The sequence below is a fragment of the Brachypodium distachyon genome, chromosome 1 (assembly GCF_000005505.3).
Source record: "Brachypodium distachyon strain Bd21 chromosome 1, Brachypodium_distachyon_v3.0, whole genome shotgun sequence".
NCBI classification, from domain to species: Eukaryota; Viridiplantae; Streptophyta; class Magnoliopsida; order Poales; family Poaceae; genus Brachypodium; species Brachypodium distachyon.
Window position 1 is genome coordinate 32,580,171 of NC_016131.3, and position 67,318 is coordinate 32,647,488.

Genomic DNA, 67,318 nt, shown 5'->3' on the forward strand with positions numbered 1-67,318 from the left:
GCATGGTGGCCACGGAGCAACTCAGAGCGAAGCTGAGGAGATGGCTACGAAGGCGAGGGAGGCCGCAGGGACGCGGTGGTGGTGCATGCCATCAATGCTCAGTGCCGATGGGTGCACTGCCACCATGCCCTTGCCACGTCCCTCCGACAGGCGGTTCCGAGGCGAGGGTTGCCGCAGAGACGTGATGGTGGTGCATGCCATCAGTGCTCAGTGCCGATGGGTGCGCTGCCATCGCGCCCTTGCTGCACCCCTCCAGCAGGCGTTCCAAGTACAGAACCGATACATTCGGCAAGAGAACGGACAGCTAAGTACATGATCCTAGCCTCCTAGGATTCTGATACTCAACGATTGGCTCGTTGGTGTGGTTCGAGTCTTTCGTGTGGCTGGGGTGTTAGAAGGACACTTTCAGGGGGAGTGCGCTCCCCATGCGGCTTGTGGGTCTGTCCCGTGGGCGCATGCCTTGGAGTAGCTATCCCGCAAGCGGAGTGGCTCGCCGCTGCTACTTGACCCCAGGTTGGCACTGCGGGTCCGTCCCGGGTCCCTGGTTTGGCCAAGTGGGTAGCGCGCGAGTCCCCAGCAACACAAGGCATAACAGACGAAGGCCAGAAGATCCACCCCGCGAGTCAATTCCGGAAACAAGAACCAAGTACCAAGTAGAACCAGAAAACGAAATTCATAAAAGTAGCGAACGGTTACATGAACCAATAAAAACCATAATTGTTCAACGGCGCCAAGCACGACACTTGCAGGAAACAAAAGGAAAGACAAAAACTAGCAGGGGACTAGGACGGCTGGTTGCCGGGGGCTTGCGCTGTGGGCTCCGGCTCCAGCTCCGGCTTCCTCTGCATCCGGTCCACCACTTCGTCGACGAAACGGCTTACCGCCCTGGTGTGGGAGGGCCGTCCTCGCTGTACGACCACGCGTCCAGCAGCGTCTCGAAGGGGAAGTAGGGGTGGTGGTAGTGCACCCGGGGGAGGAACGTCTCGGCGATCTCCTTGGCGCACGACGCTATCTCCCCATCGCGGAACTTGGAGATCCACACGTCCGACGCCCCAAGCTTCCCCACCATGTCGGAGAAGAAGGGGATCAGGGTGCTGACGTCCGTGCCGTCCACCTGCACGGCCTGCAGCTCGTACCTCGGCAACAGCTCATGCACGGCCTGGGCGATCTCGCGTAGCTTCTCGGTCTCCTCCCACCACTGACCCTACAACTTGTCGTGGTTGCTGCGTGCCAGCGCCACCGCGTGCTTGGCCTTGCGGAGGAGTTCCGCGAACCGCGCGATCTCCTTGGCCTTGGCTACATAGTCCTCGCCCATCTTGACGAGCTCACCCCGGGCGGTGGACAATTCCGACTCAAGATGGGCGTTCCTCTCCTTGGCGGAGTTGAGCCTTCTCCTGCCGCGCCGATGCCGCGGCTGCGTCCTCTGCGGCCTTGGCATGCTCCTCCAGCTTCGTGCGCAGCGCCTGGAGCTGGGAGGAGTAGCTGCTGACCAGCTCGCTCTTCTCGTTGAAGCGAACCTGAGCTGTCCCGAGCACCTCTTCGTGCTCCTTGTCGGCCTTCTCCCGCGCCGCGGCCAGTGAGTCCAATGCTTGCTGGTGCTCGGCGCGTTGGGCCTCCAGTCGTCGGTGGAGCTCCGCCTCGGGGACAACCGGCGTTGCGGCCTCGTCCCTGGCCTACCGAGCCAGGCGCGTCTCCTCCCGTAGCCGGGAGAGCTCCTGTCGCTCCCTCTCGATGTCTCGCCGCACCTCGCCGAGCTGGCCCTTCGCGAGCTCGTGGTGCTCCCTCACCTTGTTGAAGGAGGTGACGAACGCCAGCTGCTGCTCCTTGATGGCGTCAAGGAAGTGGTGCCCCTGATCATAGATGCTCGGGTCCCACATGATTGGGTCCCAAGTCGCCCCGGCAAGGATGCCGGGGTCTGGGCTGGAGGTAGCGGCGGACGACGACGAGACCCCTGTCGCGACGGTCTGGCCAGGAGGAGCGTCGTCTCCATGCAGGGGATCCACCTGCTGCTCCCCCGCCACTTCCTCATCCACCCCCGCGTCCGAAGGTTGCGGGTATGGTGGAGGAACCGCGCCCCCGGCAGGAGTCACCCCCTGCTGGGCAGCCGCGGGATCCGTGCCTCCGGCCTGCAAGGCCGGGGGCGCGCTGCCGGTCCCCGCTCCGGTAGCGACGGTGGACGCCGCCACCGCCGTGTCTGGGGCGGCGGGGCTTGGCGCGGAGGCCGCCTCTGGCTTGTCCCCCGCCCCAACGTCCTCGACGTCCGAGGTGAGGTCGATCACCGCCCCGCCTGCCCCCGTTGAGGGCGCAATAGTGCCTGAGACAAAGAACGAAATTAGTGCTCCGGGCTAAGCGGGGGGTACGCGGCGATGAACGCAAGGAGGCCCTGGGCGAGTACCTTGCGGGGCCGCCGTGCTGGCAGGGGGAGCCTTGTCCCCCTCTATCCGCTGTGGGCTCCTCCTCCACCAGGATCGGGTCGGCGGCAGGCGTGGTGGCGGCGCCGCGGGACCCTGTGCCGGTTTGGCTGGCACTGGCCCGGGTGCGCGGCTTCTTGCTCGGCGCGGCGGGCACAATGTCCATCCTCCCCCTCTTGCCAGCTCCCGCCGGGGTGCTGTCCCTGCAAGTCGTCGACAAAGGGGTAAGGAAACTAGAGCTGCAGCTAACCTTGCAGGAAGAAGGGGGGGGGGGAGGCTCCGGCTTACCTCGGGGGTTTGAGCTTGAATGTGTAGCCCCCGAAGATCCCTCGCTTGGGCGGAGCCACGGACCCTCGTGGGGTAGCCGCAGCCCCGGTCACCGTGGAAGCCGCCACGACGGCGGCTGCTGCCGCGGGTGCCCTCGTCCTCCGCAACAGAGGTGCGTCGTCTTCGTCCATCTCCTCCGCCACCGGAAGGGCCGTCTGCGGCCAGCCTCGTTGCCGGAGGACTCGACATCGAGCCAGCTGAGGTCTGATCCCCCCCCCCCCCCCCGCTCTCCTTGGCCACACGCTTCCCGCGGGCTGCGGCGGGCGGAGGTTGCGGGGCTCGAACAGGGGAATCGGACATCAGCCCCCACTCGTTGCAGGGCGGGTAGCTGCTGACGATGTCGTGTAGCCCCGCGACGCCGGCGTGGAGGGAGGGAGCCCCCGGGGGCAGATCCGTGAGTGGGGCATCCTCGCCGGTGATCCCCTTCAGCCACGCCCGGATCGCGTCCGGGGTCACGCCCCCGTTCTGGAGGCGCGTGTTGTCCCCGGAACCCTTGTACATCCACACGATGCGCCGGTTGATGTAGGTATGTGAAATCGACAACGGTACGGATATGGATATGGTGACGGAATTGGTGGTGGCGGAAGATGGTAAGTGGAACCGAAATTGATACGGTTAGGGATATGTGGTGGCGTGGAAGATCGGCGAGCGAGGCGAGGCGGTGTGACGGTGGCGTGACGGCTATGAACAGAACTCGAAACTTTAAAGGTCTAGGCTCTAAAACGAGCACTCGACACGACGATGCAGACTAAAATTCAACAATGCACGTACTGAAAGAAAAGATGCAAAGGCTCGAAATTGTTTGTAGGACAAGATCTAACCCTAATTTTTTTTTGGCTTTTTCATGGACTGTAGGAATAAATCAGATGCAACTAAGCTAGGAAAACAGTAAGATCTCACCGAGAAACCTGAAATCTGATACCACTTGATAGGGGTAAAGGTGCCCGATCTTTCAATGAGAAGATAGCTATCGATTTTTGGGTGGATGTCGACGTTGACGAACCGGCTACAAACGTGCGAGACGTTGAGCCTTAGCGATCGCTACACCAACTTCCGAGGTTATTGACCACGCTGGAGCTAGATCAACCTGATCACGAAGGATCAATCCCTGCATGCAACCGAAGAACAAGCAAGAATTATAGATGCAATCAAGATATTGCGAATAAAGGTGAAGCTTTATTGATGGGATTCTGCAAGCGCGTAGTACAGAAGGTCGATTTGACACTTGTGCCTATGGCGAAGAGTAGCAAATAGCTAAGTCTTAAAGTAAACAAAATCCGAGTCTAAACGAAGACCTAACGGGGGTATACATGGAGGACTAGAGGGGTATGCGGCCAGCCTTGGGAAAGAAGGCCAAAACCCACTGTAGGTTGGTTTCCTTCACTATACGGACTCTAAAAGTTCAGCCCATGTATGTGGACGAAAATTACATGGGCCTAGCCCAAACTTAAAAGGTGACGCAACACCATATAATTATGTGGACGAAAATATGAAGGGAAAAGCTCTATATTTCGCCCACGTCTTCATCTCTCATTATGGTGGCTTCAACGTTTTGAAATCTCCTGTTGCGGCGCCATCTTCAATCCTCACACGCTTGCTGCCTTCATCTCCATGCATGATCATGCTCCCATGCTTGTCCCTCTCATCCATGCTAGGTCCATCATTCCTAAGTGTGACAAACACATCTGATTTAGGCAGCATCATATTCTCATGTATGTGAAGAATCATTCCATGAAACGAAAGTACCTCATAATTAAGTTGGCGTGCGCGAGCTCTTGTGATAGGTCCTTGTAATGTGACTGTAGGTGCTGCGGGTGTATCAACATGTGGGATGTCCTCATCATGCGCGCCACGTCGAGATTAGTGAGCCCCGCTAGTCGGAGGGCCTTGATCCTCTCTACAATGGGGAGAAGCTCCGCGTTGCGGCTGTAGGGGTCCCACCAACCGACGCTGCTTGCGGGCAGCTCGGTGGGCGCGTAGATGAGCTCATCAGGATCCTCCACGCCACTCCTTCTCGGTCTTCTTCTCCGTTCGCACGATGAACTCCGACTTCATCTTGTCGCGGGCACGGAGCACCACCCCCAATGACATCGCCTCCGATTGCTCGACGCTTGGGTAAAAGTAGTGGCGGAACAACGCCACTGACGGCATCACCCCAACGAACCCCTCGCAGAGGAATTGGAAGACAGCGAGAAGGAAGAGGGAGGTAGGGTGGAGCTGCGCGACCCGGAGCTGGTACGCTGCCATGAGTGCGTGGAGGAAGAGGGAGAACGGGGGTACCGGCCCGGCGAAGATGAAGCGGGCGAACACCCGGAAGTCGTTGTCCTGGTGATCAGCGCCGGCGGGGAAGACGAGCGTCTCGCCGTACTCGTTGAACCGGGAGGCAACGGCATGCCGGATCTTGTCAAGCCCCTCGCTGTTGTAACCGGCCTGAAGAAGGCCTGCGTGGCCGTCAACTCCCGCTTCTTCTGGGCCTTCTCCAAGAGAGGCTTCTTGGGAGCCTTCTTGCCTTTGTCGACTGCGGAACTCTTGGAGCCTTTCCCTCTCTTGGGGGCTGTGGGCGCCATGGGGAATGCAGGTGGAGATTGGCAAGAATCAGGGGCGCAAGGAAGAATGGGGATGAGGAAGAAGGGCTCGGGGCTAAGTGTTTGCTCCTTAGCGCAGTGGTGGGGTCTTATAGTACCCCTGCGCAGGGCAGCGATCGCATCCGCACCCTACGGGTGCGCTGGGGATAAGTACGCTTAAAGAGGTGGAATGCGAGGCGTGGCCTTAACCACCCGTGATTAAGGGGAGGTTAAGGCAGAAATCTCGCCCCCACTACTCTGCCTGTAACGGCGGAGTCCTTGGAGTAACGCATAAACGGGCACCTGAAGCGGCTCGGGACCCACGCGTCGGTTAAGGGCATAGCTCTGGGAGCAGGCGTTGCCGGCCCACGCCTGGGGGCTACTATCGTACCAGTGGCACCTGGGGTACCACCGTTGCATGACGCGTGGGTCGCCTCACCCGCTCCCCGGAAGGATAGCGCCCCGGGCAGCACCGCACAAGCTGCCCGGCAAGCCACCAGCCCGGCAGGGCTAGCCAAGCTGCGGGGGTTGCCCTGGAAGGCAACAAGAGAATTGCTGTCTGGGCGCTTCCCGGGAAGGTCACTTGCCGGGGAGGGTGTCTTCGGGCGCGGGCGCTTGCTACAAGGACGGTACCAAACGGATAGAGCATTGACACCATGTGGCCGTCCGGCGGGTTCCCTATGTGCAGGGCTCGTCAGGGCAAGGAGTGAAGCGCAAGCAAGCATTTAATGCTTCGACAGAAAGGGGATTCCCCGTCTAGTCAGCCCACAGTGATTGGCCCGCTGTGAATTCTAGGCAAGTAGCACCCTGGCTGCAGGGCTACTCACCATGCATGCAAGCCAGCGCAGCGAGGGCAAGCTGCTCGAGTATTTGTTCGCCATTTGTCATCCATGCACCAAGGCGCCTGTGGTATCCCCTTGAGTATAAAAGGGGGATCATTGCCAATGGTCAAAAGGGTCAGTTCCTTACTAGTTTTAGCCGAAAATAGCAAGTAGCCCTTAGCAAGAAAGGAGAGAGCACCCAGGGACTCCCCGGGCAACCTGTAAACCCTTGTTCATCAGCTAATAAAAGGAAAGAAGCAGAACGTAAGGTTTTACACCTCAGGGTGGCCCGAACCTGGGTAAAAGCGATCTTGTGTTCCGTCACGCCTGACATTGGCCTCGCCGGCGATCGCCGGAATGATCCCCGACGACCTCTGCCGAACCTAAAGGGGGTGCTGCCCACCCCCAGTGTCTACGCCCCGGGCTACGACACGGACCGAAAATCTAGTGTTCGAGAGGGTGGACCTTAGCAGTCCGTACCATGCGCTGCTTGGCAGACCAGCACTCGCCAAGTTCATGGCTACTACTATAATTGGTTATCTAAAGATGAAGATGCTGGGATCAAATGATACCATAACTATCACTGGCAACTACAAATGCTCAATGGAATGTGCAGCGGCCGGGTCTGCTTTGGCCGAGTCACTGGTCATTGCAGGCGACAAGAAGAAGTTACAAGAAGCTGTTGCGATGGCTCAGGCGGCACAAATTGGCCTGCCGGCTATGACAAATCCCCATGGAAGTTTGGCCTTTCAGGCAGCCAAGGAGACAAAAAAGGTACAGGTTGACAGTGAGTTTCCGGACCGCACCGTCATCATTGGTGCCGGCCTGGGAGAGAAATAAGAAGGCGAGCTCAGCAGCTTCCTCCGTGAGAATCGGGATATTTTCGCATGGTCAACTCAAGACCTACCAGGTGTGCCGAGGGAGTGGGCTGAGCGCTCATTACATGTCAGACCAGACGCAAGACCGGTGAAGCAGCCCTTCGACGCTTCGCCGACAATAGAAGGAAAGTCATATCGGAAGAAGTATCCCGGCTCCTAGCTGCCGGCTTTATCATGGAAGTGTTGCATCCCGACTGGCTGGCAAACCCAGTCATGGTCGAGAAGAAGAAAGACGACCCAACTGCTGCCAAGGTGTGGCGCATGTGTATTGACTACACCAGCCTAAACAAGGCATGTCCCAAAGATTCATTTCCGTTACCTCGGATCGATCAAGTGATCGACTCCACTGCCGGGTGTGAGCTGCTGTCTTTTGTAGATGCGTACTTTGGTTTTCACCAGATTCCAATGAACCCTATGATCAAATAAAGACATCATTTATCACCCCGTTCGGGGCTTATTGCTATCGTACTATGTCGTTCGGTTTGAGAAATGCAGGGGCCACTTATCAAAGGTGCATGGAGAAGTGTTTGCATGATCAACTCGGCAAAAATGTGCAGGTATATGTCGATGATGTCGTCATAAAAACCAAGGAAAGCGCCACGCTCTTGGATGATATCCGGGAAACATTCGCAAATCTGAGGAGATTCCGAATGAAACTGAACCCGGCCAAATGCACATTCGGTGTGCCGGCAGGAAAATTTCTTGGGTTTTGGTATCAAGCCGGGGTATAGAAACGAACCATGTGAAAATTGCCGCTATAGAAAGAATGAAATTGCCGAAGTGCCTTGTGCAGAAATTCACTGGATGCCTAGCTTCGCTAAGTCATTTCATTAGTCGGCTAGGTGAAAAGGCTATGCCCTTATACCAACTGATGAAAAAAACCGACAAATTTGTGTGGACGCCACAGGCAGACCTAGCTTTTCAAGAGTTGAAGAAGATGATTGCTACGACACCAATATTAGCCTCGCCAATGGAAAGGGAGCCTATGTTGTTATACATAGGAGCAACGAACCAAGTCATTAGAGCTGTGATGAAAACGGCAAATCGGTGCAGAGGCTGGTATATTACCTGAGCGAGGTGTTATCGACGTCCAAGCAGAATTATTCCCATTACCAGAAAATGACGTATGGCGTATATATGGCGGCAAAGAAGCTAAAGCATTACTTTGAGGCACATCAGATCCGAGTTATATGTGAGGCACCCGTCTCGAAAATCATGAGTAACAAAGACGCGAGCAGCCGAGTTGCAAAATGGGCTGTCAAGTTGGCGCCCTATGCGCTGCAGTATGACAGACGAGATGCCATAAAATCTCAGGCTTTGGCAGATTTCTTGGTGGATTGGGCCGAGATGGAGTATGAACCACCACCCCCGGAAACTAACTACTGGAAAATGCATTTTGACGGCTCTAAGATGAAAAGTGGGCTTGGTGCTGGCATAGTTCTGACCTCGCCAAAGCGCGACCAACTTAAGTACGTATTGCAAATTCACTTCGCAGCATCCAACAATGTTGCGGAGTATGAGGCACTTGTGCACGGACTGAAAATGGTGAAAGAAATTGGAGTTCGTTGGATTCAATGTTTTGGTGATTCCGATCTGGTCGTCCAGCAAGCCTTTGGCAATTGGGATGCATTGGACGCCAACATGGCGCTATATCGGTTCCATGTTCAGAAGATCAGTGGCCACTTCGAAGGGTGTGAATTTCACCATATACCTCGAGCGGAAAATGAGGCAGCCGACACATTGTCGAAACTCGGCTCAACACGACAGGCTATTCCGGCTGGTGTGGTGTTAGAGCATTTACGCAAACCATCCGTCAAGCCATCACCGGAATCGGAGTCGATATTTATCCCGGCGAGCTCAGAAGCCGATGTCACCCCCATGGACATCGACAGCGGCAACGGTTTCAGTAACCCGGGGACTGAGTGCCTTAATCCGGCAGAAGCAATGGCGATTGAGTCAATGGATATAGATGTGCCGGATCAGCCGATCTTCACTACTCGTCCTGTGCCGGCTTGGGCGCAACCGATAATGTCTTACCTCAAAGATGGGAATCTCCCGGAAGACGAAGTGTCGGCAAGACAAATTCAGAGAAGGGCGAAAACGTACACCATCATCAATGGCAAGCTTTACAAGAGGAGCGTCACTAACGTCCTACAGCGATGCGTCGAGCCGGAAGAAGGGCAAGAAATACTCCAGGATATTCATCAGGGAGAGTGTGGCCATCATGCATCTTCAAAAACGCTAGTGGGCAAAGCTTTCCGGCATGGTTTTTACTGGCCGAGTGCGTTGCAGGAAGCAGAGGACATAGTCAGGAAGTGTAACGGCTGCCAGTGATATGCCAGCAAGATTCATATGCCGGCGTTCGAGCTCAAGACCATTCCAATCACTTGGCCGTTTGCTGTTTGGTGTTTGGATATGGTGGGACCATTCAAGCGGGCGCGAGGAGGCATGACGCATATCCTAGTTATGGTCGACAAGTTCACCAAATGGATTGAGGTGAAGCTGATAAAAAAGTGTGACGGCAAAACCGTGGTGTCATTTCTGAAGGATATCATCTTGAGATATGGGTACCCGCACAGTATCATCACGGATAATGGAACGAACTTCGCAGAGGGACCTTTTGCGCGATTCTGTGCGGAGAAGAAAATCCGGCTAGATGTCGCTTCCGTAGCACACCCTCAATCCAATGGACAAGTTGAAAGAGCAAATGACATGGTTTTGGCCGGCATAAAACCTCTACTAATTGAGCCATTGGAACGTACTCCGGGATGCTGGCTGGACGAACTTCCGGCCATACTATGGAGTCTCAGGACGACTCTCAATCGCTCTATAGGCTACACGTCATTCTTCCTCGTATACGGGGCGGAAGCTGTCCTACCAGCCAACATTGAACATGACTCTCCACACGTAACCATGTATACGGAAACCGAGGTAAAAGAGGCCCGAGAAAATGATGTCGACCTGCTCGAAGAAGCACGGGAATTGGCTCTATCTCGGTCGGCCATCTACCAACAGCACCTAAGGCGTTATCATAGCCGAAAGGTCAGCCCGCTAGTATTTCGGGAATGAGATCTTGCCCTCCGACTTGTGCAGCGCAAAGCTGGCATGCACAAACTATCACCTCCATGGGAAGGACCTTTCATTGTGAGCAAAGCGCTCCACAATGATTCGTACTATCTTATAGATGCAAAAGATCCCAAGCCGAACAGGATGGACTGGTCAGGCGAGGAGACCAAGAGGCCATGGAACGTAGCTTTTCTTCGTCCGTTCTATACTTGAGAGCTGAGTATTTGTATCGTTTTTTCCTTATGTTGTATGTTTTAAGACAGTGAAATTATCCGCCGGGTTCTCAAAAGGAACTCGGGGACTTCCATATCGTTTAAATGTTGTATTGCAATTATCTTTCGTGTGTCAGCGTGGCTTAGCTGCGTAATCTTATGTCGGTCTAGTAATGTGTCGGTGTTGAAAATCCCCTCTATGACTTTGCTGCTGTCCAATACCCGGCTTCATGTGAAGCGACCGCCCCCGTACACAGGTTCGATCTCTGTGCTTTAGTGTTAGTCCCTGGATCGACTCACTAGAACATAGTTTCAAGATATAATATCATAGAACAAAGGTCTCAATATTACAACGTATCATCCAGAATTTAAAAGTACTTACAACTCGCATAACCCCACGGGTTAGCTGGAAATAAAACAACTGTTTAACAACGGAAAGCGAAAGATACAAGGGCACATCAACACCACCGTGAGAGCGTGTTGGAATATAGGCCCGTAACCCAAACAAGCAGAATGTACATCTTACTCGTCGTCGGAGTTTCCTGCATCATTAAACGATGCAACCACTAGGGTCAATACATTGAATGTATTGGCAAGATTCACCAGGAATTATATCAGAACCTACCAAGTATATGCATAATGTGGCAAGGTGGGGTTCAAGGCTATTTGCATAAAAGTTTAGTTGTTTAATCCTATCTTTTAAATCAAATAGAATTTTATTACTATTGGACATGGGGTAGACACACCCATGCTCCTATTAAATTAAGGACATTGAGTAGACACATCAATGCTCCTAAACCCAACTTCAAACCACTCATTTTTTTAAGAAATTAGAATGAGTGAGACTTTCCTTACAGCTCCACATCTAGTTGCATAAAACAACTAGTGCATAGTAAAAATATTTAGTAGAATGATCAAAGTGAACTTGCCTTGTCCAGAGTTGTAGTGGTTATCACACTCTTTGTGACAACAGGGATTACACTCCACACAATCTAAAATAAAAGAAAGCATACACACAATAAACACACCATTCAATACAAAATCATGCTATGATGCATATGCCATGATGATGCACACTTGGTTACTTCTAATGTAACAAGTTTTGTTTCTGTTTTGAAAAGTTTTTCAAATGATTTGGACAGATTATACAACATCAAAGAGGTAATTAATATGCATGAAACAAGAATAGGCTTTAAATTAAAGGATTATGTGGTTTTTGCAACATAGAGCAAGATTAAATTTGTGTGGCCACCTCATTTACAAAATAATTTTCTCTTCTGGTCCTAACGGTCGAGAACATGCTTAAATAATTTTACAGCAAGCTAACATGCTCAAAACAATCTTGAAATAATTCATTTGAAATTTAAACCATATTCAATCATTCTGTAATTTGCTTCTGTCAAAGTTGTTCAAAATTGAAATTGGACTATGCCAAAAGTTATGAGGGTCTGAAAAACTGGGGGCTTTTCTGCAAAAACACAATTTTAATTCGGCCGAGAAAAATTAAATTAAACAAGCTTCACCACGTGGCGTTCCGGGATTGGTGGGAACTAGGGTTTTCCCTGGGTAGCGCGAGCTCGCCGGAATCCGGGGAGAAACGCGGCGGCGGCGAGGGTTGGTGGCGGCGCGGCGCGGACGGCGCGGGCGGTGCGGACGGCGGTGTGGGCGAACGGCGGCGCGGGCGAACAAACTCAAATCTAACTGCGTCACTGTGTGCGCATTGAAGAGAGAAGAGAGGGGTGGGGATCGGCGGCGTGAGGAGCTCACCGGAGCGGTGGTGACGGCAGAAAAACGGTGGCGACAGGAGCGAAACTTTGGCGAGCAATTAGTTGCAAACCGAGGCGCAATCGAGCGAAAGGTTTGGGGGAAGTGGAGGAGAAAAGCGAGGGCTTCAAACTGACGCGCTTGGATTTGGAGGAGACGGGCCGTGCGCGGAGATAACGGAGGTGGGGTGCGGGGCGGACTCGGGACATGCTCCGCATGGACTCCGGAGGAGGTTGGAGGTAGGGGACGATGGCGGGGCCTGCCGGTCAGTGGGAGCGTCCGAGCGGCTCGGGCTGGGCCGGTCCGGTTCGGCCGGTTTTCTCTCTTTTTTTCTATTTTCTGATTTGAACACGTTTTTTGATTTAGAACTCCAACTCACTCCAAATAAAATGCGACAAAATTTGTAAAATCATATCTTCATATGATCTAACTTTTGGGACAAGAATTTCCTCAAAATAAAATATTTAAAAATACATTTGCCTATAAAATAGCTTTTAGGGCCTTTTAGGCTATCAAAATAAATTATTTTCAAAATAATTTCAAAAGCAGAAATATGGGTTAGCTTTATATAAGCATTAAATCCCTTTTTAAACCAATACCCTCATGGGTTAAAACACAAATGCTTGAAAGCAAGATCAAGCCCAAAATCAAATAAAAGCACTTTTGAACAGGGATTCTTAGGGTAAATTTTAGAGTTTTCAAATGTGATTAAATGCAAGGGTGACATGATGCTCATGATATGCAATGCATATGAAGGGTTTTGAAAATTGGGATGTTACATCATGGCAAGCTAGAGACGGGTATAAAATAACTGAACACATGAAAAGCGACTACGGAAACAAGCAATAAAGCGATCCGAGATGCACGTTCTTTTAACTCGGCGTTTCTTTCTTAACTCGGTTATTGCCAAGCGAATTCATCGAGTTACTTTTTTCGAAAAGGTGTTTTTATCACTTTGCGATTCATACGTCGAACGCCGACAAGGCAGGCAAAAGAACCGAAATCATAAAATTTCACTAAGAGAAAAAATGAACTCGAGGACACGGTCGGGAATTCGATAAACAAAAGACTTAATTAAATGAAAAACATGGTGCCTTGCAAACAAAGTATGGTATTCCGGTTACATTTGCACCCGGCATTCCGGGGATCTAATAATTCTAAAGTTTTTTTCCTAAGAAGAGACAGAAGGGTTGTTGGTGCCGGAACTCGGAGCATCCGTCGCGGTGGAGGCCGACTCAACGACGATCTCCTCATCCACTGCCTCTTCCTCGCCTCCGTCGGTCATCTCGGCCTCGGCTTCGGATGTCGGGCCCTCCACAAACGTATGCACGTCGACATACTGAATGAAGGAGTAGGTCCGCTCCTTGCGCTTGGCGACCAACTCGAGGTCCGTCAGGTAGGGGGAACCGGCACGCATTGACTGCAGCACGTCAAGGTTGATGCCGTCGTACCAAGACAGTACGAACGACAAGGCCTCGTCGGCGCCGACGCGTGCGGCCGATTCCCGCCACTCGTTGAGTCGATCCCCCACCTCCAGCAGGCGCGCTGCCAATTCGAGGACGCCGGTCGTAGCCTCCTCTCTCGGCCACAGAGCCCGGAAGGCACGGATGCCGGCGTTCAACATGTTCACCCTGAACGATTTTAGAGCAATGCAAACCAGATAATCCTCTAAGTCGTATTCGAAGGGGGTTGTCCCGGTCGGATCCCTCCTCCTGTGCGCCTTGATCACGGCAGCTTGGGCGGTCTCGACCGACTGTGGGAAGAATTCCGACAAAAGGGCAAAAGACAGTAATGAGTCTCGGCATTTTATTACTATTACCCGGACAAGTGATCAGATGAGGAAATTTGTGTCAGGACAACTTACTAGTCAGCATGGTCTCGATCTTGATGAGGTCATCCGGACAACCTGAAACCGTCGGGTCTTCTCGGCGTCTTCTTTCTCGGCGGCAACGGCGCGGGTCTCCGTCTCCGCGACCAGACCCTTACACTTCTTCACCTCGTTCTCTAGGCGGATCCTCTCATCAGCCTGGGTAGAGAGGGCCGAGGTGAGTTCACCCACCTCGGTCTTATGTGCCTCCGCTTACGTCCTCCCGGTGCTGTTCTGCCAGCCAGGTCTTCTCATCTGTTTGGCAGACATACATTACAGACGCTGGAATTTAAATTGGACGAAACCCGAAACAGGGAGGAAGTGATACCTTGGACTTTGGCGACACGCTTCAGAAGCTCCGCCACTTGGGCGTTGTCCCCAAACAAGAGCGCGTATTAGCTTTTGCAGCACATTTATACTTGAACAGAGATTTTATCACAGTAAAATATACTTACTTCGGCTGTCGTGGTCAGCTTTCAAAGTCTCGTGCTCCGCCTCCAGCTTCTTGTACTTTGCTAGCAAAGTCTTGAAGGTAGCGGTACGTTTGTTCATGCAGGACTGCAAAGCAATAATTCGCAGGTGAGTTTGGCACATTAAAGAAGTCGGCAATCACAAGCTTCAGGCCGACTATTCTAAACCCGACCTGAATCTCGGGGAATAAGTGTTTGAAGTTTCTAAGCTTCAGACCGACTATTCTAAACCCAGCCTGAATCTCGGGGAATAAGTGTTTGAAGTTTCTAAGCTTCAGGCCGACTATTCTAAACCCGGCCTGAATCTCGGGGAATAAGTGTTTGAAGTTTCTAAGCTTCAGGCCGACTATTCTAAACCCGGATTGAATCTCGGGAATAAGTGTTTGAAGTTTCTAAAGCTTCAGGCCAACTATTCTAAACCCGGCCTGAATCTCGGGGAATAAGTGTTTGATGTTTCTAAGTGTTGCAGGGTGTTTGAAATTTTAAGGGGACAAGCTTTAGGCCGACTAATTCTTACTCGCCCTAAACTTCGGGCACTAGGAGTATGGATACTATACTGGAGTTAGAAGTAAAATCTTTTAAGGAATTCTTCGTACCTCGGCGGAACGGCTGGCCTCAAACAAGGCCACCCTTGCTTGGTACATCCGAGTAGCCACTAACTCGGGAGTCACTGCAGGTGGAGGTCCCACCAGTGGGCTTTGCTGAGCCGACTGAAGGGTACCGGAGGTCACCTCGTAATTATCGGTGCTGTTCCAGTCTATTACGAACTGGCACAGCGACCCCCAGCTGTGCCCGCGCGTCGTTCAGAGGGGAACTCCTTGGTGCCTCCCGGAAGGCTGCGGGCTAGACGAACCCGGAGGCACTGATCCCGCCGGGGTTGCAGAGCTCTTGGCCTTCTTGGCTTTTGCCGTAGCAAGCTGAGTGGCTTGCGGCTGCGGTTGCGGCCCTTGGAGTTCTTGGGGCCCTGGTTCCGGCTGCTGCCCAGTCTCTGTGGCCTGCGGCTCTGTCAGCTTCTCGGTTGCCGAGTTCCTGGCTGAGGCGGCAGTCCCGGCAGCCGAGGTCCCTGCTGAGGCGGCGATCGGCGCGTCGACGCTCGGGCCGAAATCCTGGACGGAAGATGTCGGATCAGCGGCGGTCTCAGTCTCACCCGTGGCTTGGGTCGTAGCCTCGGCGCGGGGAGACGGAGCCGCCGGAATCTCAGACGCAATACACGTCCGAGATTGCATGGCCGTCAAAGCCGCCCTGCAGAAATAAAAGTTAGTCGCCGGCATGATCATAAAGAAGAAAACCGATATTAGCGATTGAGGTAACTTTGGCCTTACCCAACAATCAGGGGCTTCGGCTTGGGTCCACGTGCCGCAGTTTTCTTCCGCTTCACGTTCTGCGAAAGATCTTTCTCGGCGGGGCGCTTTATAACTGCGCGTTTCTCCCGAACCGCCACCGCAGCAGCAGTCGGTTCCGAGGCCTCAGCGGCAGGCTCGCCCGAGTCGACTATTTCAGGAATAAAGCAGGAATAAGCATTTTGGTTATGAGTATTATAAGGATTACGAGAAGATGTCAGAGATCCTTACATTCGGTACAGCGAGGGCCGGCATGGGCGATCGGCATGAAGTCCTCTGAGTCCGGGCCCTCGGCGTCAACAGACCTGCGAGGGGCCGCGAAACGTTTGTCCGGGGAACTCCTGTCCTCGCTACGCTGAAGAGAAAACCTCTGCATAAAGAATTGAAGTTGAGCCGAGATAAGCCCATGTCAGCTAAATGCCGGCATAAACATGTGTCGCATATGAACAGGAGAAAAATGAGAACAAGAATTTACCGGAGGAGCGCGGCAATCCTGACTGAATGCCGCCATGCCCCATGTCCATTGCTCCGACATGTTTGTCTTGGCGATCACTTTGACCCGGCGCCGGACTTCAGCATGAGTGAGCTTGAAGGTCGACACTCGGTCCGGGTCGAATTGGTCGCCGTAAAAACACATCTTGTGTACTCGGCGCTGGAGCGGACAGAGATGCCGATACATGAAGGTGGCCAACAAGTCGTCAGCCGTCATCCCGTTATCCTTGAGTTCAAGGATGCCGGCGTGGATCTCGTTGACCTCCGGGAGGGTCTCCTTCGGGTCATAGGTCCAGTTCCTTTTCTCCTCCGTGGGGCTGACTTCGAATCCCCGCAGGTTGATTCTGTCGGTATCGGAGGAGTTTTTGACATAGAAAAAGGTCTTGAGCCATTTCTTACAAGACTCAAGACCCTGAATCCGGGGGAAGGCAGAACCCCGGCGAGGAACGACGGTGGCGGCGCCGATTGGGTCATCGGCTTCGCGGCGCCGGGATTCTCCTTGTCGGGAAGAACCTGTGGCCGGAACATGAAGTACTGGGACCACAGGTCGATGGAAGGACAGAGGCCGAGATAGCCTTCGCAGCAAGTGATGAATGTCGAGAGAGTGAGGATGGCATTCGCCGGAAGGTGGTGCGGCTGGAGGCCAAAGAAATCTAGGAAATTCCTAACAAAATCGCTAGCTGGAAGGGCGAAACCGCGTTCAAAATGCGCAAGGAAAACGACATGCTCACCGAGCTCCAGAGTTGGCATGATCTCGTCGCCGGGAACCCGGCATTCGACGCCCTCTGGAATCCGCCGGGAGCGGCGGAGCCACTCGATGTCAGCCGGAGTAACGTCAGAGCCCTCCCAACTGGCTCGCTCTGAGCCGGTCCTCTCCTCAGCCTGCTGAGCAGCAGGGTCGACGGTGGGGTTGCGGGAAGAAGATGCCATGGATGGAGAGTAGATCTAGGGTTTGGAGTTTTTGGTGAAGGTGATGCTCGCGTGAGGGTCGGGCAAGCAAGCAAGTGCAGCGAAGACCTAGGCAAGCGCGAGCGAAGCAGCGGTGGTGAGCTCGGTGGCGAGAGCAAGAAACCGCCGCGACGAGGAAGCTCGGAGCTAGCGGTGGCGGCGGAGTGAGCGAGGAGCAAGAGAGCAGAGGAGGAAGAAGAGTGCGAGGAGTGCGAAGGATTTTTTACCCTCGCACTCCCCTGTTATTTATACCCGTGGCGCAGTAATGGGGTGCGGATCCTCCGCACCCACGATCCCCGTGCCCACCACGTCAATGGCTAACAGGAAGATTGCGCATGATTTGGGGCAGTTATTCCCATCAAAGCACACGCTTGGTTACTGCGCGGTGTGCCGCCGAGAATCCCGCAAGATCCGAGGATAAGTGCCTGTGGGGGAACCGAAATTCCCCCCTTAATGGCTCTGTCGGCTTTACTGCCCGATGGGACGGCGCGCTCGCCTCAGAAAGAGCAATGGCAGTAACTCACGCCTTATCCTCCCGTTAGTTTAAAGAAGTGTGGAGTCCAAGTCACAGGTGGCATCTATATCAGCAGAAGTAAGTTTTCAACTGTCGGTCATGGAGAAGACAAAATCTCGGCTGAGGGCTGGATAAGCGCGCCAACCCAGAATGTCGGAATGAGTTGATCTCGACTAGGAGAACCTGGGGATATCTCGGCATCCTTTTCGGCTAAGCCCAAGTAGGCTTTGGTGGTCTGTCTATGGGAAACTGTCGTGGCCCGACATTCTTCTCTGCCGGACCGCAACAGCTTCGGGGACTAGTGTCGGGGGGATGACCCCGGGTAGGGTCATGGCGACACAACTCTAGCCGAGATGACGGAAGCAAAGCCGGCATAGTTATATATGCCGGCATCGTAAAGTCAAAACTAACACTAAGCCGGCATCCCGGGCGTATGCCGGCATGACTATTTTGTCTTATGAGTTTGCAGGATAAGGACGAGCACCTTATCGTCGAGATCTCTCAACGGTCTTATCCTGACCACGCAGTGCAAAGTAAAGCAAAGCCGTCATCATCTCAGAAAAGCAGTCAGCACCTGCGTATCGGCGTCAGGCGACTGCAGAGAGGAAGCACCGAAAGAGAATCTCTGACGGAAGCCGGCAAAGGATAGCGGTACTTTCTGCAGGGTGACAGGGAAAAGTAAAGTTGTCTTGTCCCCTGCGGTGCTACCGGGAGGGAACCAAGCCGCGTGCCCGGCGGGGCCCAAGAAAGATGGCGTTAGACTTGGCCCGCATGTCAGCGTGACATGGGCGGCCTATAAATATAACCTTACCCCTCTGTAAGAAAGGAAGACGGAGCACTTAGACAACTAGGGTTTCCCCTTCTTCTTCTTCTTACTCAAGAATACAGCTCAAGGAGCGCCATAGTTGAGCTTGCCTATCTCGGCTAATACAACAAAGCAGCAGTAGGAGTCTTACCTCTGCAAGAGGGCTCCGAACCTAGGTAGATCCGTGTGTGCTTGTGTGATTTGTGTGTGTTTTCCTTCACGTCCTCCCTCCTCCAGTTCCTCCTTCGTCCATCGACCCCAAGTTAAGCCATCCTATGGCATCTGCCGTGACACCACCACGACAACGCCCCAACCACAAGTGATATAACGGTGTGGTTTTTGTTAAACGCAATGTTGTAAAGTATGTTATTTTGTCAAATCTCCTTAGCAATAGGGTGGTTTTCCTCGATCGGCATCCCTCTAGGCGATTGAAAGATTGGCATCAGGCAACCACCGCCATGTCCCTTCCCTGTAGTGCTTCCTCGAAAGCATTGAGTGAACCTCCTAGTCCTAGGGCTGCCCCTTTGTCGCCGTCTCCATTTCGGACCTTGCCGCTAGGAAGAGAGCACCGGTTCTTGGCAAAAATTGAAACAACTGGACAAAGTGGAACATGAGGGAGCCTTCGATTTGGCCCGAAGGGCAACATAAGATGGCCAACAACGAGCTCCTAACGGTAGGTCCAGCGTACTTTTGGCGATGCCAACATTTTTCGAGAGATCTCTTGTGTGTCAAGAACGGCGATGAGGATGGCCAAAGAGGTTGATTAAGGTGGTGGCATTGTTCTAGTTCGAGGTGTGTGAGAGAGGGCCAAGGTTGGTGGTAGATCTGACCTCGAGAAAACCTAAGAGGATCTTCCTTCATACCAAGGGAGTCCGAAAATGCATTTATACCGTCAACTTATCTGCTGTCCTTGTGTTCAAGATTTGTGCTTATGCATTTATAAAACATGTAAGTTTGAGACAAAGATTTGATTATTCTTTTTGTTAATATATGAGCTATATAACATGAAATGGGTGCAATTGAATTCATTTTTTAAAATTATTTAGCAGTAATTATGATTGAATATCATATAAATTATATGGGTGTGGCTATATTTCAGGCACCTGATATTTAAGAAAAAAAAAGCTTATATCTCAGTTGACGCACCAGAAACTTCAGATTAAGATCTAAATGTCATTTTCACTCCTTCCTCTCCCACGTGTTGCCGTTGATTAAGATGCACGATCAATCGCATCGAGTTATCTCTGACTCTCAATAGCAACCGACATTATATATAGAGTAAATTTTAGCCATATACTATTCGTATTACGGTTTGTGTGTATGTCTATTTTTCCGTCTTTCCATAATGTCACGTATTCTTAGTCCCTCCTTTCCAGTTTATTGGTCCTGCACATATACTAAGTCGTTAATTTTACCAATATACAGTAGTATAAATCGTATAACAGAAAATTTATATCATTAGAAAAATACATCTCAAGTGTCTAAATCATTGTATTATAAACCTCATATTAGGTTGGTCAAATTGACGATTTAGAAATATGTACGGGACCTGTGAACCGGAAGGATTCAGTGCAATCCAGAGAGTTCCAGTCTTCCGGACCAGGTTAGAAAGCAGATGCTTACAGCTTGGAAGAGGTGGACTGGAGGTGGTGATCAACTCGTGGTGGAGGCAAGGGCACCAAACTAGTCAAAATCCATCCAATTCCAACCATCACCAACCACAACGCCGACACGGCAATTAGCCAAGCCAGAACACCGCGCCTTCCAGTCCACGCAAGGCAACCCCTCCGCACCGGAGCGACGGCCACACCGGCGTCGCTGCCTTCCGACCCGCGCGCCCCCGGGTCACGCAAATTTAAGGATCCCCCACCCGGCGCGCGGCCGAGGCAGAGAGAGATGCGGCGGTCGTCGAGCGGGGCGCGCGTGTCGGAGGGCGGCGACGCGTCCTCCTCCTCCTCGACGGTGGGCCACCACGGCGACGACACGGCGCTCCCGACGTTCGACCCGCTGTCGGCGGCCGGGCGGCGGGAGGCCGCGCGGGTGCGGGAGCTGGGGCGCGCCGTGCACTGCATCCCGCTGCTGCTGCTCCTCTGCGCCCTCGTGCTCTGGCTCTCCGCCGCCGCCTCCCCCGTTCTTCTCGGTAAGAATCATCCGAACCCTCCCCCTTTTCTCGATTCAGGGTCATCGCCTTCCTTGTGCCGTGCCTGTTTGTGGGAACACCTCTCTGATCGGCGCGCGTCCCTGCGATAGTCGCTCATAAGAACAGAATATCGATCCTATTTTGCGCCTAAAATCGGTGAATACGCGTGTAGTAGTGATCAGTTCCCGACTCTTTATATCTATTGCTTGCCATCCTTTTCCGATCACAAGACTGCAATTTTGTCCAAGGATAGCGCCTGAGGTACCGCGCATAATCTTTTTGTTTTATCTGTTAAACGAATGCGTTCCGAAACCAGTCGAATGACTATGCTCACGTTGCTTGTGTGTGGGACTTGATCAGCTTCTAGTAGAGTAGCTTTATCTTGTCCTGTTTCCGGTACCCAGGCGCCAAAGATTGTTTGTTCCTTGTGTCTTGTGACTTGGGACCATCCAAAGACCAAAATGTTTGATGCTTCCCTCAGGATCTGTGAGGTTCTACCAGTCTGCATCTTGCTTTCTTTTGATGCAGTCTGCAAGAAATTTACTAGATCAGCGTATCAGGGAATGGAATGCACTTGCTCTGATAGCAAACTTCTTTCACCGCAAAACTGCACGGTGATATCACATTATTGTTACTCTCTATGCCAGGACTCGTGAGCCAATTATTAGAGGAACATTGGGTTGTTCTCCAGTTGCTTTGGGAACCTGTCTCCAGCTCAAATCATCAGTTGGTTTAGCTGGCAACGTGCAACCAAGTAGGATGAAGGATGCGATCCATCTATGGGCACATCAGTTCTTTGGAAATTCTATGGCTGCCACGCAGTTGATTGCCACTGATAGATACTAGGCTGTGTTGATCCCTCGTGTAAAACAATGTAATTTGAGTGATACTATAATTTTAGGTGTGAAAACTGAATAACATAACTTTTTGACCCCGCAAAATGCGCTGCTGATAATAATTTTGCTGCTGTGTATACAGATTGAGAATACAAGGGTATGTCAAGTGGATCTAGAAATACATTATCCGGAAAAAGTACACTGAAGTAGAGCAGGAATCTTATACGGAAGCCTAAGTTGGAGTTTGGAAGGATTAGCACAGCAACAAGCTCCTCACCAACTAGGCGGTTATTTTTCAATACCGTATTTGTTTTCGCTCCAGATTTGAGCTGGTATGATTTGGCCAATGATTAAGTGGAGCACGCATTCTTTCCAACACTAACAAACGTCATACTACTACAAACGATGATGCTGATTCTATACATGCGCTGATGTTCTCAAAGAAACACAATCAATACACGTATATGAAACTGGCACAACCAAATCGAGTTGTCATTTGGATGTTTTGGTTAAAATCGATCCCCTATTGGGTGCCCAGCTAAACCAAGGGCGTCCGCAGTTTTTAGACACTAACTATATTCTACCTGCTATCTTATCATTTAAACTTGTCACGAAATACTGTAGAGGTTGAAGACGATTGTACCTCTAAATTGGAATCGGATCTGAGCAAAAAGAGCATGTATTCTCTCTCTCTCTCTCATATTTTAGGCTCTTATCAAGAGACACTTTTAACCTCTAGAGCTCTTATACACTTCGTCGTACATAACAGCGGCGCACAAAGAGTTCTAGTCACACCCCCACCGCAGTGGCGGAGCTACGAAGGAATTCATGGGCAGGCCAGGCAAAAAAAAACATGATATTTTTCTTTTCAAGCAAGGGCAAAAGGATCAGTTGTTGCTTTCATAGGATCTTCTTCAACTCTACAATCCAATCAGTGCCATGTTATGAAATTGACAAATTGCAAACTACAGATTTGGGAAAAAAAACATACTATTTCAATAGAGAAATTGAGGAAGAAGAGGGCAGCGGGCAGTGGCAGTCTGCTGGGAGGCGGCGTGCGGGGCGAGCGCGGCGGAGAAGCAGCAGCCATGCGACGGCAGGTGCATGGCTGCGGGCACGGCAAGGCGGCGGAGGGCACTAGAGCGAGCAGCGGCGGCGTGCAGGGCATGCGCGCGGCAGCGGTAGCAGGGCGGCGGGCACGGCGAGGTGGCGCGGGGCAGCGGGCGCGGTGAGCCGGTGCAGACCAGTGGGGCGAGCATCGACGGCGTGGAGGGCGGCACTGCCTGCCTGCCTGCTTCCGTCTGTTGTCCTCGGGGGCGAAGGTGCCCTAGCTACCGGCCATGTGCGTGCGACCCAGGCAGGCAGCTGCACAAAGGGGGGCACCGGAGCAGGCCGGGCAATGGGCATCTGCTGGGCTGGGCCTCCGAGTAGTAGTATAGATTTCTTTTTTGCAAAAAACCTGGGCGGGCCATGGCCCGGTTTGGCTTGTACATAGCTCCGCCGGTGCCCCACGGTATCTATCCCATCATGCATAGAGCTACTTGCACGTCACCAAAAAATTATTATTACTTACAACAAAGAGAGATTTTATTGAACTTAAAAGTCGTATCACGAAAATACATCTCATTTTCTTTATGTATTATTACGTCACGAAAAGACTACACGAAAACATTTGTGGAAATTTGAATTGTATATCATAGTGTACGAGAAAAATAAAATAGTTAAAAAAAATCAATGTGACAATACGCTCAGTTCATCTTCTCTTTTTGGTTGCAACGTGCAACGTATCAATTATTTTTGCACCCAGTCTTCCATTTCATGTTCTCTTACATACCAGTTACCAGTATACCACTCATTATAGATTACTAGTAAGGTGTCCGTGCGATGGCACGGAACCACTTACACCGCCACAAAATCATAACACTTATTTTGATGTTTGATTTTCACAAAAACTATTTACTTCGATTTATTTAATCTTTGATTAGCTATGTAACACACAACGCAACAAAAAGTAACAAATAAACTCCCAAAGCAAGCTCATGTCCGTTTGCAATGAGACTACCAACAGAAAGTATCAAAGCATTCTGATGATTCACGAGGAACACAACATGATTCAGGTCACAAATATCATAACTTGTGACAAGGTAGAATTAATACATATTCATCCATCACAACGACAATATTTTCCAGTCCACCATAACATAGTTCAGGACACTAACATGCCATAATAACAAATAAAAACATTTAAGCATCGAAAGGTGGTTGCAAAATGTTCATTTTCATCGATGCACACAGATGTGTGTTCTTTTTCCCCAAGGCTTCTCCTAGTGTCATGGCTTAAAAGGTGACTGCAAAAGGTTCCAACCACCATTCATGCTGACTTAACGCGGATCCATGGAGCTAAGGTCATTGTTGATCCTACAAAATACTTAGATTTAGTTAAGATATTTAAATAATATCCAAATAAAAGTAACTACCACAAGTCATCACCTCTTCTTCATCTGACGTGCAACATCAACATCTGGACCAAAGTGCACCCTACTAAAGGTTGTAATATGCAGACAGTGTTCTAGTTAAGAACTCTGTGCACGGAGTGTCTCCCCTAGCTGCGTAGCTTGCCTTACAATAATCTAGTAGTGGCTGCCTTGCCTAAGGTGATATGTTTTTCCTAGCAGCCCTGCGATGAGCATTGGCCTCTTCTCTGTCCCCAATTGGCAAGTTTTGCCTAGCCGCCGTTCGGTGGGCATTAGCAGCCTGCCTCTCTTCAAGTGTTAAACTTTCCGTGTGCGCTCTTCTGCGAGCATTTATCTCTTCCCTAGCCTCGAGTGTCAAACTTTGACGGTGCTTTTTATCACGGTTCTGCCTTGCTTGTCTTTTTTATAGTGTGAGGCCAGCAGAGCGACCAGAACCACGAGGACGCTTTCATCCTAAAATAATCCAATCGAAAATTGGGTCAACAAAAGATGAAACTTTGTACGCATAATAAAGTAAGTATGCCACGAGAAATATATCTATCTAGGAATTAGTACCTTTTGAGCTTTCTCCTTTCTCGCACATGTTTACCGATGTGAACGATAGACTGCTGTAACCCTACCCATGTCGCAAAAGGGAGTTAGTCCATGATTTTGTTTATGGAACCATAAAGTTGCAAAAATAGAAAACACAAAACAAGCAGCTATCGTCCAGTAATTGTAACACCACTGACAAGTGATATCTGAAATTGAATATCAATCCTAGGTTCAAAAAATGCTATTGACAGAACAAACTTGCCTGTACTAACCTTGGCGTGCATTAAGATAAGTAAGAAAAAAAATCTAACAAGTTATTCTAAATATTATTCCTCATTAGGTTTTCTTTTTCATGATATTTGTTTTTTTCCTTAATCTCTTCTCACTCAATTCTCAAGTTGATCCATAATGTTTTCTCAACACATTGAATGATTATGTTAGGAGCAAGTAATCTTGCTGATGCACAGGCTGAGACTGAGCCCATCAAATTAAATTAATCATGACACAACAAAATTAATCACATATAGCATCTGATCTGAATTGAAAAAGGCAGACAAGACCAGATTCCCAAAACAAAGAAAGATCAGATGCTTGCTTCCAATTTATGAATCTATTTCTGTGTGTATGCAACATATTGATTCTGGTCCTGTATCACAACATGGATAGACGACCTACAAAGAGAGATTTGACACAGTTGACTTACCATTTCCTCTATACTCTTGACGTTTTTTCAGTAGTACTAATTACTTAATTAACTTCAGATTGACCAAGTCGATGATTGGCTTTAGTTTGTACTGACAACTACTCTAGCACCAATGGCCTATGTACCTAATCTATTCAACATTATGACAAGTTTGGCATTTGGCATATGTAATGCGAGTTCTCATCGTGTGTGTGCATCAGTACATGCAAACACCAGCCTTTGATTGATTAGGTAAAATAAGAAAATTAATTTGCATTAGTTTAGCCAGCCATAGGGGAGAGTACATTCATCCATATATACCTATGTACTATGTATGTATGTAGACATGTGGTATGAGAATGTACTATCTTTGCTTGCACATTCAACAAGCATACATAAATTATGTTTATTTCCACTCTATGTTAATTGAGGATTGCGATAAGCATGTAATTTTACCCGTGGGGGTGGAGAGCTCACCGGAGCAGGCAGTGGTGGAGGGGGATTGCTCACTGGAGCATGCGGTGGAGGAGACTTGACTGGTGGCGACGCTAGCAATATTAGGGCAGTCAATAAGATATCAGATCTTCACCAATAGAAATTATCCAATAAGGTGAGCAATAAAATGTCAAAAACTACTTGAAGAATCAATTGTGAGGCGCTTACAATAAACAGAACAGTGTGCAAAAAATGATAGGGCTTATCCTAGATAGCTGGTTACCAATTTCTCATTGACAATTCAAAGTTCAAACTTTTATTACTCATGCTTTTGACTTCATTTTTCTATTAGAAAGAATGGAACTGATGGATTCCAATTGTTAAATTGGTCGTTGGAACAATCATTTTAACAATATTCTATGCCTTTTTTTGCGAAGGAATATTCTATGCCTGCATATGCAGAAAAAAAAGGTGCAAATGCAAACATTGTTACAATAGAAATAACGGAAAAGTACCCACAGGAAAACTAAGGATTTCAGTTGCTGAGTTCTTTTGGTATTGTCCCTGCATATGTAGCTGTTATAGAAGTCCAAGCTAATAAGGCTCTTGAGACTCCAAAGCTCAGCTGGTATAGACCTGAATATTATTTTTGTACAGCTCTCTTCAACAATTTTTCAGCAAGATATTAGAGCATTAACATGAGTGCTAAGCCTGTTACATTAGAATGCCACTGAAACTAAATGACACTGAATTTGGTCATAGCATAAAATATGTAGAGTCAATGACACAAGCTGAGTTCAATTCACAAGAGCTGCAAACAAACATCTCTTCTTTGATTTTACCAAGGAAGTTTTCATGAGTCGTACATAATTAAGTTGTTGAGAAAATGAACCAAGGCAGTGGAGGAGATCATTCAACAGGCAACAGCATAGTTACAACATTTAATCATGGTAAAAAAATTACTTCTTCCATTGGGCTTGACAGGCTGCATGATAAATGATTGTTACTTCTTATCTTAAGATGTCAATCAGCAGCGGCGCTCCGTTCACCTTTGGGCCGATACAATTTATGATATTTCATACCAATTCAGCAAAACAACCTCATGAAAGGTATAAATACTAAAATGGCAGCACATTTTTATACCCTATTAGACGAAGAGCACCAAGGACTTTCAGGTTATGCATCCAACAAATCCTAAAATTAGAAATTTCACTGAACCGTGACTCGGAAAATCAAATTAGGCAGAACGAAACCTGTAATTAGTGTGGCTTCTCCCAAATATTTCGAAACCCTAATGACCAAGCGAGCCGGCTCATTGAACATTAGCAGCAGCAGTCCTCGAAACAAGGTCGGTAGGATAGCAACCAAACAAAAGAACAAACCTTTATGCCCCTCGGTGGAGAAGATTTCACTGGCGTGGGCGGCCGTGACGAACTCAATTGTGCCGGTGGTGGTGGAGACGAGAAGGCTCCGTGGCTGCGTCTTCCTCCACGAATGAGAAAGATAGGGGGGTAGGGAGCCCCAGCCTGATTCGTCCACACCAACTGCACATCAATTCGCCGGCCCCGGCGGCCTCCTTTATCCCCTCGCTGCTCGCTACTTCTTCTTGGTCGTTGACTGGCGCCTGGAGGATCTGTGGCGGGCCAGCCGCGTGAGAGGAGGGGGCAGAGCGTGCTGGGTTGGCTAGGGCAGAGGGGAGGCGTTGTGAGAGGAGGCCGGCAAATATGCCGAGGCGAGATGCTAGCCCGTGGCCAGGGCGGAGGCCGGAGGGGCGGCGCGGTGTGGGGAGGCAGGCGAATACGCCGGGGCGAGGTGCTGGTGCGCTGCTATGGGGGAGGGGAGTGCAGGAAGACACGGGAGAGACGATTAGGGTTGGGAGACAGACGGTGGGAAGTCCTACATGTAATACTGGTTGGGTGTGTCACGTACGGCCACCACCACAAGGCTCTTTTATAGGAGCTAAGATACCACCTCTGCTTTAATCAGATGTTGTTTATCTATCTCAATGGAGATTGGATCCTTCCCTAGTTCGGCTCTCCTTCTAACGCGGCAACCCTTCTCCAATTCTTTCAAGTAATTCTAAACAAGATAGTATGATGCTTGCTCGGGCCAGGTCATTAACAAAGAAAAATCTGCAATAATGTTTAGCAAGAACACACCTTCTCAGGAGAAACAGGAGATCATGGCAATCCTTCAACTCAACCACGAGACGAGATCTGAAAAATACTTGGGATTGCCAGTGTTTATCGGTAAATCAAAATGCAGAGCATTCAATTATTTGAACTGAGCGAGCGAACTGAGCGTAACTCCAGTGGTTGGTTTTTGTGGTGGAACCAGGTGGTCAGCATTCTCATAGGTGTAGGACAAACAAATTATTTGAACTGAGCGTGGAAGAAAATACAAGGGTGGAAAGGAAGGATGCCATCATATGCGGTGAAGGAAATACAAGGGTGGAAAGAAAACACTAGCTCGTGGCACTTATACCATCTAAAAGACCTTAGGCATCAGGTTGGACCAACACATGTGGATCAGGGCCCATGTTTCCACTCCAGTCACGCCAAATTGGCCCGCACGGCTAGATGCCTAAGACTCGATCGATTGATGGAAAGAAATGAATCCGTCTCAGGCTCGTGATTGATCTGAAGAGAAGGAAAACCAACCATTTTTGTTTTTTTACTGACTGCGTTGTTTTTTAGGTGCCCACGTTGCTGCTTTTTTTTTATAGAAAAACCCGCCTTGCTGCTTTGCGGACCTAGTCAAGTTAGCTATACGGGCTGGCGGGCTAGGTTTGTTTGGTCTTTAATTTGAAGATGGGCCGTCCGACATGCCCAGTTTTTCTCCATTTTTGTATCGTGGGCCAGGCCATCTCATAACGGAAATGGACCACACTGGCATCCTCTCGGGGTGTATGCCCCCCTTCTTTTGGGATTCTACGCCAGCTTATAGGTTTCAGGCAACTGAAACTCAAAAGAAAGAAAAAATTTCAAGAACTGCTAAGAGAAGCCCAACCCAAATCACATGTAAAACGGGCTGCTAGGAGAAACTGGTCTCGGGCTTCTCCGCGAGCATTTTCGAGATTGCCCCGATGACAAACCGTTTTTACGCCCCAAATGCCACCGCCAAGTTCCCGAGTCTCCGCGAACCGTTTTTTTGTCCAGACCTGACCGATCCCCTCGCGCAACCCTAGCGGGATCGGGCTACTCTCCCCTGCCGCCGCCACTCCTCCCCCGCCCCACCTCCTCTCCACCTCCGGCCGCCCCGCCTCCTCCCGCCGCCCTCGGTCAGGTCGTCCAGGAGCTGGACGCCGGCTTCCCCGCAAATCTTGGGAATGAATTGATGGATTTGCTTGGTAGCGGCCATGGTGGTACGCACTCCACGGCGGCGTTCTCTGTCGCCTCTCCCGCACGTCCATTCCCTCCCTCCCTCTCTTGCCACCGGCCGCAGCATCTTGCCGTGGCACTGGCGCACAGCAGGTAACGGCCACCGCATCGTTTCACACGATGCCTCCCCTTGCAGCGGAAGCGGAAGACCCAGTGGCACCATTTAACCACCTCCCTCCCTGATTTGCTTTTAGCAGCTCCTAAATAGAAGATCGTTGTTTTGTTTGATCCACCTGACTCCGCCGGCCGCCAGCCTCTGTATTTACCGTAATTGGCTGAATCCTCTGAACATGCTCTGCTCTTTTGTAATCGCCTAATGAGTTCTTGATTATTTATTGCTAGATCTTCTCCCCATCATAGATTGGTGATGGCCATTGTTATCTAATGCGTACAGATTGATTTGTGTGTGCAAATTTTTTTGCTAATTCGTACAAATGCATGTGTTAACTAATATGCTTTGAAAAAATTGAGTTCAAGTGTTAACTAATATTTGGAGACGAGGGAAGATTTTAGTTCTAATTTTTTTTTTGTGATGACTCTTATGTGCTAGTATAACATAGTCCAAAATAGTGATAGCATTAACAGTGCAATATAACACAATTGATCTAGGGATATTTCAGACTATTCCTACTGAACCAGACAATAAACAGTATTTCTAAAAGCCAAAAAAAAGAAAACAAAATAGCTTATCAGGGCTTCCTGTGGCAGTAGCTTCTCTCAAAAATTCAGCTGAAACTGGTTTCTGGAGAAACTCCGGCCGAAAAGAAAAGAGCATATAAATGGGCAGGGGCACCGCTAGATCTGCGACCTAGCGCAGCCACCACCACAGTACAAGAACAATAGGGCGGATCTTGTACCAATGGACGAGGGATATCTGTTGCGTTCCTGGGACGGATTCCTTTGCGCCTGGGCGGATCCGGGGCGCAGATTTAGGCCCCGTTTGGATTGAAGGGTTTTCCTAGGAAAAGTACAGGTTTTCACTTCCCGTAGGAATTGGTACTGTAGATCCGTTTGGAACATAGGAACTGGACATAGAAAATGTACAGGAAAGATTCCTTCATGGCTGATTTCACAGGAAAACCATAGGAAATAAAACATTAGCTTTGAGCTCTTTTTTTCATTCCTGTGCATAGAAACAACACGACGCAAGTCGTTTGCTGGCAGTTTTTCATGAAAGCAGTATTCACCGGCAGTCCTTGAAGTCTCCCGAAGAAAAAAAAATGAAAGAGCTATTTTTTCAAGTCTACCATACAACGCTATAAGCTGTTTACATGCAAATAACGAGTGTCTGCCATCAAGCTATGCTCACACAAAACTGTTTTAATCTAGAAAAACATTTAAATTCCAATGTTCTCCATTCCTGCGTTCCAGCGCTAAAAGCTGTTTACATGCAAATAACAAGGGAGACCTCGACTCAGCCACGTCGGCTAGGTCAGGAGAAGGAACGTTCCTCTTGCGTGAACTCGAAGGACGAGGGATCTTGAGCATTGGGGCCACCGGCACACCCAACCCAAGCACGACCTGAGGCTTCACCTTCCCACAAGTATCCCTGAGGTGAGAACCAACGGCGATCATCGACGGAGTCGCAAGAGGAGAGTACCGCTCGCCGGCTTTGATGAGCTTCCCGAACTTGGGATCCGGGCGCATCGGTACCGAGTCGTCGAAGCACGCCGCCACGACGTTGTGGCATCCTCCCTCACTGATGGTATCGACGTAAGCCCGATGCTCCACCGAGTTGTACGGCCTGACCATCTGGGAAGCCCACTCAGCTGCCCTCTCTCGAGAAAAAGCCACTGAAAAACAAGCACAAGCACTAACCATGGTTAGTGTCAAGCAAACAAGAATACTTGAAGCAACGACTCAAGCATCACGAAACTCACGCTTAGCCGCGCGGCGTGGGTGACGAAAGGCCACAGGGATCCCCAGCTCCGCCTGTGGTCGCCCCCTCATCATGAAGCGGCCCGCCATCACCATCTCCTCGAGAAGGTCACGGAAGCTACGCTCTGAACGAGCCGACTTGATCCCGGCAAGCTCCCACTCCTCGATCAAGGACGTGCCCATGGGACGGACGACATCCCGAAGCCCCCCAGGCCCAGAGTGTAGAGGGAGCCTGCTGGAGTGACGCAAGCTCGTCTCTGAAACGTCGAGGAAGAACCACTGCGAGTCCCACCAGTCGAACAGGCGCACCACGCTCTTCGCCGGCATCAGAGAGAACTCGTCGTGGAAGCCAGGACGGAGCCTCACGGCGACCAACCCAAAGGCACTCCAAGTGCTCTCGTCAGGGGTGCGACGCTCCTCCTCGTGGACGGTGAACAGCAACAAGAACAACCTCATGGTCGGGGGCTCCCTCAAGGCGGTCTCGCAAAGCCACCTGAACAAGGCGTAGGATCGCCAAAGGAAGCAACTGCGCCAACTCGATACCATAGGTATCCAGGAACTCCAGCAAGAACGGGTGTACAGGCAAGCACAATCCGGCGTGGAACCAGTTGGTGAACATGACGATATGCCCTCGATGCCTCTGCGGCTCCAGTCGAAGCTCACCCTCGTCGGGAAGCGAGGCAAGGCCCTTGCGGAAATAACCCGCCTCCACCAGGTCCGACAAGTCCTTCTTGGTCGTCACCGACGCCGGAAGAATGTCAGGAACCCGTCCCGGCACGGCCAGAAGCGGCTCAGGCCGAGGTCCTCTCTCCGAGCAGGTGACCATCTTCGACCTCCGCGGTTTGCCTCCCGATGTCCGCGCCTCGACCCCGCTCCCGAGGGAAGCCTCCCTCTCGACGCTCCCACCGGTGCCGTCACGACGTTCCATGTCGGATCCCATCATCTCGCCTACAAAAAGACGTCAAGGGATTAGTACAAGTTGCAAAAATTCCTAAGAAAGCAGCTAGGGAAAATCCACGTCACAAGGCCGTACGCGACCGCCATCAAAAAAAAAAGGAGAGCCCAGCTCCCACGGAGCCCACGGCTCACCAAACCTTGGAGCACCTCGGCCTACAAGGGTAAGGGCCTTAGGCCGCATGCACGTCCGCCGGCCCAAGACGCGAGGGGCCCTAGTCCCTCGAAAACCGTCAATAGCCCGTGGCCCAGCTACCATTCCAGCCCAGCAAAAAAAATAAGAGAAGAGGAGGGAGGCCGCCTAGAAGAGGCCCGCAAGGTGTTCGACCAAATGGCCGACACCCTGGGCTCGCCCCGCTCCCCAAGCTCCGACACGGCTCAACGCCCGCGGCGTGCTCCATCTAACGCGTGCCCCGACCGCGCCCGCGCTGTGCCCCGCGCGCCGCGCCACGCACGCCGTGCTCGCGGTCATCCTGCGCTGCGCGCGTTGCGCCTCCGCCCTCGCCGGTCGCGACGGCACTGCGTTGTGTGCGCGTCATGGCGGCGCCCATGCCGTCCTTCGCATGCGGCTCTACGCCCTCGGCGTTCCATCTGACGCGTGCCCAGACCACGCCCGCGCCGCGCGCCGCGCTCGCGGTCACCCCGCGCTACGCGCGTCGCAGCGTCGCCTGTGCCGGTCATGGCGGCACCGAGCTATGGCCGCGTCGCGGCCACGGCCGCACCATCCTTCGCGCACAGCTCACACCCACGCCTGACGCATCCCGCTCCTGGAACGCGTGTCGGCACGTCGCTCGCAACACCCTCGACGCATGCTCACACCGCACGGGTCATGCCCACCACGTGTTCGACGAAACGACCAGGGGCCGTCCACCTCTCGCAGCTCAACCCCTGACGCGCCAAGCCTCACTGTGACGGTGCCCAAGGGCGGCAAAGAAGGGTCCGCCGCCGCAACTCACCTCGGCACGGGCACGGAAGCACCCGAGCACCACCACGTCGCGGCTCGAATTGCAAACACCGACGGCAACGCTCGAAGCCCGGCTCCCGGCGGAATCTTGAACCCCACGAAGACTTGACGATCCTTAGCACCTGCAGTGGTGAATTGGGCCGGCTAAACTCCCCCGGGAGACACCTACGAGCCACCGGTCTCGTCTCCGTCCTCGGGTGCCGCCGAAGCGCGTCTTCGGCACCGAAGGGGAGGAAAACGAGAGTGGGCTATGCCCCTCTTGCATTCCATGGCTCCATTTTTATAGGCAGAAGCCCCCCTCGGCGTCCGGGCCCAGCCCCTCGCCGGTCGGTCCGGTCACAGCAAGAGGACAAGGCCAAGCCAACCAAGAGGCAGAAGGCACAGGGCAAAAGAGATAAAGAGGGGAAGAAAAGCAAAATAGGGGGGCGGCCCCGGCCGAGGGACCAGCTCCTAGCCGTTCTGGCCACGCTGCGCAACCGTCGGCGTCATCCCGGTGACGGGCTCACCTGCAAAAGGAGAAAGGGGGACGAGCTCTTTTCCTCACCCTGTACGAAGGAGGAAGATATAGGGCTTCGGCCTCCCCATCACCGTCCGATCTCTCCACTTGAAGTCAACGAACCGGTATACAGGCCAGAAGGCGACGTGGGCCTCGGCCCAACAACGAGCGCGAAATAAAAAAAAAGAAATAAAAAGGAGCAGCCCAGGAACACACCCAGGCGTGGCAGAGCGGGGGTTTTCTTTCAGAAACAACCCCCAAGACGCAGAAAATTGCAAGCTGCCCCCGGGCGGCTCAAACATTCGCGCAGGGACCCTCGGAAAATCCGAAATTTTCAAGCACGTCCCTGCAGCATAATTACCTTGCAAAAGGAGTCCCCCGGCCTCGAAATTTTGCAAGGAAGACCTCGGAAGTATCTGTTTCTTCGAAATAGACCTCACGATGGGCGAAACCTCGCGAAGGAACCCACCTAGGCTTGGTTTCTCACCAAAAAACTAGCCTAGCCGGTGGTTCACCGCACCAAGACTCCAAGCCAATAATTTTCCGTAGGAAAAATCCCTAGGAGCCCTTGGGATGCGTCAAGATTCACAAAGCCGCAAATTTTGTGCAACAAGGCCCACCTAAGTCTATCTTCCTCCCCGAGGAAGGTTACCTAGCCGGTGGCTCGCCCCGAGGAGAGTGTCGCACCAGTGGCACCCGGGGTACCATCGTTGCACGACGCGTGGGTCGCACCACTGAGTTCCCGGGAGGACCTCATCCCGGGCGGCAGCTAACGGGCTGCCCGGCAAGCCACCAGCCCGGAAGCGCTAGCGGGGCTTCGGGGAATATTCCTGCCTGGCCGCCTCCCGGGAAGTCACTTGCCGGGAGGAGGGGTTCCCGGGCGCAGGCTCCCGTCGTAAGGGCGGGGCCGAGCAAGCAGAGCAACGGCGCCACGTGGGCGCGCGTCAGGCACCTAGTGCGCAGTTCCGCCAAGGCGAGGAGTGAGGCGCACGGCGCATTAAATGAGCCGACAGGAGGGGAGTTACCCGTCTAGTCAGGTGAACAGTGGCTATCCAATCCTACCTGTAGGGCTCTAGACCCCTAGCAGCGGAGTTGGCGCTCATGCATGCCCACCAGCGCACCGAGGAGGAGTTGCCCTATCTCCCTGCTCGCCACTTGTAATTCATGCACCATGGCACCTGCGGTATCCCCTTGGCTTTAAAAGGAGGACCCCCGCCAACGGTCAAAGGGTTCGATCAGCTCACAGTTAGCCTCTAGCATTGGCAGAGAATAGTAAGGAACACTTAGCCAAAGGGAGAGAGTACCCGGGAACTCACCCGGCAACCTGTAACACTTGGTTTTGCGATAATACAAGCTCAGACAAGCAGGACGTAGGGTTTTACACCTCCGGGTGGCCCGAACCTGGATAAAACGTGCGTGCATGTGTTCCTAGCTTGCATGTATTCTGGGTGCACCTCTTTGCAGGTTACGTACGCCATCGGCCACGCCGGCGATCGCCGAAGCTATCCCCGACGCCCCTGCCGAACCTAAAAGCGGGTGTGCCAGCACGCCCCCGGTGTCGGAGCCCCGTGCGACGACAGAGAGTCACACTCAATGCATCAAATGAAGACTTTCGGCACACCATCATCATTGTAGTTGACCCGAAGGCATTCCCAACACCTCCGGCTCAAGGGGGCTACTGTTGTAATATAATAAAATCCTTACATGGGCTGGCCCGCGATCCTATGTGGCCACGACCAAGTCAACGAATTCCAAAGACCGGTCAAATTGCCAACAAGGCATAGCCATGCCAACTAAGCACCGGTCAAAGGAGTCAAAGGGTCAAGCCCCCCATGCCATGGTCAAAGGAGCTAGAGTAGGGGCCAAGAAAACTCTAGGAGTGGATTTACCACTTTACCCTCACTTTTCTTCTCCCTCAAGGGTAGTCATGGTCTTTTGTCATGGACCCCTACGCTATAAATACCCCCTATGGGGCATGTAACATTCACTCTCCATTGGAATAAGATCAAAGGGGAGAAGGCTAAAGCAACTCAAGGAGCCTGCTCTCGAGTGGTGGGGTCGAGCCTAGTCTCGACTTGACCTCGGGGACGCAACTTGGGAAGCCTAGTTTCGAGGTTCCGAGCCGTTTAGTACGACCTCGACTCGAAGTAGAGGGATCGGGTTAGAGTCTCGAGGGTATCCCAACCTCGCAACTTGGGAAGACAAGTTCGGCCCAAGTCCGAGACGGCCCCTAGAGATCTCTCGCTATAGGCGACTTGGGAAGACGAGTTTGGCCCAAGCGCTTGGCTAACGACCCCCTCGAAGCCTCTTCTAACATAGGACTAAGTCGTACCGCAGGGTCGACCGAACCTATTCAAAAAATATCGACGTCTCAACTTGTCACAAGTGTACGGCGACCTTCGCTATAAGGCCGGCGTACACCTCCTACACCTTATTTTCGCATTTGTGCCATCGTGCATTGGCACTCCGTACTCCTGTTGTTTTCTAGAACAACAACAGGTATCATCAGTAACACGAAGTTAGTAACAGCGGCCCCGACCGTTACTGATGTTGTTTTTCGACCGTTACTGATAAGCCTTTCTGTGATAGTGGTGCTTCTCCAAAGGCAGCGGCATGGCAAGGCCCCGTTTCCTCCGGGCCCGAAGCCGCTGCCGTTCATCGGCAACCTGACAATGGCAGACCATCTAACACATCGTGGCCTGGCGGCGCTGGCCAAGCAGTACGGTGGGCTGCTGCACCTCCGCCTCGGCCGGCTCCACGTGTTCTCGGTGTCCACCCCGGAGTACGCGCGGGAGGTGCTGCAGGCGCAGGACGGCGCCTTCTCCAACCGCCCGGCCACCATCGCCGTCGTGTACCTGACCTACGGCCGCTCCGACATTTCGTTCGCGCACAACGGGGCCTTCTGGCGCCAGATGCGCAAGCTCTGCGTCACCAAGCTCTTCAGCCGCCAGCGGGCCGAGACGTGGCTCGCCGTGCACGAAGGCTACGGGGGTCTCGCCAGGGCCGTCGCCGCGGCCTCGGCGCGGGGCACAACAGCCGGCCAGGCCGTGAACCTCGGAGAGCTCATCTTCAACCTCACCGTAAGCGTCATCTTCCGCGCGGCCTTCAGCGCCCGTGACGAAGAGGGTTTAGATGAGTTCATCGCCATCCTCCGGGTGTTCTCTCGGCAATTCGAGGCGTCACACATCGGCTACTTCTTCCCGTGGCTCAGCTGGATGCATCGGCGGGGCTTCAACCGCCGCCTCCAATCGGCACGCGGCGCTCTCGACAGATTCATCGATAAGATCATCCACGACCACATGACCAGGCGTAGGAACCCCGCCGACGCAGACGCCGACTTGGTAGACGGCACTCGCCTTCTTCGCCGAGGGGAACCCGCCCGGGGCCGTCGACCTCGACGAAACCGTGCGCCTCACTCGGGACAACATTAAGGCCATGATCATGGTACGTAATTACGACCCATACTGTGCACTGTGTACTCCTGGGCCCTTGCTAATTACGACATCTTCTGTTAGACTGTTTACAGAGCAGGAACTTGAGGAGTAACATGCGTGCAAACTAAATATTTTGATGACATGACATGTCAATAAATGAAAAAAGAGATGGAGATGACAACTAGATATGTTACTCAAGACAAGATGAATCTGCAAGACAATAAATGACACAATACATGACACCATATATAAGAAGTTAGTACTCTCCACTATGAAAATAGTAATTAACTTAAATTAATAACATAACCACGTTACTTCACTATAACCAGTCATATTAGTCTGTGAATCCAGTACTTCTAGCTTTTACAACTCAAAATTTTTGTTGCCTCCCGTTATACGCGTGTCGCCCAATGATTGGGATTTGCTTCACTACATCAACCTTCCCTAGCAATTGGAATAGCCACGGGAGCATGCAAAGGCCAAGAACATGTGCAGGTGGCCGGCATGCATGCACAACAAACAAACAAACAAACAAGATTGATTGGGCCAGCATAATAATAGCACGTTTTCCGGAATAAAAAGTACGTTCAAGCTCAAATCAATCACAGTCCCGCAGTCAGCCTTTAGCAGTATCTCTGTATAGATTGACACCGATTGAAATCATTCGAGAATGTTTTGGAAAAAAAAAAGTTTTGCATATCAAGGTTGCATGATTGTTAGGGATAAGTTGAAGGTTGCATCATTCGTTGGATCTGGTTCATGGCGTCTTAATATTAATCTAATCCACTGAGATTTAAATATATTTTTTAAAATCATGTGTTTGAGAAATAGCCACATCAAAAAAAATTGGTTCTTTTATTATCAGACGTACGACGGTGGACAAATTACTTCATATTCTGTAACAACTTCATTATAAATTTAGCAATAACTTTTTCGACAACTAGATTTAGCAATATTAATGTTAGTTACTAGATTAAGTCTATAAAGTTAGGGTGTAACTATTCGATTAAGATCTGGGGACCGTCCGCGCTCTCTCCTCACTCACATGATATCGTTGGATTAAAATCCGACTGTCGAGCACATCAACTGATCTCTAACGAAAAATCAGTCAACTTCTAGATAGCAAAACTTATAAATTTAGGTACTTTCCCCTTTATTTTAGGTCAAACCAAAATTGTTTGGCTTGTGCCGGTTCTACCACGACCAGGAGTATATTATACTATAACTAACATGTTCACGAAAGAACATCTTAATTACAGTAAAAATAGGTGCAACTATAGAGGTCTACTGGTCTAGGAATGTGCAGATTTTGAGAGGGTTTTGCTGCTAGCCACACACATCCTACGACGATTGATATTTTGCGAAGCTGTAGGATGTTATGGCGACTTCACGGTGGTCCGGCATGTTGATGAAAGTGACACGTCCCTGCTTGCCGTAGACGCATGCACATGCACATGCACACAAAGTATAAACAGCCAAGGCCCAAATCAAAATTGGGTGAAAAGAATGGACAAGAAAATCAAGCATGTGCTGTACAGACAGATTATATTAGCTTTTTCTCCAATTATTGCCATCTGAAGAATGAGTAATCCTGCATGATCCCCGCCCCATAAATATCTAAATCGAAAGTCCCTATCTTTTTTATTTGAACACGTCGTAACAATATTTCTTACTCCGATCCATAAAAGAATGTCGCCCATTTTGTATTTTTCTTTAATACACATGGACGACACATTTTATGGATTATACCTGAATCAGGACACAAAGTGATCTACATATGTATGTTTGGTGTGCGCAGGACATGCTATTCGGCGGGCCGGAGACGGTGGCGTCAACGACGGAGTGGGCGATGGCAGAGATGATGCGTAACCCGGACAACCTCGTTCGCTTCCAGCGGGAGCTCGCCGACGTTGTCGGCCTCGACCGGACCGTGAACGAGTCCGACCTCAAAGAGCTCCCCTTCCTGCGGTGCGTCGTCAAGGAGACGCTCCGGATGCACCCGCCCATCCCGCTGCTCCTCCACGAGACGGCGAAAGACTGCGTCGTCCTCGGCTACTCGGCGCCCAAGGGTTCCCGCGTGGTGGTCAACGTCTGGGCCATCAACCGCGGCCTCCAGTCCTGGAAGGAGCCGGACGCGTTCCGGCCGGCACGGTTCATGGCCGGCGGTGAGGGGGAGGCCGTGGCGCTGGACTTGAAGGGCAGCTGCATCGAGTTCCTGCCGTTCGGGTCCGGCCGGCGCTCGTGCCCGGCGCGGGGGCTCGCGCAGCACGCCGTGGAGTTCGCTGTCGCGCAGCTCGCGCATGGGTTCAGCTGGGAGCTCCCTGGCGGGATGAAACCTGCTGAGCTCGATATGGCCGATGTTGCTGGTCTCACCGCGCCCCGCGCCACGCGGCTCTGCGTCGTGCCCACGCCCAGGCTCACCTGTGCCTTGTGATCGTTCTGTTGTTTTCGCATGCATCTGCGCTGTTTGGAGAGTCCCCTGCTTTCGTTGGTGTGAAGACTTGAACTCCAAGTCCTAGTGGGCAATTGGTCACAGTTTTTTTTTCAGTTAATAAACAGAGGGGGGCATGCAGCATGCATGAAATAGCACGCGAAAGAGTCAATAAACACTGTATTGGGACCAAGTACCGTTGACCAACAGTACTTCACTGCGACTAGATCAATATTACTGATTGAACAGTGTATCACGCATATTTCTGTTCAATTGTGCATTTGTGAAGTGCTTCGGACCATCAACACCCAACCATCCATCCCAGGCCCTATTACAGTAGTACAGTACAGCGTCAGAGACTATGCAAGTTTGGTCGTAGTATCAGGCAGGGGTTTTCCTCACCTGAATAAAAAAATTGAATTCTTTTAGGGTACCCGGGATGAACATGACCCATTCATTTTTTCTAATTTAACGATTGATCTTGCATGGTACTCTATCCAAGAGTTTAGGGAGTACCATCTTAAAAAACCAGGGAGTACGTTGATATCAGGTGTAGAATAGTAATTACAACGTCAATTTATACTTATTTCTGTCAATCTATGCGTGCTCAAATTAAACAAAATAAAGTAATACTTTATAATTTGGTTTGCGGAGAAGAAGAATCGGCCTGTAAGTATTGATCGTCTGTGTATGAATACAGGTTACAATTCCAATCCATAGTAAGCCTAATTAATCTCCTAAATATAATTGTAGATAACCATTGATAGGTTCCACCACTATGCTGTGACTCAATCGGGAGCAGGCAGGAACCAAAGTGCGCTGCGATCACGGCGAGCGTAGAATCATGCGGAACTTGTGCCTAATTATCCGGCGAGTGGCTGAACCAAGGTGAGGAACGAGCACAACAATGGCGGCAGGCCGGCGGCGGCCTCGGCTATCCGTCAAGTCTATCCGGAATTAAGGAAAGACAAAATCAATCAAGGTAAAAAGGTCTAAATTACTCTTGAAAATGGACGGTTAGATATGTGAGGTACTCCCGACTCCGCTACGGGAGTACCAGGGTACTGTAAAATTGTTTTGTAAGATGAAACTGTTTCTGTGAATATGAGATCTGTCCTTGCACTTGCACAGCCGCATAATCCTTCTGCATGGCTGCTGTGCAATATATTTTCAGAAAGTAATGTGCATTATTATATTCCACCAAATTCATTCTTCCGATAAACTATCGAAGTGATGGTATCTTTTCCGGTTTCCCTTAACCGCCATTACGATGAAAAATATCTGAGAATTCATAGCCGCACGGCCCTTAACTTATTTTTGCGAGAAAGCAAACTAGAAGAATGTGACGACCACGGTTCTAGTATTGAAGACGGCAATGGCTATCCAGCTGCCATAGAGAGCTCACGCAAAGGGATCCGAAAAAAAGAAAAACGAGAGAATGAATTAGTGATACGCCAGGCATGTTTGTTGTGGTTTAACTGACGGAAGTTGGGCCGGACAGAGAGCTTGCGTGCTATATCACATCTAGCATAGGCCCTCATTTGCTTGTCCTTAATTTTAAGTGAAATTAGAAATGACTTAAGGGTGGCTGAAATTTGACCAAGGAAAAGACCGGAGAAGAACCGCGGAGCAGAGGAGGAATATTCCCTTATTACTACGACGTGTCAATCCAAAATAATACTCGTAACAGAGATGCGCACAAGATGTGGCATCGAATTGTACAACGAACAACCGTAGATCGGAGCATCGGTACATGTGAATCAATGTGTGATTGCACGGACGAGCAGGCTAACGAACCACCTCGTTCGTCTAGGATGCGAGAGCAGGCAGGTAGAAGTAGAGCCAATCTAGGCTAGCTGATCCCGGTTTCCTGTAAAACGACACTGGATACAGGTGGCCGGCATGGTAGGACGCCCGGTCCTTGGGATGTTTCATCTTATCGGTACACTTGACACAGAAATCCACGGGCACCAGCCAATCTTTGGCTCCAGCGAACGGGTCCCCGGCGACGCCGCCAACCTGGTCATCGCCTTCAGCGTCCAGGGAGCACAGGCAAGTCGGAATCCATCGATGCACCTCGGCGAAGAAGAAGCGCCTCTGCACCTTGATCCTTCTCTTCTTCTGCCATCCTCGTGCCCCCTGGCCGCCCTGGCGAAGAAGTTGACGTGGCAGTAGCCGCCTTTGTAGTGGAACATCATGCTATAATCGGTGATCCTGGACTCCTGGTCACCTGATCATAGTTGACCTTGCTGTTGGGGTCGGCATTGTAGTGGCGCAGGGCGTCCTCTGCGGCGATCTTGGCCTGGTTCATCTGATAGGGCCCCATCGGGTCACGCTTGGGATACAGCTCGTCGTAGTTGTATGGATAAGGCTCCAAGTCGAAATCTTCCGATGGTTCGGGTTCTTCTTCCGGCTCCAGGGCGGCAGCCGCGGACGCCGCCTTCCAGGTGCGAGGTGACATCGGCCCCGGTGAAGTCGGTCTTGGGATTTCCTGGCGCCTACATGGAGGGGGAGTCTGCGCCGGGAGACCTCGGGGAGCCTTGATATTCTTCGTCGTCGTAATCGTCTCCGGCGTCCATGTAAAAGCGCACCGGCGTGAGCCGTGGGGGCCGGCTGCTCGACGACGCCATCTCCGTGTCCGGCTTGACGGGATCCATGGATCCAACTCGCACACACGCGCGTGCGCGGCGAGACGGATCGAAACTTGCTAACCTCTCTTTTTTTCTCGCCGGGAGGAAGTGGTCTAACCGTCTAACCTCTCAATTGCAATCTAGCCTCTAGCCTCTGCCCCTCCGTGCGTATATATGGACACTCCACGCGGCGAAAGAATTTAGTCGATACGATTGCTTATCGGACTCGGTATTATATCATATCACGCGGGTGAAAGAATTAGTCAATTCGATTCCTTATCGGACGCGCCTGAAAGAATTCGGTTCTGAAATCGTGGCCACGCGACCGGCGCACATGCCCAACCTTTCGGCGACGCGGTTTCTCGTTTGGGCGGTCGATCATTCTTGTTATTAAGGAAACGCAGGCATTTTCATTGACTCGCTGGCTCATTACCGCCCACGATGTCACACCCCTGGTAACTCCGATGGGGCTGTAGCCAGAGATCAAGGGTTCAGGCGGTGGTGCCGCCGGCAAGAAGTACAGGTCAGGAAGAAGCTACAGCTTTCTCATTTTTTTTCATTTCACGGAACAACAAAATAAAATGATACATTCAAAAACATCCATCAAAACCTCTCTTTGCTCTTCTTTAACGATCACCAAATATCCCTTTGAAAAAGGTTTCTTCCGAAGACTATGTCTCTATACTCTAGTCTCTCAAAATAGAACGATACATTTCCTTCTGAAAATTATATAACATCACCCGATGAAAGAAGTTTTGAGACCGAATCACTTAATTTTTTTTAGTTCTCTCTACTATCTCACTTTAGCTATTAAAACAAAAAGTTAGAAGTGCAACAAATTTATGTTTTGGCAGTTGTATGTTCGTTTATGAGTATAAGCATTGATTATTTTGTTGAGCATGACTATTCTGATTTTTCTGATTTTTTGAAGGAGCTTATCAATATTATATTAAATCAAGCCTAATTAACAAACTGGCAGTGCACGTGTAATTTTTTTTCCAATTATTTGCTCAAGTTCTTTGGCAGATCTGGCAAGTGGGCAGTTCTGACGACTTGACGTCGTTGGCCTCTCGGCTATATGTATGCTCGTAGTCCTGTCTCTGCGTGGCGGCTGGAATCTGTCTTATATGGCCGGCAAGTATTAAATCTGGCAACTCGTCCGCGAATATCTGACCCAAATGGGTAGGATATTGGTCGATGTTTATGCCCATGGATATACCCGATGGATCACCGATTAGTCATGGGTAGGGTAGGGGTATAGGTTTATGCCCATGCATACCCGATGGGTCGCACAGTTAATATTTTAATTAAATAAATATTATTTTTATTATATAATATGTGAACTCTTTGATATTTTTTTAGCGAAATGCGGCCTCTTTGATGCAATAAGGATTAAAGGATGAATCCTGTTGAAAAATAAATAAATACCAAGTGCAAAATTGGCCTAGTAGCCCCGACTCGATGACCCATCAACTTGGCCGTTTTGGCCATCTCTCTCGCTCCGTCAGGCTCACAGAAGAAAGGCATCGAGGCGCCTTCTCCCATCTCCAATTCTACACTCGGCCATCATCTCTCGTTCTCTCTACTAAGCCCTAAGCGCCGCCACCATTCTCTCTCGCAGTCTGTCTCATCTGCTTCTTTTAACAATTCGCCATCTCCTCGTGTAATTTAGCCCTAGGAGGAGACTGTCGTGACTGGGAAACGGAAGAGGGGACCAGCCGTGGCCGCGCCTGGGAGACAGAGGGGACGGTCATGGCTTCGATTCCTTGCCCGATGGGTGCCCGATCGGGTCTCATCTTCCGACTCCCGTAGTGTTTCGGCGGAGCGATCTTTTTCTCGTCAGATTCGGAGTTGTTGCCCGACTCTCATAACGAGCCCGTTGGCAATGGATTCTCTCGCAGAGTTCCAGTCCAATTTGGTGCAGGTAACGGGCCAGTCGGCTTAGTAGGCCTAATATACATGCAGTCTTGGGGGCCCACCAATTTTTTGGGAAGTTTGACAGACGACGGTGAAGAGAATGGTCCGTATTTTTTACATAGGTATAGAAGTTTGACAGACGAAGGTGAAGGGAACGGTCTGTATTTTTTACGATCCCGTTGTCGCTGGATTCTCTCGCGGAGTTCCAGTCCAATTCAGTGCAGGTAACGGGCCAGTCAGCTTAGTAGGCCTAATATACATGCAATATAGGGGCCCACAATTTTTTTTGGGAAGTTTGACAGACGACGGTGAAGGGAACGGTCCGTATTTTTTAGATGGGTATAGATAGAAGTTTGACAGACGACGGTGAAGGGAACGGTCCGTATTTTTTACGATCCCGCTGGGGATGGATTCTCTCGGGGAGTTCCAGTCCAATTCGATGCAGGTAACGGGCCAGTCGGCTTAGTAGGCATAATATACATGCAGTTTTGGGGGCCCACCAATTTTTTGGGAAGTTTGACAGACGACGGTGAAGGGAACGCTCCGTATTTTTTAGATAGGTATAGATAATCCTTACGGTGGCTGTTTTTTTTTAGAACAACCGTCTGGCTTTATTGATTCATAGAAGAAAGTACAATAGATCGAAACAAGCTAAACGAACATAAGGAACGAAAATCCACTATAGAACTAAAAGCTCCATCATGGTCTTCCGAAATCAACATCTCTACATCCATCTTCCGCATCTTGACGTTTCTCCATGTAACCGGTACCGGAATTGCAGAACACCATGCTTGCACAAGCTGGACTAACCTTATAGGTTTAAAAAGCCACTTGAGTCGCCCACCTCAAACAATGGGAACCTAAAATCGTTGAACGCACAATGATCGGGGACATACCCCTTACAAGGCAAGTTGTGAAACTGTTTCTCCGTTGATGAATTGACATGGAAAAAAACCAAAAACACCAAAAGAAGAATTGCGAGAACCACTGACTCCATGGAGTAGGACGCGACGTCTACGCCAGGACGGGGACGGAGTCAGGACATAAATCTTCTAGACGATGTCATCTCCACCATCAAGATGCCACCGCGAAGAACACACAAACCTAATCAGAAAACTGCAAAACCGATGCCATACGTTGATCCGTGGTCCCCCGTCTCTCAACGCCGAAACGATAGTCAAAGACGAGGGGAACCGCTGGAGATCGAAATTTCCTTCAACAAGGACGGCTAGGTCTTCTCTTTACAGTGGCTGGTTTTAAACTTGAGTACTGCTCCCCTACGGCCCAGCTAAGCTCACAAAAAGTTGCTTGCAAGCCCAAGAAGAACAACAGCATTACACGATCCAACACAGGCAGACGCAGGCAACAATAAGACAAACCAAAAATAAAGATGCGAGAACGAACAACAACTTACCGTTAGCCCATCGACCACCCCACCACCGCCGCGTCCGACCAAACGATATAATATTATAATATAAAAATATACAATTCCAGATATCGTGTGCACAACACAATTGGCACGGCAGATATCCTGCCATGGCAAAACGCCAATCTACGCCGCAGCAAAAAACATGTCTCGGCAGCAATCCCGCTACGACAGAAATCAAGACGCGCCATGGGCCCTGCCGCGGCAGAAACAACACCTCGCCAGAGAGCCTGTCGCGATTGACGCCTTCTGCGACAAAAATGCGGACGTGCCAGAATGACTGCGACGGCAGAGGGGGTGTCACGTGAGAAGCAAACTTGGCTCGCCCCTCCTTGTCCTTCTGCTCCTTCTCCGTCAACTCTCTCTTGGCGGCCTTGTCGATCTTCTCTCCCTTGTTGGTGGTGTCCTTGGGGCGTTTTGGGCCTTTCGAAGCCATGGGTAGGGTGGGGGGAATGAGCTTGGCAAGGATGGGGGCGTTGTGGGCTTGGAGAGCAATGGCAAGAACAGGAGCAGTGGGGAGCCTTTGCGCCTCCGATCTTGGGTATTTATCTGAGACAGGCGGGTTGCAACAGCCACTCCCACGATCAGCAATCAAGTGCCCTAAACAGTTTCTGAGGAATCAAGACAAGCTCTATGACGTGTCCATAACTCGCTGTTATTCATGGGGAGTAACGCCAGAGATCGTGTGCCCGACCGTTCCGCTCCCACGGGTGGAATCGAGGCAGCGGCCTACGTGGCCGGGTACCCAGTTTATCCCTGTGACCCACGCGTCGGTTATGGCGTAGCCCGGCAACCGACCGAGGACGACACAATGCGGGAGCTAACGTGCCAGCCCATGCCTGGGGGCTACTGTCACACCAGTGGCCCAAGGGTCCCACTAATGCTGGACGCGTGGGTCGCAGCGGCCAAGATCCTGTAAGGTCAGCTTCCCGGGCAGGGCAAGCCCGGGAAGCTCCCCCCCCCCCCCCTCGCAAGGCCAACCAACAGGACTATGAGAAGACACTCACTGGCAAGTCCATCACATTGGAGGCTGAGAGTTCTGACACCATTGACAACGTCAAAACCAAGATCCAAAGTAGGAACATTGCCTTCCTTGGAACAGCAGCCCGGGGAGCGCCGTCCCGGCAAGGTCAAGGCATGCCGTCCCCGCATCGTTTCCAGCCCGAGTAGTGGAGCGCCTGCCGGCAACCTTCGCTCGGGCTTACAGGTGGGGGCAGCGGAATAGTGGAGACAAGGCATTAAATGCTCCAACAAAGGCTAGAGCGGCGGGTCTAGTCTTACACAGTACGGCTACCGCGGTTACCCTATAGATCATTTTATTCACCATGTGCAGTGGCTTGGGCGTTGCATGGAGCACAACGTAGTACAACAGTGAAGCACCTCTTGATACCTTGACACGCGTTTAGCTAACGTGTCGCATAGTAAACACTGGCCCCTGTGGTATCCCCTTGAGTATAAAAGGAGGACCAATGCCACCGGTGAAAGGGTTCAGAGTTCAACCAAGTAAGCAGACCCCTAGAGAGACAAGTTGCATAGCCCAGGAATCCCCTAATCCAAAAACTCATCGAATACAAAGCTAGTAGCAGGACGTAGGGTTTTACAACTCAGGGTGGTCCGAACCTGGGTAAAACCACCGTGTCAAACTTCATGTCTTTGGCCATGCCGGCGATCTCCGGAGCGATCCCCTTCGCCCTCCACCGAACCAAAAAGGGGGTGCACCGCATCCCCGGTGCCGGAGTTTCAGGCTCCGACACGGGTCCCTGCGGGGTTCGGTTCTGGGGACTACGAGAACATTCCCTGCTCCGCTATACCTGTTTGGGAGGTCATTCGTGACGTGATGATCCCCATGAAAACTAATTATGTACCGTACCCGTCCCCTAATAGAGGAAAACCCCATCGGGGGTCGGGTAAACAGTCCCCACTGCCATCCCTATAACCACGGCTCATGAAACATTTCGCATAGGACACCCTCTTAATTATTTTGGCTATATACAGTTGATGTCCATGCACGATTGCTCACTATTGCCTTAAATTTTTCTTTTACCTGCATTTCTTGTTTAATGACAATAGAGAATCATTACCACATGGTGTATTTTTCTTTATTAAGTTATAAGAAGTTTCGATTAGAAAAATCATGTTTCAGCTTCTGTAGTTCTTGCTGATGTATCTCTAGAAGTATGGAGAAAAATCATGTTTTATTATGTCAAATATCTACTTGATCTTTTTAGTTCGGTAGGTAAACATGAAGATATCTTTACAAACAAAAATGTAACTATATATTCACTATTATAAAAATTTGAGATGTTGCTTGTTTGTTCCTACACCTAGAAACTGTTTGCAAATCAAATTCATTAATACATACATACATACATATATATACATATATATATTCTATGTGGTAGATATTAATTAATATTTGGAACAAAGTTAATAAATAAGACTCAAATATTTAAAGAACTAATGTAATACAGAAGATTAAAATTACTTTAAATTGTAATAACACCGATATTTAGTTATTAGACAATATATGGTAAGATACTAAAAATGAATTGCAAAAAAAGCTAAACAAAACAAAATTATCAAAAAATATTTTTTGCATATATAGATAATATTGAATGTTATTTGTTTGAGTTCTAGAATGAATAAAAGTTCGCATGTCTCATAAAACATTTGTCCTCTGCTCATGTGTATATATGGACCCTTGACGCGGACAACAGATTTCGATTCCTCATCGGACTCAGGATATATCAAGCAAATGAAGCAACAAGCTGCACGAAGCCATGCTTGTGGAGTTTAAAAGGCCCGACATAATGGGCCGGATCTGCTCATGTCCGGACCAGTATTTCGTGGATTTTGTTTCTGGATTTGAATTTATTCCATGGGTACACCAGAACAGCACGTGGAGCTGCTCATCATGTAAGAAGCTTTTTAACCGCACCAACCATTTGTTGTCGACATGATCAAACAAAAACAAAAGACCACATACTCTGGTCATTCTATTTGTTGTGAGTACATATATGGACAACCAGATATGGTCAAAGTTTTAAGTTCACACTGAAAGCCAAACAGAATCTTTACTAGGCAATTAGAGGGAAAGGTCAAGCATTGCTCTGGGAATTCATGCAGCCTTTCGAAAGAGCAAGCTCACATACGAGATCAGCCATGCATACTTTTCATGTGTACTTAACTTGTACTCCATAGATATATGTCGTTGAGCATGCAGAAGCCGGAGCTGGGGCCATGCAGACGTAAAATGAGGCGACAGCGTCAGAACCGTTCCTGGCCGGGGACCATGTTCAGTAACGCCCCTCTGCCATGACTGTTTGGGACGGCGACATCCTCCAAGATGATGGGCTCAGTCGCTTTGTGTGCTGCTGATACTATCATCTTAACGACCAACTTTGCAGTGCATCTGCCGCTGTACTGCACTACCCCAATATGGGGCTAGGATGGATGGCTGGGTGATGCATTTATAATCAAATTTGAGACATTTTTTATTTCACGGGAGAAATAGTGCTATTTTCTAATTTTCTGCACCAACCAGTACTCATCGAGAAAACCTTGCTAGTTACGAGCCGATCGATGAAAAGGCACGTTTAGCCTATGTGAATGCATTCCTGGCCGGGTTGCTTGCTTCGTCATGATGCACTATTAAGTGCAAGCAGCCAATCACAGTCATGACGCTTTAGCGGCGCAGGGTACCACCGTAGGATCAAGGGCAAGCAAGAGGTACGTACCACTACATGCCAACAAACAGACTTGCTGCTCACTGATCTCTACTTGTGCCGTGGGCCTGCCTGACTCGTTGTACATGTAGAGCTTTCGTTACTACTTGGATGATAGGTTCCACTCGATCACTAGTCCATTTGCAGCAACTGTTGTTTCCTCGTCCCTGTCATGTCATGTGCCTGGCATGTGATGATGGGTATGCACGTGGTAAAAAGCTTGGGACACCGAGAACTACTAGCTGATGGACACTTCACACTTGGCATCTCATCTCCCTGGCAATGGCGTTGTTGTTGTTTAACCGAGAACAACGTAATTATCTCTTTTTAGTGATTATTAAGAAGAGTTTTACAGTAACTTTTAAGGTATTAACGCTCTAACTACAAAGCATATGGCCAGGGAGGCCAAGCACGGTCAAATTAAAAAGCAGCTGAAGCCTGCTCTCTCAGCAAGATATATCGCGGCAATTTCTGTTGCGCCTCTTTCTGGTTCTTGCGGCGATGATCGTGGGCATGATTAAGGTATTAAAAACGGCTTGCAAACGACATGGAGTCCTCTCCATAAGTTTGTCACAGTCCTAGTATTAATTCGAGTGAATTCCATTTTTAACCCTCAAGTTCCACATTTTTGACAGTTTTGACTATATTTAGTGAAATTTTCGTTTTTTGATCCCATTTAGCAAAACTTGTGCCACTAATAACCCCATTTAAGATTTTTGCTCAAGTCCCCTCCATCATTACAAGAGGCGTGGGCGATGTCGACGTCGCCAACGCCGCTCTGCGGAACGTGCGATGGCCAGCTCGCGGGCCGGCCCGAACTCTTCGCCGGCTGCTGGAGGTTTTAGCGCTGCGGCTGCAGCTTGCCATTGCCGCGACACAGCTGCTACAGAGCTGCAGAGCGAGATTGCCAGAATCAAGCAGTGGCGGATCTAGGAGGTGGACCACCATGGGATTTTGGGCGCCTTCACGATCATATGAATAGCACTCAAAAATAGAAAAATAATAATTTTGATGGTTAATACTTTCTCCGTCCCATATTAAGTACATTTCTATTACATGTATCTAGACGTTTTATAAGCATACATACATCCATATTTGGTCAAATTTGAATCACTTAATATGGGACAGAGAAAATATTACTGTTGGACCACTCTGAATTTCTTGGTTAGGTCCGCCACTGGAATCAAGTTGCTGCTTGAGGCGGCTAGGACAACGAGCAGCTGGCACAATGCGTCCGTGAGCATCTGATTCGACGGTCGTTACCTACGATCTGGCTCAATTTGCACATCTGATTCAACTAAAATTCTTGCTTATCTATTAACGAAGAGATTGATATACTAGTGAGATGTGCTATTTCTATCTATTTCTAACCTTCAGCTGGCGCCATGCATCCGTGAGCAGCTGTAGCAAGAACAGCCCGAGGATTTGGGCTTTCAGCTCGGCTAGCTAAAACTAGCTCGGCAAACAGAGCACCAATCAGATATTCAGATCAATGTACAAGCTAAAATAATACATATTGCCGATACTTTGTTGCCAAACATAAACTAACCTCTTTACTCACAGATCGTGCCTACAAATACACAAACCAAGAAGCATAAAAAAATGGGGAGAGAGAAGGAAAAAAACAAAAAACAAAAACGTGAAAGAATGTTCTTGTTTTTCGTTGGAAACATGAGGGATTTGGTCCAAAATCTTAAATGGGGTCATTACACTACAACAAAACAGTACATATATGACGAGTCATCACAGATGACAACCATCAGTGACGGTCTTGTCCGTCACTGATGACCCCTTATCATTGACGGGCGTATCATTCCCGTCACTGATGATGTCTCATCAGTGGTGGGCACGCAGGGCCCGTCAGTAATGACCACTCATTAGTAACGGGCACGGGAGGCCCGCCACTAAAGGTTCAATGTGAAAAAGATGCAAAAATCTCAGAAACACACATCAGTGGCGGGCCCAGATTTAAGGCCCGCCACTGATGACCCCTAGAGACCCTTAAAGATTGAAATAATCATAACTAATTCATAAAAAATCATAAAAATGTGATTCTTTTTACTAAAGTCTTATTTTTCTTGCTTAACATGATGGAACCGTAATATCATATCTTAGCATTTGAAAAATGAACTATGTACTACAAACTTGTTATTTTCCACACTTCAAGTTTATGCTTTGTGCCAAATGACAGAAATTTTGTCCATTTCTATGCCATAGATCATGATAATGTATCCTTTTTTGCATAAAGGTGCATCTTGTCATGACAAACAATATTGCCAAAGAGTTCTACAAATTTTTGGTTATAAAAAATGATTTTCTATTTTTGAAATGCAAAAAATGTGGTATTTTGTGAAGCAAATACACTTAATATGGTTCCAAATGGCCTTTATCCAATTTTCACACAAAATTGAACATTATTATAAACTTGTAGACCAATTTAGTTATACAATATATTTATATATTATATGAAATAGAAAAATAGAAAAAATATCTTGTATGGCCTCATCAGTGACGGGCTATAAATTCATGCCCTCCACTGATGTCTTTTCATCTAATCCCCACCCACTCCCGAACTCCCTCTCCCACTGCTATCCCTTTGCTCTCTCTTTCCCGTCTCTCTTCTGCTCGTCCCCACCGCAAGCCCGGCCAGCCGGCAGCGAGCCTCCGCCGTCCGCCGCGAGCCCCAGCCCCGGCCCCTCACCTCCCCGCGCCGCCCACGGCCGGTGCCTCCGTTCTCTCGCGTTCCTTCTCTCTCCCTCTCTCTCTCTCTCTCTCTCTCTCTCTCTCTCTCTCTCTCTCTCTCTCTCTCTCTCTCTCTCTCGCCGCGGAGGAGGGCGCGGGTGCCCCCAGTCCCGGCCTCCGCCGCCGCGCCGGAGGGCGCACGCGGGCGCCGCCTCAGGTCCCGGCCTCCGCCGCCGCGCGGGAGGCGGCCGCGGGCGCCGCCTCGGGTCCCGGCCGCCGCCGCCGTCATGCAGGAGTCGGGCGCGAGCGCCGCCTCAGGTCCTGGCAACCGGCCGCCCGCCGCCGCAGAGGAGGGCGCGAGCGCCGCCTCCGGTGCCGGCCGCCAGTACATTCTCCCCTCTCTCCTGTCTCCCTTGCCCCTCTGTTCTCCCTTGCAGTCAACGAGGGCGCCGCCGCAGAGGAGACGAAGCCCGTGGGTTCCCGTCGCCGCTGATTTGTTGATTTAGGTTGTTTTTAGTGGTATAGAAATTTGTGATTGTATACAAGATCTGTACGCAGCGGATTTGTTGCTTCATTAGATTAATTTGTTTGATTTGTGATTAGATTAATTTATTTGATTTGTGATTATTGAATAGAAGATTCGGGCCTGTGGCCTGTTTTTTTTTTTTTGGCCAAACTTCTATCACTGTCGGTTACTTATCTGCTGACCGCCACTGATGTGATCACTGATGGGTGGACATCTGTAACGGGTGGGCCGCCCATCACTGATGATAAACTCATCACTGGCAAGAAGTTAGTAACGGGCGGCCTGCCCGTTACTGATATACTTTTTTGACCGTTACTGATAACTGTTTTTGTAGTAGTATTAGTGGCACAAGTTTTGCCTAAACGGGGTCAAAAAACAGAAATCTCACTAAATGGAATCAACACTGTCAAAAAGATGAAACTTGGGGGTCAAAACTGGAATTCACTCTATTAATTCAGAAGAGGTGTGTTAGAGGCCCTACTATTAGAAGGAAGCAGAGAGAGATGTGCGTGTGAGCTTTCGTTAGGAATCCTGATTTCTCGTGTAAGCTTTGGTTAGGAATCCTGATTTCTCTACGAGATGCAAAAGGAGAAAGTCTCGTACTCCCTCCGTTTCATAAAGATTGGCACGGATAGTTCAAATTCATGCCAATCTTTATGGAACGGAGAGAGTAGTTTGTTGACATGGATTTTGTGTGATGCTGAATGAACTAATTAAGGGATCAATTAGAGTCTGGTACGCTTGTATCTCTGGGGTGTGCCTGCTCGCACCATTAACTCACAGTTAAGGTGGTGATGGGACATATATGTCTTTCGTTTTTGGGGGGAGAATTATGAACTCCTTGATTGAAACTAAAAATATTTTTACCAAGTTTCAAAGAAAAATTAAATGCACGCAGAAAATGGGTATAATTTGTCCTTGTAAATTGTCATGAAATATTTGTGATAATTTGTCAATACTAGTTATTTGTGTGGGGCAAGTTACATAGTTTGTAATTTGCAAGTCATTTTATGATGTCGCTTAGTTCGCAAATGTTTTTTAGGGAAATTTGTATGTATATTTTTCCGCCTTCTCCATGGCTCTACGTGTAATTTTTCCAAGACTTTAGAAAAGACGATTTTCCTTAAGTTTCAAAAAATGGGTTCATATGTACCCATGTTCTACAAATTCACATTAATCTGTTTATTCTTAATTGAAAAGATATGCTATTGCTAGTTCTTTAAAAAAAATTATAATTAATGTATATCCTGGACACAAGTACAGTACTAGTTTTGTCGATTTATAAATTCCAAAATTAACTAGCGACTGAGTTAAAACTAGCTAGCGTCAAGCCGTCAACCTCTATTAATTTTGTCGGTTTGCCACGCAAGCCACCGTCCGATCCATTCCTGCAACTCTGCAAGACTTGTCATTTCTGCTCTATTGTTTTTTGGAGATCTGTTTTCTTTGATGAGCATGTGCTAGGATCATGCCTTAATGCTCCTGCAGTCTACTAATTTTCTTTAACATGATTTTTCTATTGGTTATTAGAGCATTCACGTACCTCTGTAGGCAACATATATTTCATCATTGTTGCTTCTGAGTGGATAACTGAAGTGACGTGTGTGTCATTCATCTCGAATGATTGCATCACGAGTCTCTTTGACTGATGATGATGGTATTGGAATCCAGAAGTCAGAACTGGTGTGCAAGGAAACTAACTCTCCCAACAACAACAAAAAAACTCTCCTAGCTTGATTGCAAATGATGATATGCCACATCTCACAAACTTCACAGCACTGCATTTTTTTTTAGTTCAACTGTGCGTCTGGGGCATAGATGATCAGGAGGCAGAAGAGAATGGGAAACACTGGCAAGGAGTTGAGATTTGAGAAGCAATTTTATATTACATATTTGTCTTATCTTTAGTTAGGGAACAACTCAACTGAAATTGCGTGCATGAAAATTAGTGTGCAATAGTTGAAGGGCTTCTGTTTCTCATTCAGTCTAGTTTTCAGAGTTCTACACTTGTGGAAGAACCTGCTGGTCTGCAGAGATTTTTGTTGCAAATTATTTTTCTCTTCTTTATGTTTAATGCCAACCTAAATTTTGGGATTGGACTTTATGGCGACTGTTGAACTAAAACATAATTAATCATGCAAAGTCGGCATGAATCATAGTCTACTATGCCTGCCACAGCTGAACTCTGAAGAAGAAGTAGAAAAAGCTTAGGTGTACACGTCCCTGGGACACAATTGTTGGCTGGTGATGGTGCAGCCATTGCTCTGAGACATCAGAATCAAAGTGAACACTAAACAAAATAGCTTACTGTTTCGTGCTTGTGACCAGTTAGGCACCAAAGTGCCTCTTTGCTTCCTACCTGCCATCTTCCCCATTGGTTGAAGGACTAATTTTGGGGTCTGAAAACACCAACCTAGCTCCCTGTCTGAACAACTTGAGCTGCTTCATTTGCTACTGCCGTAGCTACTTTACATCTGTCTGTACAATGGTAAGCATGCCATGTTTCGGTTCATATGTTTGCTGTTCCTCAAAGCAATGAACAGAGAGGAGGCTACCCATCCTAGGAAGTGAGCCGAAATACTTTCCCGATTGCTATCCAAAACAAGCCGAAAACTCATGGTCATGCATGGACCAAGCTTGCTAAAACATTCTGATCCACAAGGACTCAATAATGCAGTGCAGGGCTGAACCACATGGGCTTCCCTCACCATTTTATGCATAGGAGAGCTGTTGCAGAGGATTTGCTGCAATTACTACATGCAGGAATCAACAAAGGATATTTATCCTATTTATACTGCACCACATGCCTCTCCGGGGGACCATAAGCCCAGAGCTAGAGCACATCTGCACATGACAATTGACAAGGAACGATGCCCATCTCACTTCTCCTTGATGTATATATCCACATCTCTGAAAAATCATTGGATGCCTCAAAGAGAGAGCGATATACAATTCGACTCACAGGGTCAAATTCGGACTTGCGAACCGATCGACCACCTCCAAGTTTTACTCTTATTTGAAGTGCATGGTTAAGTGAAAGAAAGAAAGAAAGAAGAGTGATTAGCGGCACAGAACAGTCCAGCACTGCATATTGCAGAGATCGATCCCTGTGAACCATTCATCATGATATGGGATGCCAAATTGCCAACGCATTTTGGTTGATGCCAAAGCGTGGATGGATGGTACTGTATGCATTCCATGCAGCAATGCATGCATGGATCAGGTTCGGTAGATGCAGTGCGAGAGCTTCTGCATTGCTTCTCTGCCCATCCATCATTGGTGCCCCGATGGACCAGTGATTTGGAACGGCGGGGAGTGAAGCAGGGACATATGTGTGCGCGTACTTTTCTCTGGAGTATAGCTCTAGCTTCTGGTTCACCGGGCGGTCCACGTACTGGTGGCCGGCTGATATAATGGGCGCTATACTAGCTGCTGCTATCTTGGGACCGTCCGTCTTTTGGCAACCTACCGGAGAGAAGATTTGTGCACAGCTCCAGCCCAGACCATCCTATGTGCATGCCAGTAGCGCGCGTGTCCTGTAGCTAGCGGCTGATGATCGAAGGGACTCGTCTACCTATAGCTTAGCTTAATTAGGCCGTGTCATCCTACCGTGCACCTTTTATTGGCCCCCTTCTTTTGGGCCGGAGCTTCTCTAGAAGCCGGCTTCAGCTGAATTTCTCACGCAAGCTGCTGTCCAGGGAAGCCCTAGAAACTGCTACATTTCCTTCTTTTTGGCTTCTGGAGTTTCAATTGATAACCTGCTCTAAATATGAAAAGTCCATACTGCCCAAGTCATTTGTGCTATGTTAACTGATAACCAGAACACATACTCATCATCTTTTACTTATGTCAGAAATAATTGTCTAACAAATGTCCAACCATCTTTGAAATTAATGAGAAATAGACCATTGAGGTGTTCATCCATCACGAAGCTGCTAGCAAAATTGTTCCATCGAACCAACCAAATTGTGCCAATCAACATTGTTCCATGTAACCAACCAAAATTGTGCCAATCAACATTGTTCCATGTAACCAACCAAAATTGTGCAGATTAGAAACAACAACCACGACGAGCCCGGCCGATGCCAGCGGTAGAGGAGGAGGTCGGCATGGCGAAGTTTGGGGCGGTGGGAGCAGGTTGGCGTGTCCGGGTCGGTGAGAGCCGGAGGCGCGTCCTGGGCGGGGTGAGAGTCGGAGGCGCATCCGAGGGATGGCGGTGACGAGCTCCTGCCAAACCGCCGGCGACGAGCTCGATGAGAGATGAACAACAGGCGGGGGGTGGGGGTGGAGGGAGGAGGCCGCGGCCACTGGAGAGATGGGGGAAGGGGCGGTGGAGGCTGGCGGACGGCAGAGGGACGGGGGCTGGGTGGGTGGCGGCGGCCCCAACCCTAGCGAGAACAGCGAAGGGGACGAGGTGGGGAGCAGGTCGGGGTCGGGCGCTCGGGGCGTCGGTCAGAGGTCTGGGGGGAGCAAAGTTTTGGCGGTGGCATTTCGACCGTAATAACGGTTCGCTATGGGGTAAGTTGGAATTGGGCGTCCGGAGAAGCCCGGAAAACTGGTCCAGACCAGACCAGTTTCTCCCCACAGTCCAATTTACACTGCGATTCGGAGGAGCTTCCAAGAAGAGCCAACAAGAAATTTTCCCATCTTTTAAACTTCAGCTGTCTGAAAACTATAAGCCGGTCTAAAACCCCAAAAGAAGGGGGCATTATCCTTTTTGCTAGCGCACGGTGCGCCTAGCAGGCTAGTACTCAATCGTCTTTCTCCCGTAGTGTTTGAACAGCAACGGCGTGGTCAGGCCAAACACAGACGTCCGAGACGGAGACGCGCGCCCGCCAACCGCGCGCGCGAGCAGCGACAAGAACGCGGCCAATGATGGGTCGATGGATACACAGGGCCAGCAGGAGGCGACAGCAGCAGCAGCCAGACACGCCATCCCATTCCATGCGAAACACATGCGCGCGCGGCAAGGCAACCGCAGTGCGGGGCCCCGGCGCCCCCCGCGCCCCGGACAGGCAAAGACGGGAACGTGGCGCGTGTCCATCTCCTCTGCTTTCTCACGCGTCAGAACAGCCAGCCCCCGCCTCTGATCTGGCGTTGCATGCGGCTTGCGGCGCACATGACACGGCCCAAAGCGCGCGGCACCCGCCCAGCAGCGCGTCGGCCTGCTGGTTGCTGCCCCGCGACTCGTCAAGTCCAGGCTCTCCGTCGTCTCGTTACGCCATCAGAAGAAGGCTGCGGCGCGCGGCTGGCTGCTGGCTGGCTGGCTGAGTATGCATTGCGCGGCCCCCGTCGACGCGCGCGGCAGGAGGTCCCGTGACTCCGATCTGTGGATCTTACCGGTCACGGCAGGGCGTCAGTAAGGCTGCTGCAGCTAGCGGCTGACCTGATCTCTGATCCAAACCTCATCTCCTTTCCCTTCCCGACGTAGGAGGACGTACGTAACTTCCTTTCCGTAAATAAAGAAAGCAGCTTTGCGGCACTAGCTACCAGTCAGTACGTGCTAGGTTTGTTTGCTTCTCGATCCCTTTCGAGATGGAACTGAATCATCACAAAAAACGACCAGCGAAAGGTTGCAATCACAGCATGTCGTTTACCACACTCGTAGGCATCTCTCTCGCTTAGTACGATACTACGATGTTCGTTTCTACCCTTCACCGGTGGGGATCTAGAGGCAATGATGAGGAGTGCATTATAATTCCTTCTCAATTCCTCCCTGTCATATCCAAACCTAGAGTAAAGTCGGAGGAGGCTACATCAGCTCTTTGGATCAGATCAAGGCGATCGCATGACATGGCATGGCGATACGGCTAGCTTGTGTGCCGGTTGTGAGACCGGAGAGAACTAATGTATGAGTTGTGCGCGAGTTACGGTCCTAGCCTCATAACCTGTGGCAAGTGAGCGCACTACTTGCACTCATACGAGTTAGGAGCCCACTAGTTTCTCGAAAGCACTTGAGTATATGAAAATTTGTGAATTTTCGGGTCCAATGTGGGAGCGTCGACCTCCAGGAGGCCCTCGCGTCCTTCTCGGCTATTGGGGCCCTTCTTCTTCGGCTACTTGGGGTTGCCTCTTTCTAAAAAGCTAAGAAAGGTAAACTCCCTGTTCTTGGGGATAGAACTTAATTTGATATATCTTTTGTTGGATTTATTTGTCAACATCAGTGGCAATGCCGTCAGTTAGTAGAGTTATTCTATCTTCATCCCATGTCATTTAATTGGTTGTGCTGGATGTAGGGCCTCTTTGATCCATAGGGTTTTAAAAATGCCGGAACATGAAAAATACAGGAATATGATAGGAACTCATGTGTACAGCAGAGGAATGGAAAATGCAGGAATTTGTAAACACAAATGTTTGATTCACATGAATAGGAAAACACACGGGATCATACTTAATTAACACAACCAACTCAAAGTTAAACCACCTGGATAATTATAATTAGAACTTATTGTACCAGTAGACACTCTTCTCTCGCTTTTGTGTGTAGGAATTCAAAAGGAGGTCTGCGTGGAATGTTAAATTCCAGTGTTTTTCCTTTGAAATGGAGACAAAAGGAATTTTTTCTCCATTTTCCCTTTACCTTATTTGTTTGAATCAAAGAATACTACCACCAAAGAAACAATTCTCCCCCACACTTTCCTCCATTTTCCCTATGAATCAAAGAGACCTTGTGTAAGTCTTTGTCTGGTGGTAATAGTGGATTTTCTCGTGGCGATGGGAGGGGATCACCCTGCCAAAGTCCTTTCTACAATGAATATTTTTTTCAAGTACACCATTTAACAAACCTTGAGAAGTCTCTGAAGACGGGGTCATATTAATCCAATGGCAACATTTATTCCCAAAACCCATTGTCTTGCGAATCTAAATTTAGCACTTTGTTTCGGTTACACCATGTCAACGGTCTTCTCAAAATCCAGCTTGGGGAGCACAATTCATATCTGGAACTATGTCATACATGCAAAATCCTAAAAGTCCATGCATGACAAACTTGAATAGTTCTAGATCTGATAAACCCATATTGATTTTGGTGAACCATTTAATAAGGAATGGCAATCAGCTTAGTAAGGCCTAGGTAAATTTGGTTAGGTGAATACATCACATCCTGATGCAAGTGCAGAGTACTATGGCCTATGTAAATTTGGTTAGGTGAATGCATGACATCATGATGCAAATGCAGTGGTAGGTTTATATCCCTTTATCTATAAGAGCAATATAGGATAATCAGCATATTGCTTGTGGTGTAGTAATCTGAATTTGCTTCTACCAAGGAAAACACAAAGAGAAGACATATGGACAGAGTGGAGTGGGTGACACACTGGCAGCACAGTAGACTTCAGTTAGAATCTAAAGCATCTGTACAAAAAAACATCTGCACAAACTGCAGAAAGGTTCCTCTCCTCCCTGTACCAGAGATTCTACAATGAATTGTCAACACAACCAACCAGGGCACACCAGGCACACAGCCACACACAGAGAGAAAAGCAGAGGAGCACAAGGCTGGAATACCGTGTACGCGCACGCCGAACAAATTTGCCATCCCGATACACCTTTCCCGCCCCATTTGTTCTGGATTATCTTTTTGCCTGTAAAGAATAGCTAGGATAAACAGAGCTGTACACACGCAGATGCATACATCTAGAATCCATGGAAAGGCAAGAGAACAAATGGAAGCGACCGAGCAGACGGAGGTGGGCCCGGTGTTTTCCTGTCTCCTGTGCCATCATCAAATCCTAAAGGCTTCTTCTCTGCTCTGATGATCTAGTCAGTTAACGAGGGCATTTTCGACACCCCCAAAAGCAGAGGCCACGGCAAAGCCTTTTGTTAGCGGTTCCCCTGTTCTGTCACTAATCATATATACACACAGCTAGCACGGCAGAGTCATCTCTGTCAATTCCTTCCTAGTCGCTATAGCTGTTGATGCCTAGCTAGCCTGAGTTGAATCGGACGGCGGAGACGACGAGAGGGAGTCTATGGGGCGGAAAATGACGGGCGCGCCATACTGCGGGTAGAGCAGCATGAGCACCGTGGGCGCGTGCACGTACTTGGGTGACATCTTGAACTCGAAGCGCTGGAGCAGGATGGCGACGGTGAGCTTGGCCTCGAGGAGGGCCAGGTTCTGGCCGATGCACATCCTGGAACCGAGCCCGAACGGGATGAAGGCCAGCGGGTGGGCCGCGGCCCGGGCGGCCCCGGCGGCGAAGCGGGCCGGGTTGAACCGGGCCGCGTCGGGGCCCCAGAGCCTGGCGTCGTGGTGGATCGCCATGATCGGGATGAGCAGCTCCGTGTCGCGCGGGATCGCCAGCTGGCCGCCGCCGAGGATGACGTCGACCTTGGCCCTGCGGATGGTGGCCACGGCCGGTGGGTACAGCCTCAGCGTCTCGTTCAGGATCATCCCCAGCTGTGGAAGAGGACACGGAGAAGGAAACAACGTGAGGCCTTTTTGTCACTTGAGAGTTACCGAAATGCCCTCTCTATTTCAGGTTTGAAAGATCGTTTTGGTACTAGCAGTGGTACTTTTGCTTTGGGAAGAGTCAACAGTGGTTTGTGTTTGTGTTTGTGGTGGCGTACCGTTTTGAGCCTGTGGAGGTGTTCCTTGGAAGGGAGCTCGCCGGGGCCGCAGACGGCGAGGACCTCTTGGCGGGCGCGGTCCTGCCAGTCCGGGTGCATGGCGAGGAGCACGGTGGCCCACGTGAGCAGGTTGGTGGTCGTCTGCTTGCCGGCGAAGAAGAAGGTCTTGCACTCCTCCACCATGTCCCCGACCGGCATGGACTTGTTGTCGCGCGCATTGATCATCAGCCCCAGCAAGTCCCTGAAGCCCTTGTTATTGTTGTCGTTGTTGTTGGTGTTGTTGTTGGCCTTATCCTTGACCGCTGTCCCGTCGTTTTCCACGGCATCGGCGGCGGCGTCGCTGCGGCGGCCGATGAGCCGGACGAGGCCCCGCCTGATCTCCCTGTCGAGGCCCCACGACATCCGGTTCTTCTTGGTGGGCAAGAAGCGGTAGCCCGGGACGAGCACCTTGCGGAAGGCCTCGGAGGCGAAGGCCATGAGGCGGCCCTGCATGCGGAACACGACGCGGCCGGACTCGTAGCTCCGGCCGAACGTGGCGCGCGTGATGGCCTCCTCTGCCACCGCCTGGAACCACTCCGCCACGTCCACCTCCACCTCCCCGGCGCACGCCATCGCGCGCCACCGGTCCGCCAGCGCCGCCACCGACCTGCCCACGTGCGGCACCAGCCGCTGCAAAAGAAGAAGGAACACCGCCGTGTCACTAGACCAAACCGCGAAAAGAAGCAAAGGCGGCGGTATGTTGGTTTGGGTTTCGTACGTTGAGGTTGTCGGGGAAGAAGGCGGGGGCGAGCACGCGGCGGTGGAGCGCCCACTTGTCGCCGTGGAGGCTGACGAGGCCGTCGCCCTCCAGCTGCCGGACCACGGGGTGCGCCTCGTATCGGTCGAACGCCTCCGCCTGTGTCAGGAAGATCTCGCGCACCAGCTCCGGATCTGCCACCGTCAGCCGCGGCGTCGGCCCGAACCAGATCAAGAACGTCGGCCCTGCAAACGCCACCACCACGGCCAGCCAGCCACCATTAAAAATCCCACCCCATTGATCGCCAAATTAAAACCAAAGCTGTTGCATACTTACCGTAGATCTTTCTCCAGTAGTGGTAGAAGGCGAGCACCCTGGGGAGCGCGTTGTGGGAGGTGGCCGGCGACATGGGCTTCGCGGTGGCCTCCGCCATGAGCGCCACCATCTCCCTCACGCAGCCCACCAGGAGCCGGTACGGCGGGCCGCGCACGCCCTGCCGCGCGAAGTGGGCCTCCAGCCGCCGCGGCCGCCACCACAGCGCGTCCGCCACGCGCGCCGCCACGTGCAGGAGCACGCACGACGCCGTCGCGGCCAAGGCCAGCACCATCCACGACCACTGCTCCTCGCCGCCCATTGCTTGATTGATCCCCTGCTTCTGGAAACAGAGGACGCCCGCCCGGACGAGAAAAACAGGGGCTTTGATTTGATTTGCTTCCTTCTCTTGTCGAGCGCCTTCCGCTAGCGTAGCGGGTTCTTCGGGCGTTGGGTTTTGGTTTGGAAATGGCAAGGGAGCAGGAGGAGGAGGCGGGCCTTATATAAGGGAGTGGCCGGCGGCGTTGGGCCCTGCGACCGCTCTGCTCTGTTCTGTTCATGTTTTGGGTTTGTAGGAGTCAACAGGTAGGTTTGGGCAGCGTTTCCGATTGACCACGATCGGTGCTGACAAGGCATTTCGTGTTTGCTGTTTGGAAAGTTAAGGAAAAGAAAATAGGCAGATGGAAAGTATTATGGTTTTAAAATACTTCTTCCGTCCAACAAACGATGTCTCAAGTTTGTCAAAATTTGGATGCATTTAGATATAACATAGGGTATAAATGCATTCAAATTTAGTCAAAATTGAGACATCCTTTGTTGGACGGAGGAAGTAGGAAATGTGTATATCAACAAGTAATTATAAGCCAAAATTATATCGCGCATGAATCAAAAAATCTGGATATCCTCGCAATATTAATAGATAAGAAGAAGTAAAAGATCTTGATGGAACTAGATTATTTTTACAACTTGGTAGAACAACTATTATATACTACCTCCGTTTCATAATTCTTGTCGAAATATTAAATATATCTATACACTTTTTAAGAATATAGACATCCATTTTTTTTTATCAAATTTGAGAGAAGAATTATGAAACGGAGGGAGTATATTATAAAGGTGTAAATTATAGAATTAAAGCTTAATATCGGCCATCAGTTTAATGTATTCAAAACAATATGCACATTTCTACCTTGGCAAAATAGTTGATTTTTTTTTCGTTGACAACTTTGTGGAACAAACATTACAAAGATGTAGATTCATGTAGAGAACGAACTTCCATCCTTAGGGCATGCATGGTGGTCTCATTTTAGCGGTGCCACGTGGGATGCCGATAGAAGGGTCGAGGACGTAGCATCTTTTATAGAGTTCGAATGTTTGGTTCCCAGGTGCCAAAACTCCTTATATATTTTAGAAAGTTCAAAATCTGTTCAGGTTGCTGGTTCTTTTTAAGAAACAATTCTAGACGAACACACGCGGCACATGTGTGCTAAATACACACAAAATGCATGTGAATGTATAAAGGCAAATAGTGCATCGATTGTATATCAGTATATACATATTGTTTTGTATAGTCCATGTATAAAAATATTTCTTCGTAAGATCACGGTGTAGTAGGCATCTATATGCACCCGTGAAGAAGAAAAAACAGATACTTCTGAATTTTTACCCGGGAGCTAAAAGCACTTTCAGCTCATGCTAGCAGATTGCAAAACTTCAATTTTGCTTGATGTGATTTCTCATGTCGAACTAATCATTTGTCTTTAGGTACCTGATAATATTAAAGTACTCCTACTTATTGGAATTATTATGTGTACATGATTGTAGACACCCGAACCAGACACCTTATATGACTCTAAATTAAGATGACGGTTGGACCAGAGCACTCATATGCAAAACTAGTTAAGCATATTAACACCTGATCATGTCCCCAATTCGATGGACATCTAGCTTACTCCCCACTACGCTTTATATATGGTGTGGAATTTTGATCATACTTCACTCATAGTTACAAGATCCCAATGAATATAAATGGAGGGTTGCTGATCTTTCGAAACAGTCTAAACGGAGGGAGTATACACGCATGCCGAAAATGGAAATGGAAAACTTATCTAATAATACTACACTTCAGCATTTATTCTTATATTTGACTTGCACTGCTTGAAGAATTCTAGATTCCCGCGCGCAAGTTGCAAGTTGTGAGTTGCCTGTAGCCCAGTAGCGTGGAGCAAAGAGACTGGAGTCAAATACTAGCACTTCTCTCTTTCAGCTTTTCTTGTAAGATCTAGACAAAAATATCTCTATCAAAAGGTCGGAATGACCGACAAGTAAGTCTTACGAGAGCCCACATTTTCCACTTGACCATATCGTCCAAGGCACGTTAAGGTCGAAGATTGGCGACTTCCGTTTCTTGGCTCAGGCACCGAAAGATACATATAAGAATATAAACAAGCTGCTAACCGGTGCGTGAGATACTGAGATCCATATAATTGTGATAATTTTGCAGGGGTGTTGCAAGGAATACGGTATTTTTTTTAACCAAGTTCTCATGAAATTCATCTAAGTCTTCGGGAGGAGTGATTTTTCTCTTATTTATTTTTTTGCGAGTGCGAGAAGTGATTTTTCACAAAACAGAAGTGATAAATTCTACTCTTTCCGTTTCATAATTCTTGTCGAAATATTTCATGTGTACACATTTTTTTAGGAATAGATACATCCATTTTTTATCAAATTTGAGATTGTCTTAAAAATAAATTCTTAAGTGGCAACACTCTAATATCCGCATTCTTGTTAATTTTATACAGACCACAAATCACTGGATTTTCTCATGAAATTTTGGAGATGCATAGTCCATTCTAATATCCATGTACATGCACGATAACATTTCTTGGAATTTTTCATTCACTTTTTGAAAAAAAAAATCAAAACGAAAGGAACTCATGTGTGCTATATTATTCGTCCTCATTCTATAACCCAACTTGTTCAAAATGAGCAATAATAATCCTACCTTCCAGACATGTGTCAGTACACTTGAGATCAGACTCAATCCCAAAATATAGTACAGAACAGAATACAGATTCGAAGGGAAGGAAAAGCCAAAAAGAAAGAAAGAACCAGTGAAGTAGTACAAAGAATGATTGGTTTTCCGGTTTGGACAGGTAACGGTGGCTGCGGATAGAAAATGGTTGTCGACGCGCTCTCGCCACATGGATCGAACCGAGGTTTGGGACGCAACCGTTGGAGAGAGCACGCGGCAGCATACATGCATGCATGTTCTACGGGCCACGCCACGCGGGCGCGCATCTTTCAGCGACCACCAATGCATTTGTGTGCTATAGCTATATAGAGCCATGCCGTGCATTTTGGAACGGTCCCAACGTACTGACCAAGTACACGAGGAAATTTATATAAATCGATCGGCTTTGTTGGATCGGAACGACGATCCAGGTATGCTGGATGCTCGCACGCATGATTAGTCGTCGTCGCTGCATATATACGCTCGCGTGGCTTCTTGTTGGTTGCATAGAGTCAACGAGAACGAGCTGGCTAGTGGTGGTGGCGCCCTCGCTGCATGCTGGGGGCGCTCGTGCACGCCTTCGACTGGGAGATGCCGGAGGGAGCGGCGGGGATTATGGACATGGAGGAGTTCGGGCTCGCGCTGGTCAGGGCCGTCGCGCGCCCGCGGCTGGCAGCCGGTGCCTATCACCATTCCAGAGTTTGGTGACGGTGCTTTATTTTTATGACGGGCATTGAAATGACCGTCATAAAAATAATTATTGCGACGGGTATATCACTACCCACACAAAATATTAATTTTTGGCAGAACCGACAGAAAATATTTTTTTTTTCGTGGCGGTTGGAAACCGACAGAAAAAATATGCATTTTCATGTCGGTTGTAACAATTTATGTGTCGGTTCACCGTCACCTAAAACAAATATTTGTGGCGGCTAGAGCCCGACACGGAAAATATGCATTTTCATGTCGGTCTTAACAATTTATGTGTCGGTTCACCGTCACATAAAACAAATATTTGTGGCGGTTATGGTGTACCCGTCACAAAAATAACACGGTCACAAATATTGTTTTTTACCACTTTTATGAAGCAACTACCATAAGTTTGTTCTAAACACTTTGAAAAAAACATGCATAGGACTATATTTCGTAGATTCTAGTTGATTATGGTAATTTTTTATACTTGTTGGGTATTATTTAGAATTAACGTGTATTTCAACCAAATTTAATTCAAATAACTCCCAAATGTGCTCAAAAAAAATGAAAATCAAACAGGGACCCATTTAGGTACTAGTAAGGTTGCCATAATTTCTTGAAGCCATTTGAGAGAAATATGACCATACATGCTATTGTAATGGTGGCATCTCATAAGAGTGATACAATATTTTGGAGTGAAAGTGTGAAGTTTGTAATGCAAACGAATTTTAATCTATCCTTTTGATCCCAAAACATTAGATCATTTTGTATGAAAACATTTGTACATTAGATGATTTATGCCGGTACTTGTTTAGAGTATGGTCAAATTTTATAGCTATATACTAGTTTTCAGAATTTAATTGAAAAGGTTCCAAATTATTATCGTGGCGGTGGTTAATTTTTGTGTCGCACCGTCACAAAAAAAATTATTTTTCTGGCGGTAAATTGTGAAACCACATCAGAAATAAGTCTCAATAGATGAAAAAATTGAGCAATTCTTCTTGGCGCCTTTACAAAGTAGCGAGCGTGCCATTTCTCAAGTCAGACCGACACAAGGAAAAAAGGAAAAAGAAAACGGAAAATCTATTTACACGCCGTCCGGCAAGCAACTGCTCTTATGCGCGTACGCTCTCCGCAACGTCCGGTCCCAATCGAAGCGCTTTTCCTCGAGTCTCCTTCCCCGCATCTTTTTTCTCCCACTTTTCTTCCTCCCTCGCCGACCTCCTCCTCCTCCCCTCATACCCGCATCGGCGCCGCGCTCCGGTGCTCCGGCAGCCGCCCCCTCCACGCCTTCCTCGCCCTCGTCGACGCGCACCGGGGCTCCCACAACTCCCTCCCCCAGCTCAAACACGCTGCAGCCAAGTCCTGGAGAGGTGACGACGGTCCCAGCAGACTGGCCTTCGTCGCTAGGCCGCAGCGCAGGACCGAGGCAGTACCTCGCGTCGGCTGCCTCGCAGCCTCCGTCGCATCTCCGCCGCCAAGTGTGACACCCTCGTTCACAAGGACCACAAAAATCAATTGAATCCTGTAGGTTGCCGGCGACATCAAGGACGTGATCCAATTGCTGCAGTTGCGTGTGCGTAGAACATAAGCTGGTTCGGTGGATGAAAGACATGGCTGGTACTACTGGTACTTATGGCCAAGGTTTCTGCACGTAAGGACGACGACCGTGTGTTACGAAAATAGAGATTAAACTATAAACGAGAGACAAGAATTTAACGTGAAAACCCTTGCGGGAAAAATTACGGACGCACAAAGGCGCAACTTCACTATGTTGGAGTATTACAAGCACGAGACGACAGGACGTCTTTAGGTGTGACACATGGGTATATATAATGGGCAATAAACATGAGTCCTAATAGGATAAGGAAAACGAGTTCAACTCGTATACCAACACAAAGCCCAAACCTATCCTACTACGTCTAGCAGAGTTGGTAACGAATTCGGATCATATTTCAACAATTTCCACCTTG

General features: G+C 49.6%; 2 protein-coding genes, 1 long non-coding RNA gene and 1 pseudogene across 5 annotated transcripts; 2 read left to right on the plus strand and 2 right to left on the minus strand.

The window, feature by feature from the left end:
- The first annotated feature begins 20,073 nt into the window (after positions 1 to 20,073).
- On the plus strand, positions 20,074 to 21,998 carry LOC100837526. 2 transcript variants are annotated; one of them, XM_010229245.3, is made up of 2 exons: positions 20,074 to 20,619; positions 21,267 to 21,580. In XM_010229245.3, the coding sequence occupies exons 1-2, from the start codon at positions 20,376 to 20,378 to the stop codon at positions 21,353 to 21,355; spliced, it is 333 nt and encodes a 110-aa protein (XP_010227547.1). In that variant the 5' UTR covers positions 20,074 to 20,375; the 3' UTR covers positions 21,356 to 21,580. The 2 variants fall into 2 exon arrangements, with proteins under 2 accessions (XP_010227547.1, XP_003560611.1); XM_003560563.4 differs by lacking the exon at positions 21,267 to 21,580 and adding an exon at positions 21,598 to 21,998 and having other exon boundaries at positions 20,091 to 20,619.
- A 1,147-nt stretch (positions 21,999 to 23,145) lies between these two features.
- LOC104581521 lies at positions 23,146 to 28,846 on the minus strand. 2 transcript variants are annotated; one of them, XR_729498.3, is made up of 5 exons: positions 26,963 to 28,846; positions 25,623 to 26,216; positions 24,485 to 24,545; positions 23,946 to 24,382; positions 23,146 to 23,873 (listed from the first exon to the last, which is right to left on the minus strand). It is a non-coding gene; the product is annotated as an uncharacterized LOC104581521 (long non-coding RNA). The 2 variants fall into 2 exon arrangements; XR_729497.3 differs by having other exon boundaries at positions 25,623 to 28,506.
- A 6,967-nt stretch (positions 28,847 to 35,813) lies between these two features.
- Positions 35,814 to 39,405, plus strand: LOC100837833 (annotated as a pseudogene).
- A 19,919-nt stretch (positions 39,406 to 59,324) lies between these two features.
- LOC100843945 (cytochrome P450 734A4) lies at positions 59,325 to 62,279 on the minus strand. The gene is made up of 4 exons (XM_010229246.3): positions 61,664 to 62,279; positions 61,349 to 61,572; positions 60,592 to 61,260; positions 59,325 to 60,421 (listed from the first exon to the last, which is right to left on the minus strand). The coding sequence occupies exons 1-4, from the start codon at positions 61,959 to 61,961 to the stop codon at positions 59,945 to 59,947; spliced, it is 1,668 nt and encodes a 555-aa protein (XP_010227548.1). The 5' UTR covers positions 61,962 to 62,279; the 3' UTR covers positions 59,325 to 59,944.
- Between the last annotated feature and the right edge of the window lie 5,039 nt (positions 62,280 to 67,318).

What these genes read in the sequence shown, in the direction of transcription:
- LOC100837526 (XM_010229245.3), top strand. Translation starts at nt 20,376, where the DNA reads ATGCGGCGGTCGTCGAGCGGGGCGCGCGTGTCGGAGGGCGGCGACGCG. An exon ending in CGCCTCCCCCGTTCTTCTCG is followed by an intron (nt 20,620 to 21,266) that starts GTAAGAATCATC and finishes TCTCTATGCCAG; the next exon opens with GACTCGTGAGCCAATTATTA.
- LOC100843945 (XM_010229246.3), bottom strand. Translation starts at nt 61,961, where the DNA reads ATGGGCGGCGAGGAGCAGTGGTCGTGGATGGTGCTGGCCTTGGCCGCG. An exon ending in CTACTGGAGAAAGATCTACG is followed by an intron (nt 61,573 to 61,663) that starts GTAAGTATGCAA and finishes TGGCGTTTGCAG; the next exon opens with GGCCGACGTTCTTGATCTGG. An exon ending in TCTTCCCCGACAACCTCAAC is followed by an intron (nt 61,261 to 61,348) that starts GTACGAAACCCA and finishes CTTCTTTTGCAG; the next exon opens with CGGCTGGTGCCGCACGTGGG.